We start from the raw sequence: 69785 nt of genomic DNA on the forward strand, positions 1-69785 counted from the left end.
CCCTAGCACTCTAGAGTCTAGAACTCCAGAGGAGGAGTCTATGCAGTCAGAAGGGGCCATATCCTGCCCACAGCTGCACTATATGCCCAGGCCTGTGAGCTCGGAATAGATTAGACATCTCTGAAGGGCTAGCCGAACAAAACAAAACAAAACATGGTGTCAGAGACTACGTGTTTGTATGTGTTTTTGCCACACTGAAAATACTTACATGTACTATCTGGCCTTTTACAGATAAAGTTTGCCAACCCACACTCTCAGTTTTCCTGTTTACATACCCATTCTGGGCAGGCTAGAGACTAAGCTGGAAGAGTGAGGAAAAGCTGAGTGTCCGGGAGGGAAAGACGCAGGAAAGACCCTGGGAGACGGGTGGGCGCTACTCTCTCCCTGTGGGGCCCGTCAGTCCCCAAGGCGGCCTGACTCCTCCCCTCCTCCCTCACGCCTAGTCTCTCAGGCTAGTCTGACCTGTCCAGGCCTTTCTATAAAAGGTCCCCAGGTGTCCCAAAGTCCAAGGGAGGCCTCTCCATTCTCGGAAGGCCTCCCCTTCCTGGACTGGCCTGGGGGCAGGGAGAGAGACCCAGGCAGGCCGGGAGGGAGTTAACGCAGATGGAAGGCAGGTCTGCTGGCCTGTCTCTTTAAATCTCAGGTAATTTGGGAGCAGGGTGGGAGTGTCTGCAGGCTCCCTCGCTCCCTCGCTCCAGAGAGGAGTTCCTAGGAGGAACCCAGCAGAGGGAGTCCCAGCTCTGCCAAGTGTAAGAACCTCAGAGCCCGCTGCGGTGGGGCTCTGGCGCCTCGGGGAGACTCCTCGGGGAGGGAGGGACCAGGAAGGTAGGAGACGGGACCTCTACAGGGAGAGGGCAGGCTGGCCCTTGGGGGTGCTGATGTGGCCCCACGGCTGAGTGCTCTGGGGGCCTGGCCTCGGCCTCAGCCCCCCAAGGAGCCGGCCCTACACCCCATGGGGTTGCCGCTGCCCAAGGACAAAGGGTTCATTCTCTGCCTGTGGAGAAAATTGTGTAGATGGCTCCAGAGACGGGAGTCCTGGGCTCAGAGCCGAGATGAGCAGAACCTACAGCAGCAGAAGAGGTAAGCTTCCATCTGCTCCCCCACCCCCACGCATGCCCCTCACCCCCTCCCAGCTCTTCCTGCCCCTCCCCCCAAGCCCTGCCTTCCTCCTTTCCACCTTCCCCTCTCAGTCTCTGTTCGGCACCTCGGTTTGTACAGACTGCACTTCCAGGCCTGGCTCCTTGGGAGCATTTTGTCTTGAAGGTCTTAGCCTGTGGAGCTGGCTCCCCAGGATGCCAGGCGGAAGGGGAGGGAGCCGCACGGACACAGGCACCCGCTATCTTTAAGATCCGATCTAATTCTGCAAGCCCCTTGTACTTCCCTCAAGGCTGGCCACCTTGCTGGGCCTTGGAGAGATGATGGCACCATAGGTCCGCCAGCCCAGGGATGCTGGTAGTTCAGCACAACGCCTGATAGCTCCGTTCCCTGTCCCTAGAGCAGCGTCTCCTGCAGAAACACAGAACACGGCCACGTCCGCGTGCGGGAGTAGACGCGTGAATGAATGAGGCAGAGCAGGCACTGCAGACATTAGTGACCACAGAAGACAGGAGGCAGCCATGGTTGCCATTCCAATGCACAATCACCACCATTAGGCAATGACCAAGGCTGAATGCCAGACACTGGGGTGATTTAGAGCCAAAGCTGGGACCCAGCCCTGGAGTTCATTAGCATCTACTGGGGAGAGGGGTGTGGATGCCTGGCCACAATACCAGATGTGCTTAGGACCCATGCTCACCCGAGAGGCTCTAAAGTGTGAGCCCCTGAACACTTCCCTAAAATCTGATGTCCCCACCCCCTAGGAGGGAGAGGAGAGGGGAGGGGGAAGCTGGAGGCCATCCTTGCGTGAGATGTCCTCTCCAAAGTCTACACGGGTCTCCCTACCCAGGTGCTGGCGCCCTAGAAGGAAGTCCCACTGGGGTGCTCTCAGGAACCCTGAGAAGGCAGTTAATACGTGTGTCTTCATAGAGGAAAGCCCCCAAGTTTTCGGATCTGAGGGTCTTTCTCCATCTCCAGGAACAGAGGCCCGCCTGAGCCTGACAGGGAGCACCTATGGTTTTTCTTCCTTTGCTCCGGGGTTCTGGGCTGGGGGTGTGTTCCTTTCTGAGCTTTGGCTTCCCCTCGGTCACACCAGCCGCCCACTTCTCTCCCCCCGGGCCTGGGAGAGCAGGGGCTGAGCGCATGTTTGGCTGATGACATCTTGAGGCACAGAATGGCATTGTTGTCGGAGAATAGGCCTCACTGGTTCCACTCCTCCTACCCACTCAGGACCCCGGGGCTGGGGGGCCAGACAGAGCACAGAAAGGCCCGGGGCCTGAAAGGGGCGGCAGAGTTGTTCTGTGTGCCATCAAGGGAGGGACAGAGACAGGGACAGCAGTCTGGCTGCCTCCACTCGTCTTTTCGGCCTCTGTTTCTTCTGAGGACCATCGGGTGGGCCTCCTCTCACGGCCTTGGGCCAGGAGGGCCTGATGTCACCCCTTTGAGGGATCCCTTCCTTTCTTGATCCCCCCTATCTGGTTCCACAGTTTCTCAGCCCCCTCCTTCCCTCCCAGAGCCTGGAGTATTGATTCCCCTCTGGGTGGGCGCTCCCAGAAGGACACTGAAAATGCCAGAAAGGGAAGTGTCCTGAGCTTTGCCGTCAACCAGCCTTAGGGGAGACTTGCCCATAACTGGGTAAACAGGAGATGACCATGTAAGTGGGAACAATACGGACAGGTGAGGAGGTGGGCTGATGGAGGAAAGCAGCAAGCAGCGTAACGAGCACCTATCTTGTCTTCTATAACTCCAAACCTGTGGGAGGCAGTGCCGGTCTCCCCCTGAGAACAAAGCAGGCCCAAAGTGAGCAAGTGGTGAAGTCGGAATTCGTGCCAACAGCTCAGAGGGGCCTCTGGGTGGGGCGGGCGGATTCCAGGGAGTGGAGCATGGTTCAGTGAGAGGGAAAGGCTGTGTGGTCTCCCCAGGATGACCAGGAAGCAGCCCAGTATTCCTCTCACTCTAGCAGATGTGTCTTGGGTCTCAGTCTCACTGCCCCCTCTGATCAAATCCACAAAGTTGGGCCCAAGCTGAACCATTATCTTTTTCCCATTTCTTCTTCGTCATCTCTCCCTGGACCTTGACTTGTCTTATTTCCTGAGATGCAACATACTAAAGACTTACGGAGCATAAAGCGCTCTGCTAGATTGGCAGAAAATGAACGTGACACCCCTGCTCTCAAGGGGCTCACATTCTCGTGGCCAAAATGCATCAGTATGCATCTACTTGGGTGACAGGTGAGCTTGGTGAGTGTCCTAAGAAGGATATAAGCACTTGTCGTGGGAGCAGAGAGGACGACAGTGCGGTATCTGATTTATCTGATTCTGCCTGGTGCGGGGTGTGCTTGGAAACTCCCAGAGGCTGCTGGGACTTTCCCCCTTCCACTAGAGGGTGGGAAGGCAGTGACTGCAGTACGTTCTCCTCTGCTTAAACAGAGAGCTGTATAAACACGTGAAGTGATGTGTCTGTGAAAAGCAAACTGTGGGCCTCTCCAGTACACGGGGACCCTCCACCTCAGTGAGTACACCAGACGTGCGTGCTTGCAGCCACTTGTGCTGAGCAGCTGCACTTAGAAGGGCAGACCAATTCCAAGTCCACAAATAACCACTTCCCTCCCAGCTCTGGCTTCCTTATCTGGCCGCCAAGAACCTGAGCAGGAGGGAAGCAGCCCACAAGTGGCCAGTGCATGCTTCTTCCCCACACATGACTGCTCTTTCCCTCGTCTGTGGTCACTGCTCTGGGCTGAACCCCCCTCCCCCTGAGAAAAATCGGGAAGAGCCATAAACTAGAAGAACCACATAATTTAGCGGTGAGAGCCCGAGGCTAGGTTCTTGGCCCAGCATTCTGCTTTTAACTCTGTGTGATCTTCTAGCAACAATTTGGTTGTGCTGCCTCAGTTTCCTTTTCTGAAAAATGAAAGAGTCATTCAGCCTATGCCACAAGGTTGTAAGGAGCAAAAGTGAGCATATCCTTACGACTCTTATACCCTTTTGGAGGCTGAAAAGCACATTTAACAAATGGGATTACTGTGATGAAAAAAAAGACCAAACACACCATAGTCAAAGGCCACACCCAATGTTGGCAGAAGTTCGGGGAGCTGGGCACCTCCTTCCTATCAGAGCATATCCTCCTGGGAATCTGTGCTCTGAACGCCACATCTCGTGTGCCCTCCCCTTCCCAAATGGCACGCTTGTCTGACAGTGTGTTTGGAGAGAACCCAGTGTGACCCACGTCCGTGGACACAGCTCCTTGTGCCTCTAAGCCCTCTCCCAAGCCTGATCCACAGAGACTAGGGACAGGGAAATGGCCAGTGGGGTCCCAGTCCCAGCTCTGCCTCTGACTTGTTTGGACAGGTCATCTCGGGACTCCAGGCCTCTTTCTCCATCTGTGACATGACCAGATAGTTTAGATTTCTAGCAGCCTTCTAGCTCGAAAATTCTGATTTGAATTCTCCAAAGGCGCTCTGAATCTTGTCTTGTTTCCAGCAACCAAATGCAGAACTTGGCTCATGTGCACACAGGCATGTATACATTCTCAAGAAGGAAGAGGTTAAGCTCAGACTTCAGCTCAGGTCATGATGTCACAGTTTGTGGGTTCAAGCCCCATGTCCCCACATTGGGCTCTGGGACAGCTCAGACTGAAGCCTGCTTCAGATTCTGTGCCTCCCTCTTTCTCTGCCCCTCCCCTGCTTGCTTGCAGGCTCTCTCACTCACTCTCTCTCTCTCTCTAAAATAAACAGATCAAAACAAATAAACAAACAAAAACAAACAACAAAGAAGGAGAGGGGAGGACAGAGTACAAGGAGAAAGCTAATGAGATCTTTTCTGCTGGCCCAGAGGGGAACCTCAGTGATTTGTTTATTACGTAAAACAATGGGCTAGGTTTTGTAATATGGTTTTCACCAGTTTAATGCTGAACAAAACCATTCAATTTTATAATTGTCCAGCAAAATAATGCATGCTAAATTCTGAAAACAGCTTTCATACTGCTATAATTTCAGATTTTCTCTCAAATTTCTTTTTGCTGCTTAATCAGCAAGGGCTTAAAAGGCTTTACCTTTTTGTTTCTCTCTTAAATATTTAATAACAATTTGTAAGAAAACATGTATAGGGAGTTTCTCATTCTTTTTAATGTGAAGGGTCCTCTTTATTTTAAATTCTTTTTACATTTATTTATTTTTGAGAGATAGAGCGAGACAGAGCATGAACAGGGGAGGGTCAGAGAGAGAGGGAGACACAGAATCTGAAGCAGGCTCCAGGCTCTGAGGAATCTGTCAGCACAGAGCCTGACGTGGGGCTCGAACCCACAAGCTGTGAGATCATCACCTGAGCCAAAGTCAGACACTTAACTGACTGAGCCACCCAGGCGCCCCAAGAGTCCTCTTTTTTTAAAAAAAATTGTTTATGAACAATTCTAGCTATAGGCCAGGAATTCCCTACCTTGGCAGATGGACGTTTTGGACAGAATAATCTTTGTTATGGGAGACTGCCCTGCACAAGACACTTCTTAACAGCATCCCTGCCTTCTACCCACTAGATGCCAGTAGCATCCCCCCACCATACCCCTGTTGTGACAACCAAAAATGTCAACAGGCATTACCAAGTTCCTTGGCAGGGGGAGTCACCTCTGGTTGAGAGCCACAGCTCTAAACCACCATCTGTAAATAGCAATGTTAAGTATTCTATTACATAAAGTAAAAATTTCCCCTGGAAGGGACCGAGTATAATTTAACCATTCAAACCAGAAGACATTTTATCAGTATCTCCTCTTCCTGCCCTAGGGAGGTGTCTAGCAGAGACCTGGTAAAGATTTTGCTCCAGATCTAAACTCCTGTGCTGGGTTACTGTGGTAGAAACTATTTGTGTCTCAGGCACAAGAATATTTGGATGGGTCTGCTCTTGTGCCTTTTTTATAAAAGGGTCCCAAGGGTAGTCAAGTTTTGGGGGGTCCAACTAACTGCCAAGAGGGCTGTCTGAGTGGGAGCTTTCTCTGCTGTCCCCTTGTGGCCCTATGATGCCATTGCAGTTAATTGCCCCGTCTGATACCCTGGGAACCATTTCTACACTGCCCCCTTTTTTGCTGGATTCTGGAGTTTGCCACCCAGAAGAGAGCAGTTCTCTACAAACATTGCCAGATAAGATTCAGGACGTGGAGTTAAATCGAATTTCATTTAAGGGATCACTAAGTTGTTAGTATGTCCCAGATGTCCTGTGGGACATAGCTATATTAAACAAGTATTGGTTGTATATCTAAAAGTAAAATCTAGCAGATCATCCTGTATTTTTATTTGGTGAATTTGGCAAGCTTCAATGGACAGTAACTCCTTGTTCTTTCCCAGGCTGCTAGGGCAGTCAGCAAGGTCAGAAAAAAGATCTCGTGGGAATGGAGGCTTGTCGGGGACATTTGTGGGCTTCAGAGACATGTTAAGGACCCAAAGGGAAGTCAGGCCTTCCACCAACTAGCCTCTCCACGCATGTTTTAGGAAGTAGGGAGCAGAACCCTACACTTGGGTAAGATGTCCCCTTGGGTCCATTTCTAACTTTGCCATTAACTATAGTCAAAATAGGCCATAAAGCCAGAAACTAATTGAAAGAGGGCAGAGAAAGGAAACAGAGATGAGAAAGTGGCTGACGTCTGCCCATAAGCGCCCCTTGTGTAGAGGAAAGATAGTACTAATCACAACACACAGTGAAAGATGCGAAAATAAAGGGCCAGACTATATAGTGTGGAAAACTTCCTGGGGAGGATGTGTGTGTGTGTGTGTGTGTGTGTGTGTGTGTGTGTGTGTGTTGGGGAATAGGGCTGGCTCTAGAAAATTTATAGAGGAGGGGTTTGGGCAAATTGTTGGAAAAGCAGTGGTGGTGGTGAAGGGGTATAGAAAATTTGCTTTGCAGCTGTGTTTGTATACCAAGCGTACTGTTTTTTACTTAGATTATATGTTTGCCTAAGGTTGGCTTAGAGGGTGGCCAATGGAGATAATAAGCAGGGGCAGTAAGGCCAAACTACCTTCTGGCACTGCTACAAACTCATTCATTCTGCAGATGGTGGTAGAGTGTCTACCATATGCAGAGCACATCCCTAGGCATTGGGGTGACAGAACAGAAATGAACAAGGTGAGGTGGAGGCACTAGATTCCAAGTGGAAGTTACATATGGCACAAGCATCCGTAGAATAGAGTGTTCTGGGGGACGGTGAGGCCAGAATATCAAGAATAAGGAGTGAAGGGGAGGAGGAGGGAGTGGAAAAAAAGGTGCACAGAAGCTAGAAAGGACCTCTGTATTCCTTCTCTGTGAGCATCTAAGTACCTATTAGATTTTTCTAAGTTGCGATGGCACTGCCATTTAGAGGGTGTACCCTGGCAGTGTGGAGAAAGATGGATTGGGGGTAAATAGGGCACAGGGAAACACGTTGGAATATTTTGCTAATGAGGGGCAGATTAGAGTATTGAAGACATGCACTGATGAGGGTCAGTAGGGACGAGGAGGTAGGGATTGAATGTTGAATTAACAAAGCCTGGTGGCTCTCCAGGTGGCATGGGGGTGGGGGTGGGGGAGCTGGGGCCAACAGTCTGGGGAATGTGAGTCTTGTGCCCCTTCCTCTTCTCCTGATCACCCTCCCATCCCAGCTCTTCGAGTTGATTTCCTGCCAGCCCCAGTACTTCAGTGTGTGAGCTTCCATTCACATAGTCGGCCATCTATGGATAAATGGCGTAATTTCATTTAGATCCCATAGAAAGACCAAATGGCTCTGGGCCAAGAGAGAATTTGAATAAAGAGAGCCCCGTGGGTCTTAGTTGGGCTAAGTTTTTATAATAATATAGGTTTTAGTTCACTGTAGGAGTAAAACGCAAGAGGGTTTAATGAGTCAGAGAAGATGCTTTTTTTTTTTGCCTAAAACAAGTGAGAAGCAGACAGGAAATAGGAAGAAACTACACTCTGACTTAGGGGTCAGAACAAAAAGGACCCACTGTTACTTTCTGATTCAGCTCTGAGGATGCTGTTGTAGGAAAGAAAGTGCCAGATCAATGGGCTTTGCTGAGAAGGTTTAGAAAGGAGAGCATCACGCCACTGGAGAAAATCTGCTGGCCTCTACATGTTGACTTTCTTCACAAATATGAGAGAGGAATTCCTTGTACCCTTAGTCCATGAAAACAAAGCTTATCTTGGCGGGTAATCACAGGGCACTTAGTGAAGCTCAACAGGGTTGCTCCAGAGGTCAGTAGGTCAGGAGGTGAATGAGTACTTTAACTCCTCTCCTCCATACCCGATATACACAGATAACACATTCACACATACACACATGTTCTGGTCCCAGCACTCAGAGGATAGGAAACCAGTCACTGATTCTCTCCCACACAGGCTGAAAGGGGAAACAGTTGGTTTGGGGGTAACTAACTGGTCAAGAAAAAAAAAATCAGGCAACCCTCGGTACCCCGCTGACCTCACTTCCCTGGATCAAGTTCAGTGTCACGAGGTGCACATGTTTACATCTGATGGAGCCAAGCCATCAGGCCTCTCTGCACAAGGGGGCCTGCTCACTATTGCCACCTTCCCAATTCCATTCCCTTGTAGGATCTGGGAGTCGCCTCTCCTTCTAGCTGCCAAGGAGAACAACGTCCAGGCTCTCAACAAGCTACTCAAGTATGAGGCCTGCGAGGTGCACCAGAGAGGTAAGCGGCAGAGCGCTTGGCCCCTGTTACACCTATACACGTGGCTCCCAGTAGAGCCCCGGACCTTCTGTGGTGGGCCCCTAAATGCCTATCGTCACCGTTCCCCTGCTCCACGGAAGCCATAGGACTCTTCTTTCTGTCAACACCAGGAGCCATGGGGGAGACGGCGCTGCACTTAGCAGCCCTTTACGACAACCTGGAGGCCGCCATAGTGCTGATGGAGGCTGCCCCGGAGCTGGTCTTCGAGACCATGACATCAGAGCTGTACGAAGGTGAGGGTGCTGCATATTTTAAGCCAGTCTCTGCAGTGGATTAACTTGGGGCAACCAAAGAGGGTTTCATTCCTCCCGCCATCTCCCTTTTTTCTTGTCATCCTCACTGCACACCATTAGAACACCAACCCCCCCCCCCGCCCCCAAAATGCAAGGGGAGAAAAAACAGCAGTTGGCTTCCCTGGGGACCCTGCTAGATCCGGGGCTCTGTCCCTCCTCCCCCACCATCAGGCTAATGGGGTGAGGACTGGGTGTAGATATGGGAGGGAGCCTTGCAGGATCCTGGGGACAGACCCCATGACTGAGGCTCTCTCTGGGCCAGGTCAGACCGCACTGCACATAGCCATCGTGAACCAGAACATGAACTTGGTGAGAGCCCTCCTTGCCCACGGGGCCAGCGTCTCTGCCAGAGCTACAGGCACAGCTTTCCGCCGCAGCCCCCGCAACCTCATCTACTTTGGTGAGAGCAGGGCCAGGGCTGGGAGGAAGGGGGATGGGGAGGTGGGCAAGAGCAAAGGGAGGGTGGGTGGAAGAGGGCTCCAGCCCTGGAAAAGTGGAAGGGGTCAGGCCTTCTAGGACTAAAGGCCAGAGCCAAGTCTCCCCGTGACACATACTCCGTCCCTGCCTCTGCTTCTGCTGACAAGTGTCCCCAGGCCCAGAGCTGAGATGTGGACGGAAGGAGGCAATCACTCGGGAACACTGCCCACCCCCCCAGCCCATTGAGCACTCATGCCACGGAGCCCTCTGTGTCCACAGGGGAGCACCCTTTGTCCTTCGCTGCATGCGTGGGCAGTGAGGAGATCGTGAGGCTGCTCATTGAGCATGGAGCCGACATCCGGGCCCAGGACTCCCTGGGTAAGAGCCGGGGTGCTGGGGGGCTGTGAGGGCAGGGGCCGGGACAGCCCGCAGGCCCACCCCAGGGTGGGCAGGGGAACAGCGGGGACTTTAGCCCAATGGCTCCGTGACGCCCGCGTCCTCCCCCAGGAAACACCGTGCTGCACATCCTCATCCTGCAGCCCAACAAGACCTTTGCCTGCCAGATGTACAACCTGCTGCTGTCCTACGATGGGCGCAGGGAGCACCTGCAGTCCCTGGACCTCGTGCCCAATCACCAGGGTCTCACCCCCTTCAAGCTGGCCGGAGTGGAGGGCAACAACGTGGTGAGGGGCACTCCCCCGGCCCCGTGGCGTCCGTCCAAAGACCCTTCCTCCCCAACTGCCCAGAGGGTTGGGAGCCTGCTCAGCCTCAGGGACTCCTGACTCGGAGGCTTTGAGAATGTCACTTCAGAGCATCAGCTCTGGGACCCCGGAGCTCTGTTCCCTTTGCTTGTCTTCCTCGTTCAGATCTTTATAGGGTCCGTGGGAAAGAAGGATAACCAGAAAAAAGGAGGCTCACGCAACGAACCGTCCGTTAGTCCCAAGGAGTGGGCCACAGCCTTCTTCAGCGGTGTAGACCCCCAGCCAGCTTCTCACACTGACCCTCTGACTGCCCGCCGTTCCTCACAGATGTTCCAGCACCTGATGCAGAAGCGGAAGCACATCCAGTGGACCTACGGGCCGCTGACCTCCACTCTCTACGACCTCACCGAGATTGACTCCTCGGGGGATGAGCAGTCTCTCCTGGAACTTATTGTGACCACCAAGAAGCGGGAGGTATGGGTCGTAGGGTCAGAAAGCAGCTGGCGAGGGAAGTCAGGGTCTCCCAGGTGCCCGCTCTATTTCTTTTCTGTCGCAGGCTCGCCAGATCCTGGACCAGACCCCGGTGAAAGAGCTGGTGAGCCTCAAGTGGAAGAGATATGGGCGGCCGTACTTCTGCGTGCTGGGCACCATATACCTGCTGTACATCATCTGTTTCACCATGTGCTGCGTCTACCGCCCCCTCAAGCCCAGGACCAGTAACCACACTGGTCCCCGGGACAATACCCTCCGACAGCAGAAGCTACTTCAGGTGACGCCCTAGGGGCGCTGAGCCTCAGGGCAGGATTCAGCTCCCTGCCCTTTCTCAGACCCACAGCGCTTACCTGTTCTCCAGCCCCCATTTCTGCCCTCACCCAGCTCTCAATTACGTAGGCACAAACCCAAAATACGGGTGCACAGAAACACACATGTGCTCAAAGAGAAGGGTTTGAGAGAGCCCAGCCTATCAGGTTAAAAAGAATCCGACAGGGCTGGTGACCCTATGCAGGAGACACGGACTTGTGCCCAGGGGGAGGCAGGCCAGATGCATGGGGCCCCTGAGTGCTCTGACCCCGTTTCCCCCGCAGGAGGCCTACGTGAGCCGTGAGGATAACATCCGCCTGGTCGGGGAGCTGGTGACTGTCATGGGAGCTGTGATCATTCTGCTTGCAGAGGTGAGGAGTGGGCAGGATCTCGGGTGAGGCTGTCGGGCCCAGGGATCCAGCCCGAGCCTCTGTCTACAAGTGCCTTTGTGCTTCCCGGTCTCTCTCCAGATTCCAGACATCTTCAGGGTGGGGGTCACTCGCTTCTTTGGACAGACCATCCTCGGGGGGCCATTCCACGTCCTCATGTGAGTCTCCTTGCTTTCCTTGAGGCCCCTCACTCACTCTCTGGATTCCTGAGCCCTGGACGATCCCTGGGGAAAATTAACTCCAGAGGTCCTTCTCCAGTGATACATGTAGCCTTGTGTCTTGAACTTGGGAAGGCCGAATCTGAGTGTGTGGGTGCTGTCACCTCAGTGTCTCTTGCATCCCCACGATGATCCCAGTCTCCTCTCATTCCCCCTCTGCTCCCCACCCCCAGCATCACCTATGCCTGCATGGTGCTGGTGACCATGGTGATGCGGCTCACCAATGCCAACGGGGAGGTGGTGCCCATGTCCTTCGCCTTGGTGCTGGGCTGGTGCAATGTCATGTACTTCGCCCGAGGATTCCAGATGTTGGGCCCTTTCACCATCATGATCCAGAAGGTCCGTGCCTCCCCCTGAGCTTTCTAGAGAAAGGTCCTAGGGCAGGGATTGCTGCAGACGTGTTTCTAAAGGACCAGATACTAGATCGGAAGGCTTGGCGAGCCACATGTGGGCTCTATTCCATTTTCATTTCTTTTCCTCCTCCTCCTTTTTGTTTTCTCAATCCTTTAAACTTTAAAATTTCTCAGTCCCTTTACATTTAAAAATGTAAAAACCATTCTTAGTTCAAGGGCCATACCCAAGCAGGCAAAGTAGATTTGCCATGCAGCCATAGTTTGCTAACCCCCGGAGGGCGGAGCTGTGGGACTTCTCAGGGTTAGTCTAGTGAGAGGCCGCCAGGGGCAGTTGCTCAGGGGATCCGTATGGAGGTATCTTCCTTCCCCTCCTCCCTTTAGATGATTTTTGGCGACTTGATGCGATTCTGTTGGCTGATGGCTGTGGTCATCCTGGGCTTTGCCTCAGGTAAATCATGTCTGGGAAGGGGCCACGAGAGAGGGAGGTTGGAGGAGGCTGGAGAGCCCAGAATGCCTGTGGATAAGTTTGGCGGAAGCTGGGAGGGAAGGCAGGGATAGGAGGATGTAGGGTCTGAGGATGGAATATGCCTGGAGGGGAGTCAAAACTGGGAGTGCTTCCAGACGTGACTCTTGGGATCACGCTAAGCCATATTGAAAATAAGGGAATATAAGAACCCAATGCATGGAGCACGGAAGGCTGGACGGGGATACTGGATGCAGAAGAGGGGCACAGGGCTGGAATGGGCAGCAAAGAGCTGGCTGTGGTCCAGTCTCCTACGTGGTTGCCATGGTAACTCTCACCCCCTTGGGTGGAGCAGCCTTCTACATCATCTTCCAGACAGAGGACCCGAACGAGCTGGGCCATTTCTACGACTACCCCATGGCACTGTTCAGCACCTTCGAGCTGTTCCTCACCGTCATCGACGGGCCTGCCAACTATGACGTGGATTTGCCCTTCATGTACAGCATCACCTACGCCGCCTTCGCCATTATCGCCACGCTGCTCATGCTCAACCTCCTCATCGCCATGATGGGTGACACTCACTGGCGGGTGGCCCACGAGCGGGATGAACTCTGGAGGGCGCAGGTGAGCCCCCCGGTGGCTGGGATGTCTGTTGCAGGCCATTCCCTCCCAGCCAAAGAGGGAAAGGAGCTCAGACAGAAGCAGGATATTTTGACCCCACGTAGGTTGAGACCGTAGAGATGGTTACCACCGCGGTACACAAAATCACAGAGTGTTCGCGATACAACTGAGTAATACCCGAACAGCTGGAAAGAATTCCTCATCACTTTCTCAAAAAGTAAAACCTCAGGCTTTTCTAGAAGAATCAACATGAAATACAGCTTATGGTGGCTGAAAGTGCATTTCGGAAATCAGTCTGTGAAATCTGACACAGAAAAACTGGACAGGTTAAAAAAAAAATGCTACCAAAACTTCCCAGAGGAGCGGAAGTTATCTTCGGTCAGATCATGATGGAGACAGAAGACCGCTAAATGAGTTAAAGCACCATTTGAAAATATACTTAGAAAATAATTTCTAAGTATAGAAATATACTTATTTCTTCTTTTTTATTTTCCACAAAAATAAAAATGCAAATCCCCCAATTTGAATGCTACTTTGCTGCGCTGTGTAGAAAACTGTTAAAAGGCCTTCGATTGGCTAAACGGGGTTTGCTCAGGAAAATGTTTTTCCATGCACATGTATTGATATTCGATTTCTCACTAGGATGTGGGCATTTTTTAATGGACTTTATGTCTGTAGGGTCAAAATATCCTGTGGCCCTGAGGATCCCTTTCTGTCTGCTCTGCCCTCCTCTGTGTCTTCTTGGAGCGGGGCCTCTCAATCTCCTGCACGATCCGCATGGATGTCAGGTCACGGGGTAAAGAGTTGTGGGCTCATGGCCCATGGACTCTGTCCCACAGAAGAGGGTCAGCCAGGCTGACCCCCCTCCCCCGCACCCCCGGCCCGGGGGTTTGTTTGCTGCCTCTTCGAGGCCTGAGCTCCTCTGTTTCCTAGCTACTGCTCAGCTGTCCCCCCTCCGCCCATGCCCTCTCCTCTTCCCACCGTCCTCAGTCGATGTCTCAGTCGGCACCCAACCTGTGACGGCCCCTCTGTCTCCGCACGCAGGTGGTGGCCACCACGGTGATGCTGGAGCGGAAGCTGCCCCGCTGCCTGTGGCCGCGCTCGGGGATCTGCGGGCGCGAATACGGGCTGGGGGATCGCTGGTTCCTGCGGTGAGTTCCTGCCGGGGCTGGACAGCCCCCTGCCCCCCGGGGGGGGGGACTGTGCCTGTTAACCCGCGTTGACCTGAGGTCCCCTACGGGATGCCTGCTGGCCGCTGGCCGCTGGGCCGCTGGCAGCCCCCGTGCCCGCAGCAGCCGCAGGGAAGGGAGCAGGCCCGTCGTGGTGGACGGGGCGGGCGCAGGACACTGGCACGGTCCCCCTCACCGCCTCGCTCTCCACAGGGTGGAAGACAGACAGGACCTCAACCGGCAGCGAATGCGGCGCTACGCACAGGCCTTCCACAGCCAGGGCTCCGAGGACCTGGACAGAGCCTCTGACAAACCGCCGCTGGACCACCCGCCGGGTCCCCACCTGTCCCTGTGCACCCCCTCAGTGTCCCGAAGTACCTCCCGCAGCAGCGCCAACTGGGAGAGGCTTCGGCAAGGCACCCTGAGGAGGGAGCTGCGGGGGCTGGTCAACAGGGCTCTGGAGGACGGCGAGGGCTGGGAGTACCAGGTCTGAGCCCGCTCTGCCCTCCGGTGCCCGCAGCTGCTCCCCTTTTCCTGGGGGCGTCAAAACACAAACCCCAGACACCCGGAGGTCTAAGCTCCCAGGGCCAGGGGGAAAGCAGAAGGCATGCTCTCCCGGGACCGCAAGCTGGGCATCGCTGCCCTGGCCTCCACCACTCGGGCCTCCACTACCCAATCAGCTCTGGGGCCAACAGAAAGCAAGGAGGGGGGCGGCCCTCGCCTCGCCCCGAGCCCGGGGCTGCTGCCAGTGAGGACCAGGCTGCGTGGCTCTTCGGCCTTACTGAAGTACTCTGCACTGTCAGAGCAAAGCACTTTAAGGACAGGCTTGCCGCCTCTGCCCCAGCGTCATGGCGGGAAGGGGACAGTCCTTCCCAGGGTGCTCCAGACAGCTGGGCGGGGGGAGGCACGTGGAAAGCACGAATGAGGGGGACAGGAACCGCTTTGGGGGTGGGGTAAAGCTGGTCGAGCCTTGCCACCTTCTACCTTCCAATAAAGTCGTTCCCTGCTCTGCTCCCCGGCGCATTCAGCTCTGCCACGTTGCCTGCAGGCAGTGGCCCTGGGCTCCTCCTCCAGGGCCTTCCCAGCCCTTCCTCGCAGGTTCGGCCCTCACCACACTACCACCTGGCAAAGTTTCTTCTTTCCCTTTAATGCAGGGGAGGGTGGAGGAGGGCGGAGGAGGACTAGGGATCGAGGCTTCCGGGGGGGTCGGGTGTAGTGTGGCAGGCACTCTGGAGGAGACCGAGACAGAGACTGGCTCTCACATCGCATGTGGCTCCTGGGACCTACGTCCAGGGCCGTCCAGGGCATCGCCCGCCCGTGCACAGCTGGAGCCCGGGCCTCAGACCTCCACTGAGCCCGGCCGCGTCAGGTGCTGCTGCAGGAGCTGAATGTTGTATAGCAGTTTCTTCTGGTGGCCGGCCAGGGTGATGCCCAGGGCAGGCAGGTCTCTGGTGGGGAAGGAGGGCATCACGTCTGGGCCGGCTTCTCGGAGGTCCCCGGCGTGACCCCTGGCCCGGGGCCCAGAGGAATCCCCACCCCACCACGCTCCCTGCTTACTCCAGGCTCAGCTGGGCCACATCAGTGAAGGTGCAGAGGCCAAACTTGGAGAAGTTATCTTGGTAGCATTCCAGTCCAATGGCCGAAAGCCAGGCCTGGGGCGAGTCCAGAGAAGGAAAGTCCAGGGCCACGGGGTTCAGGAGGGCCTGGGAAGGTCTAAGTGGGGGGAGGGGGTGTCAAAGTCTCCCCTTCATTCTACTCCCCTCTCCTCGGTTGGTTTTCAGTTTGTATCCACCCTCCCTGGCTGTCCCAGGCTCCAGTCCCCATCTCCAGACCTGTCCCCAGGGCCCCCGTCAGCCTGTAGAGTGTCTGGCTTTCGGATCATCTTGTCAAACGCGGCCACCAGCTGGTCAAAATGGGGCCGCTGGGTACGGTCCTTCTGCCAAGTGTCTAGCATAAGCAGATGTAGTCCAGGAGGGCAGCCTGGAGGTGGGGGAAGCCGGAACTCCTGTTCTATTGCATTTAGCACCTGGGGGTTAGAGGAGGATGGCGGTGATGAGAAGCTCCTGCTGGTGGAAGGCAGTATCTTGCTGGTTAGGTTAGTGGGTGGGCTGGGATCAGGCGGAGCAGGAAGTTAGGGTGGGGAAGGGACTTAACAATATGGAAGCCAAGAGAACTTCTTATGTGAGCGGATTAGAGAATAGAGGCTCAGAACGTACGAGTCTGTGAGGCTGGTGGATTGGAAGGATGGGGATGGGGGATCAGCAAGGTCTAGGTCGAGAGCTCACCTCCTGGTCACTCATGTCCCAGTAGGGCCTCTCTCCATAGCTCATTACTTCCCACATGACTATCCCAAAGCTCCAGACGTCACTGGACGTTGTATGTTTTCCGTGAGCGATGACCTCTGGGGCTGCCCATCGAAGCATACAACTTGGGCCCTGAGGGGTGGGGTTGGAAGTAACAGTAGCAATAATTAGTGCAGTGGCCACATTAACTGAGCAACTGCTGTGTGCTCAGATGTCTGCCCGGCGTTCTCTCCTGGATGGAGCTCGGGGTGGGGGGGGTGGGGGGTTCCATCCCTTCAGACACCACGGTGTGCCACTGGTGGTTCACACCCCGGATCACAGCTCGGCCTCCAGCACCCTCTGGAAAAGGCTGAGCCCCGCCCCCTCCTCCCCCGCCCCCCCGCCCCGCAGTGCTCTCACCTGAGGACTGTGGCCGAGACGAGCCACTTTGCACACCAGGTGGCTGTTCACCAGCACGCTGTGGGCAGAGAGGGCACGGTGCACGAAGGCGAAGCTGGACAGGTACTGCATGGCCGCGGCCACTCCCCGCTGCATGGCCACCAGCTGCAGGCTGCTGAACTGGCCCTCCCGCTGCTGAGGGGCAGGGCGCAGGGTTCAGCCTCCAGCAGCGGGGCGCGAATCCCTGGCCTGCTGCACAGCCCGGCAGGGGTTAGTGTGAGCGGGAGTGGGGATCGGGGAACCAGAAAATGGCCTGGGGCTGAAGGACGAAGACCAGCGGGGCTAGGGGAGCAAAGAGACAGGGCTCTGTCTCCTGTGTCCGGGACAGCTGAGAACTGTAAACCTCCCTGGACCCAAGGCCTCCCTCCGGCCCGCCCCCAGGCTGGACTGACCCTGAGGAAGCTGTCCAGGGGGCCCAGCTCCATGAGCTCCGTCAGCACCATGAGGGGCCGGCTCTTGGTGACCACGCCCTCCAGCCGCAGGATGTTGGGGTGCTGGAACTGGCCCAGAACCGCAGCCTGGCCCAGAAAGGTCATCTGGAGGCTCTCGGCGCCTCCAGCCCACAGCGCCTGGATGGCCACGGCCTGTTCCCGCCGTCCTCGGGGCTGCAGGCGGCCCCTGCGTACTTCTCCAAAGGAGCCTGGGAGAGCAGGTGTAGGGCGGAGAGTGGGGAGGAAGGGCTGGCGCTCAGGGTGTCCTGCCCCGGTGAGACGGGATCCCGGGCCCTCGCACTCCCTGCCTCTGCCCCCGCACACCTGCCCCTATGACCTCCTCGATCTTGATATATGCAGGATCCACCTCCCTGGTAAACTCTCGGATGGCCTGGCAGGGGTCCTCGTAGGTGGAAGGGTCAATGTAATACTTCACCCCAATCCCTGTAGGCAAATGGGGTGCGTTAGGAGGGCGTGGTGCAGGGCCAGGCTGCCCGCACACCCGGGGCATGCCCTCTTCCCTACAAAGGCGGTAGCCAGGGCTTCCCCTCAACCTCGGGGGAGAGCTGGCCTTGCCTGCTGTGGTCGGCCCCCAGCTCTCGGTCTGGGAGCCCCCGGCCCCGGCCCGGCCCCCCCCACCCCCACACCTGGGCTGCTGTACTGCTGCAGTTGCTCTGTGTAGCCCGTCCCACGCCGCTTCCTGAGGACAAACCAGAGTCCTGGAATGACTCACTCCTCTGCCTCCCCCATTTCGGCCCCCATGCAGGCCACCCTCCAGACAGGGATCTGTGATCCTTCCTTCCCACCTGGGCACGGGCCCCACAGGAAAGGGCCGGGTGGTGGGAGGCGGGCGCTGGTGGGGGGTTCTTCAGCGGGCTGTGGGGCTGCCAAGATGTGGGGCTGTGCCGCGGGGTGAGTGGTGGTCGGACACGGCTGGGAGGGGCTCACCTCCGGAACACAACAGCCAGCACGGTGATGGCAGCCAGCAGGAGGAAGGCCAAGGCCCCCAGGATGGACCCGATTACCAAGGAGAGTCTCTCGGGCAGCTGGGTGGACAGCTCACCTGCGGAACCAGCCACCCAGGATCACACGTGGGTAAGGCCTCCCCTGCACACACACCTACATACCCCGGCCCCCCTGCACCTGCTCATGGCTGCCCACACACCCAAAGGCCAGCCACTTGGCCCCGGAACTATCCTCAGCCTCTAGTCTGGAGGGTGCTGGGTGAGGGTTCAAGGCCTGGAGGGCCCCTGGCCTCTCCTCACCGTTCCCGGCGCTGCCCCCTCCCCATCCAGGCTTCCTCTCACCTTGAGGCAGCGTCTGGAAATAGACCTTGCCCCCATAGGGGCCGTGGCCTGCGGCGGTCCGCGCCCGCACCTGGAAGCCATAGATGTGGCCAGGGCTCAGCTGCGTCACCGTGGCCGTGTTGGTCTCGCTGGTCAGGGTGAAGGAGTGGGATTCATCTTCTGCCTGGGGGTGACAGCCGTTCACTCACTGCTGCCCAGGCCCAGACCGTCACCCCTGCTCACACCCCTCAGGCTTCCCGGCACCTCTCGCCCACACCTGTCCCCACGGTGGGGCACGGGGAGCTCCCCCAGCCCTGCTGGACAACCCCCCCCCCGACCTGGTCATAGTAGCGGAGCTGATAGTCCAGGATATTCCCGTTAGTCTGGTCTGGCTGTGGCCAGGACACCGTGATGCTGTTGGATGCCCGGCTCACCTGGTGCAACGCAGGCACTGCAGAGGGAACTGGAGTGTGGGGGGTTAGTAGGAGGGTTTCCAGAGGTCTAGGCAGCAGGAGAAGGGGGAAGGGGCTCTCAGGAGGCCGGGCAAGGCATCAGGAAGAGTAAAAGGCTCACCTGCGTGGCTGGTGCTGACATTGATGGCGGCAGCCTGGGGAGGGTCAGGGCTGAGCTCTGACACCCCGTTCACAGCCTGCACCTCCAGGACGTAGGGCACATGTGCCCGGAGGCCCCCAACTAACACTCGGCTCTCAGTCAGGCCCCTCTGGCGGGGGTCAAAGTGCACCTCATCCCTGCAGCGGCGACAAGCGCCCGGGGTGCCCGTGCCAGGCTCCTGGTGGCCTCCGCATTCCTTGCACACGACATTGAAGAGCAGGTCCCCTCGCCCCCCCAGCTCCTGAGGCAGGCGCCAGTGCAGCATGAGCACTGAGCCTTGCACCTCGAACCAAAGCTCCCGCGGAGCCGAAGGCGGGCCTGGGAAGGCCGGTGGGGGAGCGGGGCATGGAGGAGGGCCACGGAAGGAAGGAGTCGTCGTGGGGGTGGGGGTAGAGGTGAGGGAGGAGGGGTGGGGGTGATGAGGACCAAGGAGGCAGGGGAGCCCAGAGAGGAGGAGGCAGAGAGCACGGAGTGGGGCCACAAAGCAGAGGCGGCAGGAGGAGGGGGTGGAGGTGGGCCAGCGCAGACGGGGTCAGGGTGAGGAGGAGGTGTGAAGCAGGGAGGGAGAAAATGAGGGAACAGGAGAAAAGTCACTGCAGATGCACGCCAGCCCCACTGCGTAGCCCTCGGGCTCCCCCTTCTCTGCCCGCCCCCAGTCCCATCTCTACCCCCTGGGCTGCCGGGAGACTCACCAGTGCAGGGGGCCTCTGGGGGGTCGGAGCTGGCCCTGTAGAAGCCCTCGAGGCAGGGGCAAACAGGGGCCGCAGGGTCGGGGGCGTGGCTGCGGGCTGGGCAGGGCAAGCAGGGGGCGTTCCCAGCCGCGGCCTTGTAGGAGCCCGCAGGGCAGGCTGCGGGGCGGAACAGGGTGAGGACGTCAGGTTCACCCATCTCGCCGCCTCTGGAGCCCCCGTGCCGGTCACAGAGGCACCCACCCGGCCTTCCACTCCCCAGGGGAGTCTCTGCTTTCCTGCTGACACCTACCTCCCGCCCCGCTCTTCCCTCTTCCCCTCACTCAGGCAGATTACTTCCATCTGGTCACTGGGGGTGGGAACTGTTATTTCCATCAATGGAAAAGTGAGGTGCAGTGGGGACTATGAGCGGCACAAGCCCCTGATACAGGTGTCTGGCTTGACTGCGTAGCCTCCCTCTGCAGAGGCCTTCCGCAGCCTCTACCCTGCAACGGAAGCATTCCCCTCGGCTGGTATCCACTGCCTTCTCCTACCTGCATCCTGGTCACCTGGCCCTGTGAGGATCCCTTCCTAATTACGTGGCAAATAGGACAAAGGATCCAGCCCCAGATAACCCACGAGCGTGATCTCCACCACTTCCCAGGCCTGCAGCCCTAGGAGGCTCAGCAATATGGAAGTCTCCAGAAGGTTCCAGAAATTCGAGATGAGCATATGACACCAAATTTGTGTGGTCTAGAAAATCAGTCTGGAGAAAACAAGAGTCTTCTCCTAAAACAGCTGATTCCTGACCTTTTGGGGACAAAAGTGAAGTGTGGGGTATTCAGCAGAGGCGCCCAAAGGCTGGGGGACAGGTGGGGAGACCTCGGGCAAGTGTACAGGTGCAGCAGCTCACCTTCGCAGGCCTTGTCTCCGCGGGCTGGCTGGTGCCCTGGCTGGCAGCGGCAGCCCCCAACGGCTACCATCCACTTGCCCTCCCCATTGCAGTGCAGCCTGGGGGGGCTCCCCCCTGCCTGGCCCCCCGCTCCATCTTCCTCTGGCTCCGCGTGAGCCACACAGGTGCCCACAGCGGCCACCAGGGAGGCGCCTCCGGCCCCACTGGCCTGCGTCTCAGGGAAGGAGGCAAAGGCGCGTAGAACGGAGGGGCAGGCGTAGGAGAAGAGCTTGACCGCCACGAGGGCCAGGCAGGCCCCCGTGTCCTGGAAGGCCACGTAGAAGCCACGCTGGGTGAGGGGGCCGAAGCTCCTCTCTTTGACATTGAGCTGCAGCCCGGCCCGCTGCCCGGCGCCGTGTGGGTCCACGGCCCACGCCGAGGCGGCCGGGAAGCTCTCGTCCGCTGCGATGGTGTCCACCTTGGTCCAGCGTTTGAGGTGCCAGGAGGAAATGCCGTCGGGGCCATCGGGCTCCTCCGCCTGGCGGTAGTAAAGCGTGAAGGTCTCCCGGCAGGTGCCTCCGGCCACGCCCAGGCTGGCACATGCCCGCACGGAGAAGTGGAGTCGGATGTGTGCCCTCTGTGCTCCTCGTCGCTCCACGAAGTGTGTCTGCAGCCAGTTGTCTTGCCCGGTGCCTGGAGGGGCCCCTGCCACGTGGCACGCCTCGAAGGTGCGAGTCAGGCGTCGCTGGTCATCCAGAACGCTCACTTCGTCCCACTGCAGGGGGCGCAGACGGGAAGACGCCATTAGCCGCAGGGAGAGCAGGGTAAGTATACCCCGAAGTCCTGGTCCTCTAGGGAGAACGAGTCTTACCCCTTTAGCCTCTACTCAGGGATTCCTTCCCACATCCCACGCTCCAGGAGCGGGGTCGGGGAGGTGCCCTGGGGTCGGGAATGCCAGAGTGACACTCACCCCACCTTGTGGGTAGGTGAGCCAGCCAATCTCCGAGGTCTCTCCGGTGGTGTCCAGCAGCACCTCTGCCCAGAGATAAGAAGGGGCGCTCAACGGCCAAGCCTCCAGCCGGTACTGCTCACCCTCACCACGTTCCCATGGGGAAGACAGGACTTTCCCTGCCTGGTCCTTCGAATTCACCAGCAGGGACACAGCTGTCTGTCAGGAGCCCTTCTCTGAAACCTTCCCCGTACTTGTCCCCTTCTTGACGTCTTCACGCTTTTCTGCCTTTTCTGAATCTCTCCCACTTCCCTGGCAGGTAGGGAATTCTCCAGCCTCCCCTCCCTCTTACCTTCCAGAGCCAGAACTGAGGACGCCAGCCCCAGGACCCAGAGACTGCACACCATGCCCGCCACTCCGCTCCCTGACTGGGCGGCCCCCTCAGCAGCCATGGGGCATCTTCGGGGCTCCCACCATTGCCCTGGCCACCACCCTGCTCCCGGGCAGGGCTGCTGCTTTGTAAGACTGGGGGTCTGCTGCCGAGCTTGTTTCCTAGGGAGACACCACAGGACCAGAAGAGGCAGGTGGCAGGGAACCCCGTGGCTCCACAGATGGCCCAGACCCCACATCCTGACTCTGCGTCCTGTCGTGTGGCTCTCGAACCACCCCAGCACCAACCTCGGGGTAAGGGTCTGTAGGAAGCCGACTCTCTCCCGACCTGTGCCACGTCCGCCATCTCAGAGGGCCACGTGACGGGTCACTCCCTCCCTCCTTCCCACAGGTGAGCCATCTCTGAACATTTCTTGCAGCCCTCCCTCTTAGAGCACAGGGTAGTTCTGGGCCAACCTTACTCTTTTCTTCTGGAAGGAGCTATTTCAGTTCTTTCTCTTCATTTCCTCTCCTCTCCTCCTCCTACGGTCACCCTGCATAGGAAATCAGAAGATTCTTCTCATTAAAACGAGAATAATAGAAAGCTGCTCCTTCCCTAAGGACACATGATTCACCCCCCCAACACCTCCTGACCCACATCAGACCTGGACACCCTAGACGTTGCAAAGAGGCAGTGAAGCGAGAGGGAGCACAGGAAAGAGCCGTGGGGTATGACGGGAGGGAGGGTGGGGGACAGACACACGGAGAGCATAGGCGTAAAGATGCCGTCTGATAAGAGAGCCAGCATAGAGAAGGGGTAGGGATCTGTGGGTCTGGCATGCCTACATTTGTGAACAAAGGTCCTCTGTCCACACGGGGCACACTTCTATGGCTTACAGACAAATAAATGTATGCCATATAGATGAAAAAATGCGTCTAGTTTGCTCACAATGAAAGGACAGACTGGGGAAACAACAGAGGCATGCCATCTTGCCGTAGGAGATTAAAAATGCCTTGGGTTAAGGAAAGTATGAGAAGCAGGCTGTCTAGATTCTAAGTTCACACGGGTATTTCCTCTTGGAAGGACGTTTGGCGATGTCTAGCTAGCAACTTCACTTCTGAGAGTTTGTCCTTTAGGGACTGTATCTTTTTTTTAAACATTTATTTTTGAGAGAGAGACAGAGTGCTAGTGGGGCAGGAACAGAGAGAGGGAGACAGAGAATCCGAAGCAGGCTCCTGGCTCTAGGCTGACAACACAGAGCCCGACTCGGGGCTCAGACTCACAAACCGTGAGATCACGACCTGAGCCGAAGTGGGACGCTAGAGCGACTGAGCCACCCAGGCGCCCTGGTACTCTATCCTTGGATCTGTTTGCACAGAAGTTCAAACACGGATATTTATTGCAGAATTGTTTGTAAGGGAAAAACCTGTAGAGTGCTTATCAATAGGAAGATAGTTAATAAATTATGGCACAACCTTAAAAAAGAATGAGGACAATTGTTTACGCACTGATTATGAAAATAATTTCCAAGGGTAGGTAGTCCATGCAGAACGGCATAAAGTATGTTCCCAACTGGTAACCTAAAAGGGCCCTCCCCGTACAAGCACACCCCCCACAGCTCACAAGCACATGACGGGGGGCGGGGCATGACCATCTCCAGGGTCACAGTGAAGACACCTGGGCTCAGACCTGCCTTTGCTCATTGGTCTAGAGATTAGTGGTGACCCATTTCTCTCCTTTTGACTGAGCCTCAAAAGTCTGCGAGTTGCATGGACAAGAGCAGTACATTCCATTTATGTCTGTTAAGAAGAAAATAAGAGGCAGGTTGTTCAAAGCCATCAAACTGAGAGAGAGAAAGAAGAAAGCAATCGGAGACTCTTAGTCGTGGCCAGGTGATCCACACCATTATTGAAAACCGCACATTTCATAATGAAGTCAAACTCAAACTATTACATTATTTAACGTAGATAAATAAGAAAATCATAATTTGATTCCTGCTAATCTAATTTCTCCTGGTAACACTGGCTCTGTTGCAAGATGAAGCCTTCAGTGTCATCTCCATGTGGGTATCATGAAAAGGCACAGCTTCTGCAGCCGTATGGGCTGATGCATAATGGGTCTCTGCCCATCAGCCACTGAAATTTCCCTTTCATGCCACTAGAACCCTGCTTGGGAGACAGAGTTTAAGCTATTGCATCTAGCACACAGCTAGTAAGAAGCATTTCCAAATCACCTGGTTGGACACCTTAACCTTGCACAACGGTACATGTCAACAGTATCTCAATAAAGCCGGCAAAGAAAGAAAGCATTGCCAGATGGGAAGTTATTCCTAAGAAACACAGGATCTCTGCAAATTCTGTCCTAAATGCAGCTAGAATTGTTCATGGATTAAATGCTTCAAAGAAGAACAGGGAGACCGTGAAGTAAAAAAGCATGGCCCCGTCACCGGTGGCTGTTTGATAAACATCCGGAAGGAACTCATGTTGTAGCTGCATTTGGAGTCATGCTTGTTACACGAAGGCCGAGCAGACTCTGGCCAGCGCCATAGGGTCTTTAGGAACGCTGTTATCAAGAACTGAAAATGCCAGCAAAATGTCTTTAAACAAGGAAAGCTATTATATCATTTGCCCAGCAGATATTCTCTAAAATAGCCTCTTTCAGGCAGAAGATGGATGGATTCTGGGATCTGTACAAAGAAAAAACTGTAAGCACTGTGTCTTCTTCAACTTGTAACTAGAAAAATAATCATGGAGAAGGAATAATAAACACTTTGGATGCATCTCAATGAATTGGGGGGGCAGACAGCAAAACGAGAGGGAAGAGATGTACTGCAGATCATATCTGCTGTGCAGTATGGAACATTCTAGAAGACAAAGAATGGCAAAGTATTTGCTTTGATGACCCACAAATATAAGCAACACAGTGGCTTGTGGCTGCAATAGGGCGTGTATGCACAGCCCCAGCGTGCATCCTAATGACAACATGAAGCTGGCCTCTCTCCAGAGGATCCAGAAAAGAGCAAAAGCAATTAGGGAACACGTTAAAGCCACTCAGCTTCTGTCCTCAAGAGGCATCAGAAAGAAAAGAATTAAATGGAGATACCGCGTGTGGATTGCCACTTTAAATTTTTCATAAAATTTTTTTTACCAAGAACAAAGATATTCATTAAAAAAATGGTTGAGGATCTTCAAGTACCCAGAAGCGTCCCTTGCTGTCTGAAGGGACCTCTTTTAGATTTGGATCCAGAAGATTGAAGGCTACAAACAAGTTCCTTTAGGAACAACAACAACAACAATTGTGGTTGAGTGAGACTGAGAGGCTAAGTCAATAGTTGCTTATCAAAAACAAACAAACAAAAAAAAAACCCAAAAAAACCCCAAACCCAGATAAACTCAAGTCTTTTCTTTTTTAATACATAAAAGGAACTTGGGCGTGTCTCCAAATCAAGAATAAAAACAAGGAAAGAGGAAACTTTAAGATATGGAAGAAACTGCTGTCAGCTAATTCCTACCACAGCAGATTCTTTTGAAAGAAGTTTCAAAGGCAGAAATGTAAGTGACAAGAACACGCAGCTCCATCCACATGCCTGGAATACTAAACAAGCAGAACTTAGAACTTGATTTTCAAAGGTGCCTTCAGTGGTTGAAGACCAGGACACCCTTCTGCATTTTAGTCTAGGAGCGTGTCCTGGAAGCAGTCAAGGGCATCCGCTCTTGCAACACAGAGGGGGTGGGCCTGGGTTGGATCCCTCTGTCTTCTTCAGCTCGGGAAGGGAGGTGGTCACAGTTTAGAGACCCTGTAACCCATGAAAGGGCAGAAAACTTCTCTCAATCAGGAAAACATTCACATTTCAGATGTCTGTACGGTTTGAAAAATAGAACGCACCAGAAGCAGCAGACATGTGGATGGAAAATGGTAGCTCAGAAAATAAGACCGATTAGACAAAATTTCCTATGACAAAAATTGCATTCTATGACTTCACATTTTTTTTCTCAGCTTCTTTTCTACATGTATCACTTTACATCTTTTTGCTAGAGACACCGCAGCCACAAGCCTGCTACATTTCTTTGGTTTATAAAAATATGACAGTTCGTAGGCATCAGAATTGTGTTTTGTTTCCAGAAACTGGCAAAGATGAAAAATGTGTAGACTCTTAGCTTATAAATCATAGCTTCTGAGTTCTGTTATCTATAAAAATGAGGCTTAAAAATACATTAAATGAGTAGATCTGGAAGAATTTAAAAAATTAACCATCCTTGAATTGAAACGTTAAATACGATAATTTTATGAGCTGAGATGGGTTAATATAGTTTGTGCACCTCAATCCACGAAATGAGTCTTAAAAAATTAAGTGATAGAAGCCGAATGAGCTTGGAGGAAGGTATGGCAGAAAATACACTGGGCCGTTAAAATCGGTGACTGGAGGAGGAAGAAGTAAAGGATGGCAGGGAGGGGGGTATTAGCTTTGTCTTACGTGTTTTCCAGTGGGTTTTCTTGTTATGAGCACATCTCATTTTACAATTAAAACAAAGTCGCATAACGACCATCAAAACAAAAAAAGGAAAAGATTTTTAAAGCCCACACTAACCTACCGTATGTGTACATTTAATCTTCCCCTCCACCCCCCCCCCCCTTTTCTCTCTGGGTTTCAAAATAATCTAGAGATTTTCATCTAGAAGAAGAAAGCAGAGATAAAGAGGCAGTAGTGTTGGGAATGAATGAGCAAAATAACTTTTATCCCTGGATTTTCTTTAAGCTTCTCTCTGAAGAAGTTCAAATTGCCACACTGATACTATCACGCGTCTCTTACTCAGCATACTAAGCAAAGGACTGCGGCTTTCAAGGGGGAAGGGGGGACCTAGGCGGCTGCTCGCTCAGAGCCCAGGACAAGGGCATCAGCGCTAAGCGAGTCCGGACATTGGGAGACGCGAGGCGAGGTGCAGGGCTCAGCAGGGCAAGGGAGGTCCCAAGGGCAAAGGGGCCGATGGTTAACGTGTCCTGTGGCTGCTGGACTGGTCCTCACACCTGCTAGCCACAGGGTCAGCGTGGGAGGGGTCAGAAGCACCGGCCCTGTTCTCGTTCTGTTAAACGCCCAGGAAATTCCAGGGTAATCCCTGCTCAGCTTAATGCTGCTGCCTCTACCCTTGAACCTCCACCTTGGACATGGTCCCAGTCGCTGTCTCTTGGAGCTCTGGCTTCCCGCCTTGAAAAGGATCCCCTCAGCGGCATCCGGAGCAGACAGTGAGGAGGTGGCTGTCGTCCGGCGCTTCTGGCCCCTGCTGCTCTGCTTGGGAGAAGCCAATTCATGGGTTACCTAGCAGGGGAGAGTCCTGCGTCCCTTGAGGCCTCTGGCCTCCAAGAATGTCCCCCAGAGCACGCAGATGCAGACGAACGTGCCTCCCACTCCCAGGCTGCGGCGCTGGGGGAGGGTTTGAAGATGCAGGCGGTGTCTGGGAGTGGCAGCCAGCCACTTAGACTGAGCCACTCTGGCTGTGCCCTGACCACGGAAATGCGTGGCTTTGGAAAAGGACATAAGGGAGGATGTTGGGACAGTATGTGCCCGCGGAGGAGGAGTACACGGAAGACTGCAGAAGCCCCCAAGAGCCAGTGCCCGTGGGAGCAAGTGTGTAAGAGAGTACGTAAGGCAATGTGTGTGAGGCGAGATGCATGTGGAGCAGCACGCATGCCGGGAGGAGTGTGTGTGCGCGTGGGCACGCACATCAGAGCAGATCCAGAGTGCTCCTCACACTGATGCCCACGAGCCCTTCTCCTCACCCTGGGTCTGTCCCTACTCTACCCCTAGTGGGTCCGCCGGCTGCTCTCTACCCCAGGAGTCACTTCTGCGGAAACACCTGGGCTGGGAGAGCGAGCTGAACAGGGAAGAAGAGAAAGGGAAACTGAGGCTGCCCAAATCCCCAAACCCCGCCATGCCGCATCCACCTAGCAGGGAGGGAGTGCAGCGGGGACATGGGACTTAGGGCTCAGCCCTCGGGAGATGGTGAGGACCCTGAAGAGCAGCTGGCCCAGAGGAGGAATGTTCCTGCCCTTCCCATGCTCAGCCCACTGCCACCGGTTGCTCCTAGGCACTCTGGTGACACAGCCGTCACTGCCAGGCATCTTCTCGTACCCCGCATGAACCAACCGACTCCAAAGGAGTCCTCCTCTCTAGGCCACTAGGTAGGTACACGGAAGCCCCCCACCTTCATCTTCCTGCAAGGAAAAAGGGCCACTGCTCTGAACGAACCAAGCGGCCCCTGGGAACAGCACTCTCAACAGATGACAAGTCTCAGCCCTGCAGTGCCCATTACCTGGACATCTGAGTGCCACAGCACTTTCCCACCCAGCCAGCATCTCCCCTTGGAGAACGGGAGTCAAGTTCCCCAGGTGGGTGGAGGGCCTGGCCCGGGTTTAACTTATTGGAAACAGGCCCAGCCGCTTCTCTCCACGGGCACTGCCAGGGACATTACAACATCGGCTATGCTGGGCCCAGGCCAGCTCCCCCAGGGATGGGAGGAGAGAGGGTGCCAGACAGCCAAGATGGGAGGGTGGGGGTGCGGCGCAGGTAGGGCCAAGCACCCAGATGTGAAGCGCAGGGGTGGAGCTGGGGCAGAAGCAAGCGGCAGACTGGTTGCAACTTGGGGGTTACAGCTGGGGAGCGCGAACCAAGCCTTCTCCCCACTCCCAGGCTTACGGGTGCAAATGGGGGTGGGGGCGCCGGGGGCAGGTGTGGGATCAATGGCCTCGCTCCTCCCAGCTCCGTGGGGATTGGAGAGATGCCACAGGAGTCAGAGGGGTGGGCAATCCTTTTCAGAACGCTGGCAGCCCGGCCTTGGTGAGGATCCCTACATCAGGACCCCTAAGTCAGAGCCAGAGCAGTGCCTCGGGAGCCACGGGGGGGGGGGGGACGCAGCAGCAAGGGTGACAGGGGTGTCAGTGACGGCCGGTCAGAGGTCGGGGAGCCAGGGTGGCCAGTTTCGCACCCCCCACGAACCCACGGTCGCCTTGGGGAAGGACACTCAGCACTCCCCCAGGGGGCCCCCGAGGATCTGCAGAGGCCCAGTCTCAAGCGCCCCTCTACTTTTGCAAACCTGGACGCCTCTGTCCCCAGGCAAACCGCCCCCCCACCCCCTCAACGCCGCCCGGTACCCCGGGGCTCACCTTCCGCCGGCCGCAGGCTCCGCGGGTCTGCGCCCCCCACCCCGAGGCCCCGCGGGGGAGCCGCGCCGCGCGCGTCTCCGCTGGGGTGCGGGGACCCAGCTGCCCACGGCCCCGGTCCGCTCGCCGCCGCAGTCTCCGGGGCTCCGGGGCGGCCGGGGGGCGGGGGCCGGCGGCGGGGGCTGCTCTGGAGGCGGGGCGCCCAGGGATCGCGCGGGGGCCCGCGTCGCGCTCGCCGTCGCCGCGCTCGGTCGCGGGTCCCGCCGCCCGCTGCTGGGCTCTGGAGCGGCGGCAGGGGCGAGCGCAGCCCGGCCCGCCCCCTCCGCGTCCCTCCCAGCCCGACCCGCCCCTCTCCGGCCCCTGCGGCCGCCCTCCCGCTCCCCTCTTCCGGGGAGCCGAGCCCGCCCTCCCGGCCTGGGCGGCGATGCGCAGCGCCCGGCGCGGGGGAGAGCGGGGTGGAGGCGCGGGGCTCGCCCTGGGCCCGCCTGTGCGCCGGGGCGGGGGCGCCTCCTCCTCCCGGCCGCGCGGGGCGGGGGGACCCGGGCGCCGGGAGGGGGCGGGCTGCCGGGCGGCGGGGCGCGGTGTCGAGACCCTTGGGCCCGGCGCGGGAGCCCCGGCGCGAAGCTCCCGGGCGGGCGGCCGATGCCCAGGGCACCGCGGGGCAGAGCAGGGCAGGGCAGCGCTGCAGCCGGCCCGACCGCCCGCGCCCTCTCCCCACCTCTGCGTTTCTGCTTCAACTCTAGGAACTAAACCCGCTGTTTTAGTTCCTACTCAGGTTTAAACTAAGGTGGGCGTGAGCTGCGAAGAAGAGAAAGAAGGAAAAGAAGGGGGTGGAGGGAGAGACAAACTGAGAAATCTCAGAGGGTACGGGGGTGGGGTGGGGATGGGCAGGCAGCAGTGGAAGGGGGAGGGCATCTGGGTTACGAAAGTGTCTGTGACCTCGCCTTAAACTCTTCTGCCTCTTCGTGACCCTGGATCTTGGTCAACGCTGGGGCTGCCGACTCCACCCTCCCCAAAGGGCTGGGAAGCCTGGGTCTGAAAGGGGAAGTCCAGACGTAGGTGCCTGGCTTTGCATTGCCCGGGCAAGTCGCGCGCCCCTGGGTGGCTCCACCTCTGCCCGCACCCCAGGGAGAACCTACCCACAGGGATCTGAGGCGTTGGGAGGCGCCTGGAAGGTTGGAGGAGCCGAGGGGGCGCCGCGAGGAAGAAGGTTTTCCGCCCACCCCAGCCTCTTCTCCGACCGGGGACAGGATTTGGGGGTCTATTGTTTCGGTCCTACGGCGCTGGGCTGGGGCCTTCGCACGAAGTGCTGCTACCACCTGCTGGTTCTTTCCAGGAACACAGGCGTCTGGTGGAATTCCCTCTGCCCTCCCCCATCCCCTATCCCCTCCCCCCACCCCCCTACCCCGCCTCTTCTCGGTTATCACCTCGGTGCCACCTCTCGGTTCTCCCCCTCACTTCGTTTATCCAAGACGAGGTAAAGCACGAGTTAGCTGCGAATGGGCTGATCACAAAAGTGGTACTTAAGGAGCATTCAGGAACCGAGGAAAATTGTGAAAGAGATCTGTGAGCCAACAAGCACAATAAAGGAAACAATGAAACTCATGACGAGGCACCTGGGAGAAACAAACAGGCTTTAATGAATTGGCTGAATGAGTGATGGAAACAGGCGACTGAACGAGTCCCCACTTGGCAAGGAGGCTGTTCCCCCTCCGTATCTGCAGTCAATTAATAAGCCTAATGATGTTGAATGATTCTGCATTTGGGCAGCTTTAATCAGTCCACTTGCACTGGTTGAGTCTAACCAGATCTTGTTTCTTCCCCTTGCTCTGAAATTCAGTTTGGCAGAGAGCTGCCTTCGTTTCCTTTCCAAACCAGGCATCTCCAAGGCCTCGAAACACTTGGTGAAGAAACCTGAATTTACATTGTATGTGACATTACATAACTCAGGATCCTAGTTACAGCAACAACATGACTGCCAGAAAGCTTTGGGTGAAGTGGAAACTTTTTTTCTTTAAGGCCTATGATTAAATGATATTAAAAGCATCCAGAAAACAAAAACAGAAGTTCCTTTATAAAACCCAGAAATTCCAGTAGTAATTTGCCATGCATCATATATATCGACAGTATAGTAACAATAGCTATTCCTTTCTACTGTCTGATGTATCTCATTGTTAACGCTGCCCATTAGGTGCCTATAATCTGAAATTAACTTTTTGTTGTGCGAGGCTTACGTGATGAGTATTTTTTCTGTTGTCGATAACATTTGCGAGGCGTCTTCAGAGAAAGCACCGTGGTGCTTTGCAAGCAAAGAGGTTTAACTGTGTGATTCCGATTGGCCGTGTAGTATCATCTCCCATGTGTTAACCCGAAGTCTTAAAGGTAGGTGGAGAGCACAGAATGCATTAAGTTATGCTGCCATCTGCAGCTATTAAAGAGCAAAGTAATGAATCTCTTTTTAAAGTTGAACATGAATCTTTGCCGTAATTTGTTCAGTGGCCTGGCACATTGGGTGCTTAGAAGTGTTTTAGAATAAGTGAATCCAGCGTCACACTATGTACACTTGTTCTGTACTGAGGAGCAGGACCTAATAATGTTTGTGGCTCATGGAACTCAGTATCAGGGACAGCCCTCTGTCCTGTAAATCTAGAGCCAAAAGAAGCTCCAGGTTACAAAACTCCAGGTGGCTTGGGACAGGTCTTTGATTCTGGCTCTTTTCTTTTTCTGTTTTGGCCTCCTTCTTGGGCTTTCAGTACCCAAGGATGCGCAATTTCTTCCTTCGTCCTTATTTCCCTTTAGGATGATGGATGCAAGCCAATGTTATTACAAATAAAGAGCTTTCTAAGTCATTTCCGAGACAAACATTCTAGTAACAATCAATAAAGGAATTTGCAGAGACCCCAGCTCTCTCATGCCAAGACAGTAGTTATGGCTCCGGATGCACAACCTCACAGGGGCCCAGTCACTTCCCTGACCTGTCTCCAGGTCCCGTGGCTTTGAAATGCAGTCTTACTTGCCAAAAGCTGATGTCTGGTCTCCAACTATTTTGCCCCGTAAAAATGTCAAGTGCCCATTTATACAACTCAACCTTTTTTTCCCCCTGTTCAGAAACTTCTAGAGTGTTCTAGAGTTTTCCTACAGTACAGGCTTGTTTGAAGGACAAACCTAGTTGGCAACTGGCTTTTAGAACAATGGTGATTGATATCCTGGATGCTCACTGAAAGTGAGTGATCTTCAAAGTTTCCCCATGAGAGCCTTACACTTTGACATTACTTTGACCAAGCAAGAATCAAAAGATGTTCAGAAGTATTAGTGCACAGAGAGAAAAAGGAGGCCTCTTCTCTCACAACAGAATGTTGACTTCAGCTGCATGAAACGGCAGCTGCGTTGCACAGAGCAAGTGCAAAGTCCTTGAGCAGTGGTTTAAACAAATGGAGCGATTCAGGGAGTCTAGGGTAGCTCTTGGTCAAGAAGACTTGGGCTCCTGCCATTCCGTCTCTCAGCTGATGCCTCGTTCTCTGGGTTCTCGGCATGTCAGCACTGCTCCAGCTATAATGCCTGTTCGCTTTGGTCAAGAAAACGAAGATGGACACAGAACCAAGAGCAGAGCTTTGGCCAAGTTAGCACCCTTTAAAGGACCTTTCCGGAAGGCCCACCCGCTGACCTCTTCTTGTGTGTTGTTGGCCGGGGCTGTGTTGCGTGACCACCCCTACCTGAAATGGACAGGGAAGTGTGCGCTGCACCAAATAAAACTCAAGTTCTGTTTGTGAGAGAGAAGAGAGAGAATCTTAGGCGACCAGCAGCCTCTGCCACAAATGAGCACAGATGACCCCAGTGACATACGGTTTCCTACAATCCATAAGAACAGAAGCTTTTTGGACATCTTGCTGGTACTTATTTTTAATCCTCCAAGGTGATTCCTAGGAAGTTACTGTAGTGAATGGAAATGCTAAGAGCTTCCTATCACTAAAATAATTATGGCCTCATCTCAAAAGAAAAATGACAAATCCTCCGCAGCTACTCATAGAAAGAATCAGAGTGGCAAGCATTCTGTATTTTAATAAGAAATCGGTCGGTCCCCATGGGCAGGACAGGGTGGATTCGGGCTCCACACCGCACTGCTACTTCCCTTTGTCAGCTTGGGCGTCATTCTACTGAGCCGCACAGGCTCTGAGGCACAACATGATGCACAAAACGTAGCAGGTGAGCCCTGCTCGGCTATTCCAGCCAAATGCAGCCTGTCCTGCCGCTCTGGTCCCAGATAGCGTTCTCTGGAAACACCCACATGACCCCAAACAGGAAGGGTGATCTGTGTTCTTGCAAGATCTGCCACCAGCTCTAGACGGGGCTGTAGCCTCTCCTGTTTCCCGGGCTGCGGGCTGTTCCCTGGTCTTAGATGATAGCTCTCTCTGTCTCCATTTATCCGGGATTCTGGAATCTCTCACATCAGACCCTGAAGTACCAACAATGGGAACAAGTGGATACCAAGAATGAGTAAACAGCACCATCGACAAGACTTGAGCCCTTTCAAACATACGAGGCAAAGTGGAAAAGGAATCACGGTGTAAGATTTTATTTTATTTTATTTATTTATTTATTTATTTTAACAAATAGTTTATTGTCAAATTATTTTCCACATAACACTCAGTGCTCATCCCGAAAGTGCCCTCCTCCATGCCCCTCCCCCCTCCCCCCCACATCCATCAGTCTTCAGTTTTTGTCAGCATTCAAGAGTCTCTCATGGTTTGCCTCTCTCTCTATCCCCCACCATTTCCGCCCTTCTTCTCCCCCTTGTTCCTCCATCAAGTTCCTCCTAAGCCTCTTATACGTGCATACATATGATATTTGTCCTTCTCTGCCTGACTTATTTCGCTCAGCATAACACCCTCAAGGTCCATCCATGTTGCTACACATGGCCAGATTTCATTGTTTCTCATTGCCATGTAGTATTCCATGGTATAGATAAACCACATCTTCTTGATCCATTCATCTGTTGATGGACACTTAGGCTCTTTCCATGTTTTAGCTATTGTGGAGAGTGCTGCTATGAACATTGGGGTACATGTGCTCCTATGCCTCAGCATTTCTGTATCCCTTGGGTAAATTCCTAGCAGTGCTATTGCTGGGTCATAAGGGAGTTCTATTGTTAGTTTCCTGAGGAACCTCCACACTGTTTTCCAGAGGGGCTGTACCAGTTTACATTCCCACCAACAGTGTAGGAGGGTGCCCGTTTCTCCACATCCTCGCCAGCATCTAGAGTTCTCTGATTTGCTCATTTTAGCCACTCTGACTGGCGTGAGGTGGTATCTCAGTGTGGTTTTGATTTGTATTTCCCTGATGAGGAGGGATGCTGAGCATCGTTTCATGTGTCTGTTGGCCATCTGGATGTCCTCTTTGGAGAAGTGTCTGTTCATGTCTTCTGCCCATTTCTTCACTGGGTTGTTTGTTTTTCGGGCGTGTAGTTTGGTGAGTTCCTTATAGATTCTGGATATTAACCCTTTATCTGATATGTCATTTGCAACTATCTTTTCCCATTCCGTTGGTTGCCTATTAATTTTCTGGGTTGTTTCCTTGGCTGTGCAGAAGCTTTTAATCTTGATGAGGTCCCAACAGTTTATTTTTGCTCTTGATTCCCTTGCTTTTGGGGATGTGTCAAGTAAGAAGTTGCTGCGGTGGAGGTCAAGGAGGTTGTTTCCTGCTTTCTCCTCTAGGGTGTTGATAGTTTCCTGTCTCACGTTCAGGTCCTTTATCCATTTTGAGTTGATTTTTGTGCATGGTGTGAGAAAATGATCTAGTTTCATTCTTCTGCATGTTGCTGTCCAGTTCTCCCAACACCATCTGTTAAAAAGGCTGTCTTTTTTCCATTGGATATTCTTTCCTGCTTTGTCAAAGATCAGTTGGCTGTATACTTTTGGGTCCACTTCTGAGTTCTCAATTCTGTTCCATTGGTCTATGTGTCTGTTTTTGTGCCAATACCATACTGTCTTGAGGATGACAGCTTTGTAGTAGAGGCTGAAGTCTGGGATGGTGATACCTCCCGTTTTGGTTTTATTTTTCAGTATTACTTTGGCTATTCGGGGTCTTTTGTGGTTCCATACAAATTTTTGGATAGTTTGTTCTAGTTTTGAGAAGTATGCTGGTGCAATTTTGATTGGAATTGCATTGAATGTGTAGAGTGCTTTAGGTAGTAATGACATCTTAACTATATTTATTCTTCCTATCCATGAGCATGGAATGTTTTTCCATTTCTTTGTGTCTTCTTCAATTTCCTTCATAAGTTTTCTATAGTTTTCATCATACAGATCTCTTGTATCCTTGGTTAGGTTTATTCCGAGGTATTTTATGGTTTTTTGTGCAATTGTGAATGGGATCAGTTTCTTGATTTCTCTTTCTGTTGCTTCATTATTGGTGTATAAAAATGCAACCGATTTCTGTACGTTGATTTTGTACCCTGCAACTTGGCTGAATTCTTGGATCAGTTCTAGTAGGCTTCTGGTGGAGTCTGTCGGGTTTTCTATGTAGAGTATCATGTCATCTGCGAAGAGTGAAAGTTTGACTTCCTCTTTGCCAATTCTGATGCCTTTGATTTCCTTTTGTTGTCTGATGGCTGATGCTAGGACTTCCAGCACTATGTTAAACAACAGTGGTGAGAGTGGACATCCCTGTCGTGTTCCTGATCTCAGGGGGAAAGCTCTCAGTTTTTCCCCGTTGAGGATGATGTTAGCTGAAGGCTTCTCATAGATGGCTTTGATGATGTTTAAGTAGGTTCCTTCTATCCCAACTTTCTCGAGAGTCTTTATTAAGAAGGGATGCTGTATTTTGTCAAATGCTTTTTCTGCATCTATTGACAGGATCATATGGTTTTTATCTTTTCTTTTATTGATATGATGGATCACATTGATTGATTTGCGAATGTTGAACCAGCCCTGTAACCCAGGAATGAATCCCACTTGATCTTGGTGGATGATTCTTTTGATATGCTGCTGGATTCGATTTGCAAGGATCTTGTTGAGAATTTTTGCATCCGTATTCATCAAGGATATTGGCCTATAGTTCTCTTTTTTTGTTGGATCTCTGTCTGGCTTGGGAATCAGAGTGATGCTGGCTTCATAAAATGAGTCCGGGAGTTTTCCTTCGACTTCTATTTTTTGGAATAGCTTGAGAAGAATTGGGATTAATTCTGTTTTAAATGTCTGGTAGAATTCCCCAGGGAAACCATCAGGTCCAGGGCTCTTATTTGTTGGGAGATTTTTGATCACTGATTCGATTTCTTCACTCGTTATGGGTCTGTTCAGGTTTTCTATTTCTTCCCGTGTGAATTTTGGTAGTGAGTGTGTGTTTAGGAATTTGTCCATTTCTTCTAAGTTGTCCAATTTGTTGGCATATAATTTTTCATAGTATTCCCTGATAATTGCTTGTATTTCTGAGGGGTTGGTTGTAATAAGTCCATTTTCATTCATAATTTTGTCTATTTGGGTGCTCTCTCTTTTCTTTTTGATAAGCCTGGCTAGAGGTTTGTCAATTTTGTTTACTTTTTCAAAAAACCAACTCTTGGTTTCATTGATCTGTTCAATTGTTTCTTTGGTCTCTATGTTGTTTATTTCTGCTCTAATTTTTACTATTTCTCTTCTTCTACTGGGTTTAGGGCGTTCTTGTTGCTCTGCCTCTAGCTCCTTTAGGTGAGCTGTTAGATTTTGGACTTGTGCTTTTTCTAATCTCTTGAAATAGGCCTGGAGAGCAATGTACTTTCCTCTTAGGACTGCCTTGGCCGCATCCCATAGATTTTGAATTGTTGTGTTTTCATTTTCATTTGTTTCCATATATTTTTTAATTTCCTCTCTAATTGCCTGATTGGCCCATTCATTCTTTAGAAGGGTGTTCTTTAACCTCCATGTTTTTGGCGGTTTTCCAGACTTCTTCCTGTAATTGATTTCAAGTTTCAAAGCATTGTGATCTGACAGTGTGCATGGTATGATCTCTATTCTTTTATATTTATTGAGGGCTGCTTTATGTCCCAGTATGTGATCTATCTTGGAGAATGTGCCATGCGCACTTGAGAAGAAAGTAAATTCCCTGGCCTCAGGATGTAAAGTTCTAAATATATCCGTCAGATCCATCTGGTCCAATGTGTCTTTCAAGTCCATTATTTCTTTAGTGATTTTCTGTCTGGTTGACCTATCCATTGCTGTAAGCGGAGTATTAAAGTCCCCTGCTATTAGCACATTCTTATCTATAAGCTTGTTTCTGTTTGTGATTAATTGTTTTAGATATTTAGGTGCTCCCATATTCGGTGCGTAGACATTTATGATTGTTAGTTCTTCCTGATGGATGGACCCTGTAATTATTATGTAGTGCCCTTCTTCATCTCTTGTGATTGTCTTTAATTTAAAGTCCAGTTTGTCTGATATAAGTATCGCTACTCCGGCTTTCTTTTGATTTCCTGTAGCATGATATATATTTCTCCATCCCCTTACTTTTAATCTGAAGGTATCTTCCCGTCTAAAATGAGTTTCTTGTAGACAGCATATTGATGGATTTTGTTTTTTAATCCATTCTGCTACCCTATGTCTTTTGATTGGAGCATTCAGCCCATTTACATTCAGTGTTATTATTGAAATATGTGGGTTTAGAGTCTTTGTATCTTTTGTAGGGTTCATGTTTGTGGTGGTGTCTCTGGTATCTTTGTTCCTTGCAACCTTTCCTTCAGAGCATCCCCCTCAGGATTTCTTGTAGGGCTGGCTTCGTGGTGACAAATTCTTTCAATTTCTGTTTATTTGGAAAGGTTTTTATCTCTCCTTCTATTTTGAATGACAGGCTTGCTGGATAGAGGATTCTTGGCTGCATATGTTTACTGTTCATCACATTGAAGATTTCCTGCCATTCCTTTCTAGCCTGCCTCACGGTGTAAGATTTTAAAGAACAAGTGTTCGCCTTATACTCTTACCGAGTTGAAAACAGATATGAAAACTATTTTAAAAGGTTGGAATAAAAAGGGAGTGAGAAAAAAAAAAAAAAAAAAGGAAAGCACAACATAGCCAAAATAAAATCTTAGTCATGCAGAAAGGAAAAAAAGACAAAACGCTGAGAAAAACAAACCAGTGAAATATAACATGAACCTGGAAGGCTCAAGATATGAGACATAAATCGATTATTTTTTTAAATAACAGAGAAGGTAAAAGGTTTGGAAAATACAGTAGGAAATCGTCATGTTAAAATGATAGTTCTGGGGGCACCTGGTTGGCTCAGTCGGTTGGGCATCCGACTTCGGCTCAGGTCATGATCTCGAGGTTCGTGGGTTTGAGCCCTGCGTCAGGCTCTGTGCTGACAGCTCAGAGCCTGGAGCCTGCTTCAGATTCTGTGTCTCCCTCTCTCTGACCCTCCCCTGCTCACGCTGTCTCTCTCTGTCTCTCTCTGTCTCTCTCTCTCTCAGAAAAAAAATAAAATAAAAGATAGTTCTGGCGGCGCCTGGGTGATTCAGTTGACTAAGTGTCTGACTCTTGATTTTGGGTTAGGTCATGATCTCATGGTTTGTGAGAGAGAACCCCGAGTTGGGCTCCATGCTGATAGCATAGAGCCTGCTTGGGATTCTTTCTCCCTTTTTCTGCCCCTCCCCTGCTCATTCACTCTCTCTTCCTCTCTCTCAAAAATAAACTTTAAAAATAACAACAATTCTGGAATGGGAAAGATCAAATGCACAAGAGAAAAAAAAGCACAAAATTAACACAATTTATTTTAGCATCTGGTACATATTAACTACTTAACAAATATTTATTAAATAGTTGAATTAAGGGACACCTGGGTGGCTCAGTCAGTTAAATCTGACTGGCTTCAGGTCATGGTATCATAGTTCTTGAGTTTGAGCCCTGCATCGGGCTCTGTGCTGACAGCTCAGAGCCTGGAGCCTGCTTCAAATTCTGTGTCTCCCTTTCTCTCTGCCCCTTCCCCACTCACACTCTGTCTCTCTCTCAAAAATAAATAAACATTAAAAAATTTTTTAAATAGTTGAATTAAGTTAAAAACAATCATGAGACTGAAAATTTGGAGATTTTGCTATTTTCTATGCACAGCTGATAAGCACAGATCAATGCCAAGATATATTCTGGAGAATGTTTCCAGTTAATGGCTTATAACTATACATACACACATAGTTTATATTTAATAACAGTTAAAATCAAGATCCCTTCATATTTTTTCTCTGGGGCATTGATTAATGAGAAGGTAGTGGAGTAATACCTTCAGAGCTTTCAGAAGAGAAATATAAAACACTATTGATCAATCTCTCAAAAGCCATTCTCAGCCCTCCTTACTCCCCTCAATGTTGAGGTGAGGGCCTAAATAATTGCCCTCCTGGACTTTCTTATAATTAGGGGGCAGATACCAGGCCTGACTCTTGTTCTTGAGAAGGCAATAGAATTCAGCTGGCATTACTTTTGAGGAGGCTTTTGGATTTCTATGAAGAGACACAGATTTGACTGATGTGACTCTTTCTCCTTTGTCTCACATTGAAATCCTCTCTTAGACATTGTATAGGTCTCCTGTCAATGCCATAAAACAAAACAAACAAACAAACAAACAAACTTAGTGGCTGAAAAGAACACAAATGCATTATAGTTCAACAGTTGGGTCCGAGGTCCAAAATGGGCCTGAACTGGGTTAGGGGGAAAAAAACAAAACTCAAGGTATAGGAGGGCTGTGTTCCTTGCCTAAGCTCTAGTGAGAATCTGTTTCCTTGCCTTTTCTTTTTTTTTTTTTAAATATATATATATTTTATTTATTTCTAGGAGAGAGAGAGAGAGACAGCGTGAGCAGAGGGGGGTCAGAGAGAGAGAGAGATACAGACTCTGAAATTGGCTCCAGGCTCTGAGCTGGCAGTCAGCACAGAGCCCGATGCGGGGCTCGAACCCACGAACCGCGAGATCATGACCTAAGCGAAAGTCGGATGCGTAACGGACTAAGCCACCCAGGCGCCCCTCCTTGCCTTTTCTAGAGTGACTGCTGGGCCACTGCATTCCTTAACTCATGGTCTTCTCCGTCCTCAAAGCCGGTAATATTGGACTGAATTCTTTTGCGGACTCTCCTCTGTCTCCTTCTTCCACATGTGATTATAGTGAGTCCATCCAGATAATCTAGGATCATCTCTATATCTCAAAGTCAAGCCATTAGCATCCTTAATTGCATCTGCAAACCTAATTCCGCATTGCTGTGTAAACTAACATAACATCCTAATTCCAAGGATTAGGATGCCGATGTTTTAGGGGACCTCCCATTATTCTGCCAACCACAGACATGATGGCTGGAGCTTCAGCATCCATATTGGCAACTGAGCCAGTTAGCAACTATGTACACTTTTTTTTTTTTTGTTATGTGAGAAAAATAAACATCTGCAATTCCAGTTTTTGTTACCTGTAGTTTCATACATCTCTATTGAGTAAAGACTCAAACATTATGTCCCCAGCCAAAGGCTTATTCTTTTAAAATATCAAGCTGGGGGTCATTCTCAGATCTGCAAATTCTTGGAACATTTACCACTCAAACACTGTTTTCTAGCAAGATCCACAACAAATGTACTCTGAGTAATCAAGAAATGAATAAGCAATTGCATTCTTCATTAGGGAGGTTGTGATTGAGAAAAAGTGGTTATAATCACTGAAACTATCTAAAATTGTAGGATAAGTAAAATACAAAACAAAATATAAACCTGCAAAACACTAATAACAACAGGAAAATTAAGTAATTGAAGGTAATTATGGCAACAAAAGTAAAATACTCAATGTAAACACAAAAAGAAAGTCTTTCTTTTTTTTTAAAAGGAGATTTTAAACTCCAGATTAGCAGCAAAATGAAAGAGAAATAGCAAGCATAGAGATGTCATAGGTGTTAATTTTCTTGATGTCCGTCAAAGGAAGTCAAGAGTTATTGTTGGCATAATTAGGCAAAAAGAACTTTGATGTTTTAAGATAATCATATAAGATTATCTTTAAAATAGAGCATTAACCTTGCAAATCATAGATAAAAGCTAAAAGCAAATAGATATATTTCATTCATCTAAGGAAATGTAGATAAAAGATAACAAGGAACCATTGAAATATAGAAAGGATAATTAAAGTGACAGATGTCAAACCTAGTACAATATCCTAATAAGCATAATATTCTAGAACAATTTCTATGGTAAGTCAGTGGAATAAGCACATTATGAATTTTTGTCATGTAACAAGTAACAGAAAATCTCTTCCAATTTTAGAATACACTTAAATGAACTATTGTCTTTTCCATGTCTAAAAATATTTATGTAAGTGAGACAGTGTTTGGGGGAAATTGACCCTTTAATTTCTCAAATGAAAATGGAATTATCAGTGACAATACAAAAAAATAATACTGTTAATGTTCTATACATAATTTTGAAATATTTAAACTATGGAATTAAAATACCCATACCCATACACAGACACACAGTGGGCAGGAGAAAATTGCCATCCTTCTCTCGTTTCCCTCCTCCCCTCCACCCTTCCCCTGTCTTATCACGCACCCTCACAACCCAAGGGATGATAGGAAGATGATGTTGACTTGTCTACAAAATTGATTAGGCTCTTATAGGCAATAACTTACAAGTCCATCTGAGTCTTTGTGTAGCTAAAGTAGCTATCACGAAAAGAGATGAAACTTAGAGAGATCTCTTTTTATTTATTATAAATCTAAGAGGATACAGTGTGAGATGGGAGATGATTTTTTTTTTAAATCATGGTATAGTCCCATTCACATTCAACAAAATAGAGCTTAATGACTTTCATCACTTTAAATTAAAATATGAAATTGTTTATTTCCATATTGAATGATAGAGTAAATTTCTTAACTGGATTATATTTGTTCATTCCTTCAAAGTAGATTAATGACAAAGAGACATTTGATGTTAAACAAAACTAGTGTAAGGGTGCCTGGGTTTATGGGTTGATCTTGTGGTTTATGGGTTCAAGCCCCGCATCAGACTCTGTTCTGATAGCTCAGGGCCTGGAGCCTGCTTGACACTCTGTGTCTCCTTCTCTGTCTGTGCCCCTCCCCTGCTTGTGCTCTGTCTCTTGCTCTCTCAAAAATAAATAAACATAAAAAAAAATTTTTTACAGCAAACATTAAAAAAAATCATCCTTAAAAAAACTAGTGTAGGGGCACTAGTGATTTCACGGTTCGTGGGTTCGAGCCCCGCGTCAGGCTCTGTGCTGACAGCTGGCTCAGAGCCTGGAGCCTGTTTCAGATTCTGTGTTTCCCCCTCTCTCTGACCCTCCCCTGTTCACTCTCTCAGAAAAAAAAAAAAAGAAAGAAAAACTAGTGTAAATTATAGATATTTTCCATATTAACTCTTACTAAACCTCTACTGACAATGCCAACTGCCCCTTTCTTCCTTCCCACAAATCTTTTTAAAAAAGTTTTTATAGTTTATTTATTTTTGATACAGAGAGAGACAGAGCATGAGTCAGGGAGGGGCAGAGAGAGAGGAAGACAGAGAATTAGAGGCAGGCTCCAATCTCTGAACGGTCAGCATAGAGCCTGATGCAGGGCTCGAACCCACAAACCATGAGATCTGACCTGAGCCAAAGTCGGATAGTTAACTGACTGAGCCACCCAGGCACCCCCTCCCATAAATCTTTTTACTGCCTAGAAACAGCTTTGCTAACACTGCCCTCCATAATAGTGTAATTACTAATTTCATTATGGCCAAGGTAGGCTTTACTAATTGTTAGATAATTAGGTTTTTCCTCCTTGTAATTTTGTTCTGTACTATCTATGGGAATTAATGTTTGGCCTTGTGAGCTGTGCTTTTCTGAATCACTGCTACCTGTTAGATATTAGAAGAAAAAAATGGCATATTAATGATTCATATTGGTGTAAGATGAAGAAGGAAAATGGATTTAGTGCCCCTCTGTATTATTCTCTTGGAGACCCCAGAATAAATAATTCAGCTTTACCCCCAAAAGGGATTTTAAATACCAGGTTAATTTAATGTAGTATGTGTAAGAGGAATGGAAAAATAAGATATTAATGCTTACATTTCTTGAAATGAAAATCATACTTTTGCTCAAACTAATCTTTTCACCTAGAGGGATTTTCTCTCTTTGTCATTTAGTTACCTCCTGTTGATTCTTAAAATCTCATCTCAGAGCCTGAAGATAAATCCTCACACATATGGTCAACTGATTTTCAACAAGTGCGTCAAGACCATTAAATGAGTAAAGGACAATCTTTTCAACAAATACAGTACTGGAAAAATTGGATATCTACTTGCTAAAGACTGAAATTGGATGGTTACCTTACATTAGGTACAAAAATTAACTCAAAATGGGTCAAAGACCTAACCTTAAGAGCTAAAACTATAAAAATCTTAAGAAAACAAGTAGGAAAATCCATGATATTGGCTTTGGCAATACAATGATTTCATAAACATGACACCAAAAGCATAGAAATCAAAAGAAAAAACAGATACATTGGACTTCATCAAAAGTAAGAACATTTGTTCTCCAAAGAAGAGATATGGCCAACACAGATGGTCAGTAAGCACATGAAAAGATACTCAACATCATTTGTCAATTAGGGAAATGCAAATCAAAACCACAATGAGATACCACTTCACACCTACTAGGAGGGCTGTAATGTACAAAATAGGCAATAACAAGTATTGGTGAGGATGTGGAAAAATTGAAAGTCTCATGTATCACTGATGGAAATGTAAAATAGTGCAGCAACCATGGAAAACATTTTGATGGTTTTCTAAAAAGTTAAACAAAAAACTACCACATAACCCAGCACGTTCACTCCTAAGTATAGATCCAAAAGAGTTGAAAGCAGGGACTAGGATAGATATTTGTACAGCACTATTCACAGTAGCCAAAAGGTGGGAACAACCCAAGCATCTATCGAGGCAAGGAGAGACAAAAATTGGTATATACACACAATGGAACATTATTCAACCAGAACATTATTCAACCACAGTTTGAAATATGCTACAAGGCCAAACTTGAAAATTTTATGTGTAGTGAAATAAGTCAGATACAAAAGGACAAATAGCATAGAATTCTAGTTTTTTAAAATTTTTATTCATTTTTGAGAGACAGAGAGAGAAAGAGAGAGAGAGAGCAAGTGGGGGAGGGGCAGAGAGAGAGAGAGAGACAGACAGACAGAATCCAAACCAGGCTCCAGGCTCTGAGCTGTCAGCACAGAGCCTGATGCAGGGCTTGAACCCATGAGCCATAAGATCATGACCTGACCCAAAGTCAGATGCTTAACCGACTGAGCCACCCAGGTGGCCCATGTATAATTCTATTTTTATAAGGTATCTAGAATAGACAAATTCATAGAAGTAGAAAAATAGAATAGAAGCTACCAAGGGCTGGGAGAGAGGAAGGAAGGGTTTTGTTCAATAGGTACAGAGTTTCTGTGGGGGGAGATGAAAAAAATTTGGATATAGATAGTGATAATCACACAGCATTATGACTGTATTTAATGCCACCAAATTGTGCTTATAATGATAAATATTAAGTCGTATATATTTTACTACAATAAAAAAAAAACCTCCACCCCAGCTCACAGATTGCTGTTTCAGGAAAACCTTGTGAAATCCTATTATACTCACTCACAGTTTCTGTGCTTTTTTTTCATCACATTTACCCTGGTCTGTAAATACATATTTACTTGTATAGTTTTTGAGAAGGTCTTTCGCTTCCCCAGGACTGTGTGCTCTAATGATTTCCACATCAGGCTCGGTCACTTTTCTCCCAGCAGTGTCTAGTCCATTGGAATAATTTGGTATAAAAGCTTGTATTGGATTAGTTTTTCTAGTATTAAAGAAGGACATTAAAATTTGATCTTGGGTATCACACACATTGCAATTATTTCAATCTTTTGTAGCCATGACATTTGTAAAGTTGACTAGGTTTAATAGGTCATGTAAAAATATAATTTAGCAAACACGGGATGATGAGGCCACACTCAAACACAGATAGGGAAACAAGTCTAATTATTCTATTGTTACATCACATAATTACCCATGATCAAATTATAGATTGTAGAAGGAATAATTATCCCTAATGGCCTCCAAGAGCCATCATTTTCTTTCATTTGAATTTGGTAGGAATTGAGGGAGGTAGCTGTCCAGCAAAAGGCATAGCAACACACACATTCTGAAGACGAATAATCATGGCAAAAGGTTTCCTGTGAGAGTCTATGTGTCCTGGAACGGATTTCAAATAGATGAGCAGAGCAGAAAGTATTGCAGATTTTTATATCTAATTATCTACAATAGCTTTTCACCCAACTGATAATAGTTTAAGGGATGAACAACAACAACAAAAAAGAACAAGGCTTGCTCCTAATTTTCTTTTTTTCCTTTCTTGTTTGACTAGAAAGTTTAACATTTTAGGATAGCTTCTTCGGTGAATGCTTTGGATTCTGAACACCCGGAAGAATGTTGACAAAATTTTATTCTGTCAGCATATTTATGAAGCAATTCTTCCAAATACTCTCTTCCTTCCTTCCTTCCTTCCTTCCTTCCTGCCTGCCTGCCTGCCTGCCTGCCTGCCTGCCTTCCTTTTTTAGTAGTGATAGTGGTAAGAATGGTGGATTCAGTGCTACTTACAATGGGGAATTTCTGTAGTTTACATTAATTATATCGAAGTGATTTTACCATGTGTCTATTTGTACTCGATCTTCTTTGTTACCAAGAAGCGTATTCTCTGGTTATGTCACTTAGTCTGTTTTTCCAAATGAAAACATTTTCATGCCTTTGTAAATAAATGATTGAGGCCTTTAAAACTGTTTTTGTTGGGACTGATAAGTTTGTGTATGATTATGATGTGTGCCTTTCTCTGTGATCTAGGGTTTTTCCATCTGCTAAATGCCATTGAATAATTTAAAAAAAAAAAAAAAGGCTGCTAAGAAGCTGGTTGGCAGAGAGACAACATTCAAGCATTAGAAGTTAGTATAATATGATAGAGAATATTTTTGTTTTTTCCTCTTAGCAGCTGTTTTGAATATTTTCCTTGGGGAAGGTTGTTTTGCTGCATTTGAAGGAAATGTGTTGGTGAGCTTTTGGGGTGTGTGTGTGCAGGATTGGGTTTTGCAGGAAGCTTCTATAAGCCCAGTGCTAGAGGGGTGGACTGTCATCCCCTGACTTTTTTTTTTTTTTTTTTGGCTGAGTCGTGTATGCATATGTAAATCTGGATATGGGGCCAGTGAGCCTGGCTGAACTGTTTTACATTATAAAGGGATGAGTGCTTATGAGTTTGTGTTTAATTACTTTTCAAATAGCAATTGGATGGAAATTTGGGGACATCAATGACAAAGGGCAGTCATTGGGATCAAACTTCCTTTTTTTCTCAATTAAAGGTACTGGTCAAAGAAGATACAGTTGTCAGTCCCACTAATCAGGGCTGCTGGCTTCCTCAGTGGCTGGTGGGTAATGATTATGGAGGCATCAGTGGCCCATCCGTGGCCGCCTGAAGGTGGGTCCTCCACAGGACCCTATTCTACCAAAGAAGAGAAAGTGTATTGTGGTCATAATTATTACTCTCCCTGGGTAATAAACTTATACCTACTTTCCAGGAGTCTTGTGGGAAAATCCATGAACAATAATTTCTGTCTTTTTTGAGATATTAAAAGATAACTATTTTCTAATCTCCTGATGAAGCTGAAGCATAAGCAAACCAGGTTCCTAAAGAAAGTATTGGTAGTATCTTGAAGGCAAGGATGCAATGACCCTGAGGTACTTTTCTGTAGATAATGATAATAATCCATTACTTAAGGCCTCTCTGCTCCTTTCCCCAAAAATGTAAAAATCACCATATAACTTTGCCTGAAGAGCCACTTAGAGATTTTCATGTGGAATCTGAGACAGAAGGAAACAGATCTGAAGAACTAGAAAAGACACAGTGAAGCTGTAATATGGAGGGAGAAGAGAGACAGAGACAGAGAGACAGAGAGAAGAGATTCCAGGGGAGACCATGTGACTAGTCTTCCCCAGTGTTTGCAGTTATAGATAACCTGTGGTCACCTCCAGGTCAAGAAGCTTAATAGACAGGAATGTTTATCTATCTCTCTTCTCTTTATTGGCTTGATGAAGATGAGTAGGAGGGTTTTGGAAGTTACATTGTTAAAAAGGCAGATGGGGAAAAAACAACTCCTCAGCCTCTGACTTACTCCTTGGAGAAGGGAACTCTGTCAACAGAAACAACCATTGAGGACTTAACATAAGCAAGAAATAAACTCCTGCCATGCTTGTGCGACTAGGAAGTCTGGAGTTTGCCTGTGACAACAGCTAATGTGCTCTGCTGGTACGCGGAGAAGAGAGATTGTGCTTGTGGGGGCTGGAGTCATAGCATCAAGAGAAAGTAGTTAGTTATCTGAGTTGTATTAAGAGGCCAGGAGAGGGGCGCCTGGGTGGCTTAGTCGGTTAGGCGTCTGACTTTCGCTTAGGTCATGATCTCGCGGTACATGGGTTCGAGCCCCGTGTCGGGCTGTGTGCTGACTGCCAGCTCAGAGCCTGGAGCCTGTTTCAGAGTCTGTGTCTCCCTCTCTCTCTGACTGTCCCCTGCTCATGCTGTCTCTCTCTCTCTCTCTCCTAGAAATAAAAAAAAAAAAAAAAAAAAAAGAGGCCAGGAGATGGAACAGATAGTTTGAATTGCAGGCGTCTGAAACCTACAACCACTGACGTTAGGGCTTCTCCTATAATGTGTATGTTTCAGGGAAATGGAGAAATAGAAAGCATGAAACAACACAGAACACGTCTGCTTGGGTCCTGGCTTCTGTGGCCGGTGGTGAGGTTTAAATTTATAGTCATTGTGACCTTCTTGGACTCCCCCATTCAACTGCCCCTCTCCCCTCTCCCAGCACTTTAGCAGGACAGAATTCTTTCTTGGGATGAATCACATCTTCGTTCCCAGAGGCACTGAGTCTGTGAGCTCCCAACTTCATTGGGTTGCTGCAGCTTCTGATACCTAGGAATATCGGACAGAGGGACACATCCCAGGGAATTCTCTGGGTTCCAGGCACGTCCTGCCTGTCCCTATTATGCCACAGCCACCAAATTTCCCTTTGGTCATGGAGATCATTCATTTAAGCTGAGATAGTGATCACCTGATGAAAATATGTCAGAAACATTTACCTGTTATCGCTTACCTTTCCCCCTCATGTTTCCCACCTGTTCTGGGTGTTTGCTTGCTTGAGGTCTAGATTTTTCCAGTTCTGCTCGCGCAATTTTCATGTAAGCAATACTTTTTAATGTCCATGCACACTTTCTTATTCTTTGATTTTTGTTTGTTTGTTTTAACTTTCTCTCTTTCCTAACGAATGAGCACAATAGATCCTCAGACTTTTCGGAAGAGAAAAAAGACAACTTAAAATTAAATCAGCATCCTTGTCTTTTCCGTGAATGATCTCTTTCCTGAAGTCAGTGTTTTGTTTGATTGCCTTGATCTTTCCTTCTTACGTAACTTATGTTACTACATACATAAGAGGAATTCATGTAACTTGTTGTAACAAACAGCCCTCCAATTTTTAATACCTCAACCCAATAGAAGTCATTTTGTTTCCTATTCTTTTCACACGAAGGCCAATGCATATTTTCCCGGTCAGGAGGCTCACCTGGGTCACTCTCCTAAAAGAGGTGACTCAGAGATCCAGGACAGTAGTGCCCAAGGCATCCCGTGGTTGACACAAAGGTAAGAGAGAGGGGGATCATGTGTTGGAGATTTGGAGTTTGGGGCCAAACCTGGAGGCGTCATATGCTTCTGCTCACATTCCACTATTCAGAACTAGTCATCTGGTCCCATCTAGACCCAAGGGGACAGGGAAATGTCATTTTCCTGGAGTCCCCAGAGGATAATAAAATGGTTTGATTAATCTATAACGTTCTTTTTACCACAGCTCTTCTCTTATGTAAACCAAATGTCTGCTGATATTCAGTTATCCAACCACATTAAGAAAAAAAAAATGATGATGATTGCCTGGAACTGAGTCACAGTTCCTCGGAAGTAGTGGCCTCTTCCCTGCATGAGAAGACTGGCCACACGTGCTCTGTTTGTGGGTGTGGTGGGTGGGCTGGCAGCCTTCACTGTGAGATAAACAGGCTGGCAACCTCTTCTCTGGAAGCCAGTGCCCATCTTAGGTTAATACTTTAATTCTTTTACAAGATGTTTTTCCAGCTTCGTGTTATAGACATGTTCTCTAAACATGTTCATACGTGTGGAGATCAGAAAGGAGACTGTGACCCAGAAGCCCCTAAATATAAGTTCTTCAACCAACTGTGTTGCGTGAAGTTCTTTCTCATGTTCTGACTATGTCCCTGTGGATTCAGGAACTCTAGAATGGCCCTTCCTCACTTCCAGCTTTCTCTGCCACCTATGCTATGGTGTGTCTCTCTCCGCTCTGATTTATATATCACTTGGGACATGGCTAGTTTCCATCTTTGAGAAACGCACAAGATCTTGTTTTGTTAATATTTTCCTTTCAGTATTCAGCAGTCATATTAATTTCTTTTCTGAGTCTTTACTAATACCTATACTTCAGTAGTTCGTTGCTGTTTTTTCTTGTTTCAGAATGAGGAGAGGTAAATGATTCTTTTTCAATCTATCATCTTAAACTAAAAGCGATACGGTATTTACTCAGCAATAAATGGTTTTGCATGCCAGTATAATTATTTTCTGTATCATTAAATAATCTCCTTTTTTAATGTTTTATTTATTTCTGAGAGAGAGAAACAGGATGGGCAGGGGAGGGTCAGAGAGAGAGGGAGAGACAGAATCGGAAACAGGCTCCAGGCTCTGAGCTGTCAGCACAGAGCCTGACGCAGGGCTCAAACCATGAACCATGAGATCATGACCTGAGCCGAAGATGGACGCTTAACCGACTGAGCCACCCAGGCACCCCCATTAAATAATCTCCCAAAACACATTTTGAAATATAAAAATTAGTTCATCTTATATACTATAATGTGCCTTCTAACTTCTCTGGTTGAACATTTAGCTTATTTTAGTATCGTTTTTGACAATTATAAACACCTTTGCAATGGACATTCTTATGCCTGGGTTGTTAAATATCTGATGATTTTCTTATTTCACACTCCTTGAAGTGGGATTGTTGACTCTTAAAAAGGTCTTTGCCTTTTTAAGACTTTACATATGCAGGCAAATTGCTCTCCAGAAATACCATACTGTCGTATAAGTCCATCAGCTGTACGTATTATCATTAAAAGGCTTTTTATCAATTTATTTATGCTGGTAGTGCTTACTGTTTGGACACCTTAGTTCCCTCAACTGTAAAGTCTGGACTAGGTATTGGGAGTTTTGTAAAGATTAAGATGTGTACCTCATATATTGGTGCCCATCACAAACGTAATACAGTATACAGTGTGTTTTGTTTTGTTTTATTATTTTAAAGTTTATTTATTTTGAGAGAGAGAGAGAGAGAGAGAAGGAGAATGGGGGAGGGGCAGAGAGAGAGAGATGGAGAGAGAGAATCCCAAGCAGACTTTGCATTGTCAGCACAGAGCCCAAGGGAGGGCTAGAACTCTCAAATCGTGAGATCATGACCTGAGCCAAAATCACGAGTCAGATGCATACCTGACTAAGCCCCATAAATTGTGTTTTAAAAAAAATCAAAGGACCAAACGGCTGTCTTTCTAGGTCATTATGAGGATTAAATGAGATAATATATGTGAAAATACGTAGAAGTGGTACCTAGTGTATAAGTGTTAAGTGTTATTATCCGTCCTCCTTCCAACCCAGGCTTCTTGAACGCAAGAGTAAATCCCAAAGCCCTGGCTAGGACACAAGAAAGCAAGCCAATCATGTGCGCGGCATCTGAGATTGGGGGCAGGACCTGTCACTGAAGAAGATCAAAGACACCAACAAAGGATTGACTTCAGGGAATTTACTTCCCCTTGGTCAAGCAATCAGATTTCCTTTTGATTCCAGACTTATCTGAGCATCTGTGTGTGAGCAATTTATCCATGAGACTGCCATTGTCTCCTCCCTGTACTCCATCCCTGTGGCTAAGCGATTTTCTGCTCACCCCCACTCCCACTGAGTCTTTATATGAATGTGACCCAGGGACGGAGGGGACACATTTCTGGTTCACTCAAGAGCTCTGGGGGTCTTGATAACAGTTAGCAGGAAGGAAGGGACAGAGCTTCGAAAAGAATAGAGGAGAGAACCAGATGATAAACTGTGGGTATTTAAAGGGGTCGTCTTGGATATGGAAAGGTGAGTATAAAATTATTGGACAGTTCAGTCCAGAAATTATAGAATGAAGAGAGCTTGGGTTGACCAGGTAGAATGACTGTCCAGATATGCTCCTGCCTTGAGCTTTTCTGTAAATTTAGGGTCTTTGGGATGAAATACTGGCTACATGGAACATTTTATGTTAAAAGCCTTATTTCCTTCTTCCTCTTTTCTTCCTTTTCCCTCTGCTTTCCTGTCCTGGGCTACCCCTAGTCAGTGACATGAAACTATTGTTTTATGTCAACGTTCAGCTCTAAAATACATTTGACTAGGAATAAATGTCACCAGTCTCACTCACGGGATCCTTGCATCCTGCTTTGTTTCATTCCTCTGTGCCCGGGAATCAACTCGGAGCATCTTCCAAGTGTTGTGAACTAAATAAGGGAGGCAGGTGTCGAGAACAAGGGCATCCTTTTTGAGTTTATATCAATTAGGTTATGCATTCTTCTGCCTGTGGGAGATGTTAAATAATCAAACAAAACTTCCTTGTTTTAATTTACCTAAAAAGAGCCCAGAGTGAGGCAGCAGAGAGCTGGTAAAAAGACTGCGGGGTGATTTGGGCAAGATAGAAGTTCATTCTCTTTGGCATAAAAGCCTGAATGTCAGTGGTTCAGGGCAGTTGTCGAAGGTGCACGGAGACTTTCTGCTTTGTGTTCCTCAGGGCACTAATAGTCCAAATGTGAGTGAAGGCGTCCCACTCCGTCACCAAGGAGCAGAATAAAGTAAGAAGGACAGAATGAATATATCAGCTTCCTTTTAGGAATTTCAGTGAAAGTTGCATACCACACCAGAGCTTACATCCCTACGTCATAAGACTCACTATAAGCAAATCTGGGAAAAGTGGTTTTTGAATTCCAAATTTCCATCTGCCCAACTACATTTAATTTTGGTTTATTAGAAGGGAAAAGTGGTGAACAGATATTGGGGGACAACTAGCAGTTTTTGCCACAACGGAATAATCTGCTGGTAGATAGCACGGAGAAATGAATTGAAAATATGATAATTAGTCAACCCATTTAAAGAAAACAGAATTCTGATTCCAGTAAAACAAATAAAAGTTATACAAGAGAGTAATTGTAGTTATACCTGTATGACTTTGCAGTAAACAATTATTTATGAAGTCATGATAACCTAAACACTATTTTAACTTTTCAGCTTTTAGAGTCAACCTGGTAGACAAAACACATCATACTTGACCATGCTACAGAACAGAATGTAGATGGTGTCGGCCTTCACAATGTAAAAGTAAAATTATAGATGACAAATTTAGTGCATGGAGGGAAGGAAATGAAACAAAGATGAAAGTTAGGGTACCAATGATCTCACATGATAAAGTGAGGAGTCTAGAGATAGTATGGATTATTTTTTTAATGTTTACTTATTTTTGAGAGAGAGACAAGACAGAGTGCAAGCAGGGGAGAGGCAGAGAGAGAGAGAGAGAGAGAGAGAATTCAAAGCAGGCTCCAGGCTCTTAGCTGTCAGCACATAGCCCGATGCGGGGTTTGAACTCATCAACCGTGGGACCATGACCTGAGCTGAAGTCAGACACTTAACCAACTGAGCCACCCAGGCGCCCTGAGGTAGTATGGATTTTTAAGGGATAAAGGAATATAGATTATCAGGAGTTGTCAAGTGTGAATATTGTTTATAGGTACAAAAGTAATTAATAGAGAATTTATATAAACCATAATATAATTATGTGAGAGTATTGGGCTCAGTTAAGAGAAGGGATAAGCAAACTAAATATTCATCTATGAAGACTATACCACCACACTCTGGTTGGGTCTCCCTTCCCAGATGAGTCATGTCCATTGTTTAATATGGCTGCAAAGGGGGCCGCGCTATGGACTGAGGAGAGAGAGAACAGGATGTCACTGTGACCTGAGTGGATAAGATAAAAGTTATATGCTGGATGAATGGATGAAGGAATGCAGAAGTGAGGGAGTGGTACTTAATGCGGGAGAATTCCTCCTGTTCATCAGATTAACCTAGTGGGATACAGTAAACCAGCTGAGTCCCCTGTACCCTCCACGTGATTTCCAGTTATCAGCTGCCTTCCTACAATGCCGTCTCCCAAGGAAACTAAGTGCTGCCTAAAGAGAAGTTCCCCGGAATGCACACCAGTTTTAGTTTTCATTATTGAATTTTAAATTTATAGATTGGCATTCTAGCTTATCAAGCAACCTTTGAACTTGAATGGACCATGAGAGACTGATCCCATCTTTTCTGTGCTGGTATGAATGTCCAAGCCTGGAAAACTTGGGATTGTAGCTTGGGCCACGGGGGCTTCACTAAAGGTGTGGTGGCACCAGAGAGAGAGGGTCTGGTGGTCACCAAAGCAGATCTCCTCAAATGTCCTTACCTTCTTACTTCCTTCCTGTCATCCACATAGTGCTTTTTTTTTTTTTTAAGGGAGTTAAACCCTTACTCTCATAAAATTGGGGAAACCTGGCTTCTTTGAAGTTGTCTTCTGCCATTGACCAACTGATCCTTTTCTCTGTCCTTCTTGAGTCCCTTCATATGTCTGTTTGGAGCCACAGCCTCCTTACAGGGACGAATACTTTTCTTTCTCTCTGCCAGCCACTCCTGCCTCAACTACCCCTTATCTTAGGTTTTCAGGCCCTAATTTCTCACTCCGTGAATGCTTGCATTCAAGTCCCGGCTTCACCACTATCAAGCCAGGGCAGGAATTACTCAACAACGTTAGGACTCTTTATTTTCATCCACAAATATAACGGATTGACTTTAATGAACTATCAGGACCTCATCACTGTGGGAATTAATGAATCGATGGGCTCATGGGCAGACTTAACTAGATCAACAGTTCCCACTATAATCTGCTAAAGAGATGATTTTATTTACGTGCATATAATTCAAGGGTTCAAAAATGACAGTAATTGTTTTATTTATTCTAGAGACAATAGTTAATACTGTGTGATAATTTCCCATGTTGGAGCCAAGTGCTCTCCCTCGTCAAGGCCCTGTTGACTAGTGTCACTCCTTTAATAAGATCCTTATGATCGTGCATACTCCCCAGACTTCCTCTTATGTGCCTGTGTTTGCTGCCATGACTTTAGTTGAAACTGCTTCTAAGACCTGGCCTTCTGCCCTCTGCTGATGTGGTCAGCGTCACTTGCACCAGCTGCTTTCTTCTTTTTCCCTTCCTCCCTCCCTTCCCGCCCCAACCTCTACCCCCCTCCCTCTTCCCTCCCTCCCTCCCTCTCTTCCTTCCTTCCTTCCCCTTCCTCCCGCCATCCCTTTCTATCTATATTTGGCACATTTGGGCTATATTTTATCTAGTCATATGTATGTCAGAAGTCACTAAGTTATTTATCTACATTGAGCACATCTTATGAATACTGCCAATGCCTCACAAACTACTTACTTAATTTCTCTACTCTCTTTATTTGCTTTCTTGTCTCTCTAACAGATTCTAATGTTCTCATAATATTAGATATGCACCGTACGGAAATGTTGGATAGGTGCCATTTGTAAATACTATGGCACATGCATGTTACAAATTATGTTCCAATTCCTTCTCTCTTGGTTTTCCATGCCACTGATAGTTTTAAGGTCTACACTGGTTGTTCTGTACCAACTTCTTTCTTTATCTTTATCTTCGTATCCTTTACCTCCCTTGGACTTGGGACATTGCTCAGGAGAAATATGGGAGTTCACCTGACCCAGAGAAGGCTCTTAGTGAAAATACCACAACAGGGGCTCCCTCTTCATGTTTTTTTTCTTCTTCCTAATTATAGCTTCATTAAGCCCAGAGGTAGTGGCCATCCTTAGGGCTTTTACTAAACACACTGAAGCCAGCTCTTAGGGTGTGTGTGTGTGTGTGTGTGTGTGTGCATGCGCTTATCTTTTTTTTTTTTAAACTTTTTTAAACATTTATTCATTTTTGAGAGAGAGAGACAGAGCACGAGCGGGTGAGGGGCAGAGAGAGAAGGAGACACAGAATCGAAAGCAGGCTCCAGGCTCTGGGCGGTCAGCACAGAGCCCGATGTGGGGCTTGAACTCACAGACCACGAGGTCATGACCTTGGTCAACGTCAGACGCTTAACTAACTGAGCCACCCAGGGCGCCCCTTGTCTTGTTATATATATAATCAGCATACTGTTTCTCTGGCTATGTCCTTAGAATCTTGTTTTGTATCTAGGATCATAGAATCTAGAATCATTCAAAGAACAGGCATTATGTACTTAATAACATTTTCACATGAATTGCAGTGAAGGAGGTATTATTGGTCATTTAATCAAATCTTCTGCCCACTGCTTGTTGACTCCATCTTCTGGAGGAGGTTTTGAGTGTGTCTGCAGATCATTCTAATCCGGGAGCACACGCTGTCTATAACAATACCTGCTACATTGTAAGTACTCAATAAATGTTCAGTAGTAGTAGTGGTAGTAGTAGTAGTATATTTGTAGCCTGATTCAACTCCCTTTGGACTTTTCTCTCTCTTTCCTGTATTCCCCGATCTCTTCACAACTCGTCCTTTGAGTATATTTGGCTTTGCTTAGAGACCCTTAGTCCACAGAGTCATTTGGGAATCCTGGAATTCTCAGTGTCTGTGAGAGTCCCCTTGTCTTTCAAATACGTGAAATTCTTAACACTACAAATGAATATGCTAACAGAACGTGCAACATTGTTTTGTCTTTTGTCTGTTCAACAGTCTCGTGAAGAGGAAAATGAAAAGTATTTCATCTCTTGCCTCCAATTCGAGCTTTTTTTTGTTTTTCTATCCTCGGGAGGCAAGGGGAACATTTACCCCAATGCGGCACACCACCATCATTCGAGCTTTGGACTCAGAGGACCTTGGGTTGGCCTCTTCGTTTGACTACCCACTAATCTCGTACCATGGGCAGAATTATGTAAGTAATCTGTGTCTCAGCTTTCATATCTAGGGAGTGGGGTTAATAATAAAAGCCCCCGGAGCACAGGGTCTTTGTCGGGATAGAGTTGTTAAACATTTCCACATGAAGAACAGCGCCCGAGGAAGCATAAATACGAATAGACAGTCAGGAAGAACGCCGTGCCTCCGCAGAGCAGCAACGTGAATCCCTGCTGTTCTCGCTCTGTGATGAGGAATAATGTAGTGGAGTAGATTAAACACATGAGCTTTTGCAGTCAGTCGGCATTAGACCAGCCCAGATGATGCTTGTGTTGTGTGACCTTGGGCAAGTGATTTAGTCTCTCCAAGCTCAGCGCCCTTGCTTAGTTAAATGGAACAAATACCAACTGCCCCTCAGGATGATTCAGCTTTACTTTCAAAGCAATAACATATGAAAACAACTAGATTGCACCTGAACACAGCGAGTACTCACGCTTATGTTTTCTGTTAGAAAAAATAAATTGCTCATGCCTTACTCCTCTTCAATCCAGTAATTAAAACACTTGTTTGGGGAATTTCTCTGGCATTTATTTTCAATTTGCATATGCAGCTTATTGTTCTTCCTAAGACGGCTTTCTTTCGTAAGTCTTCACTTGCCTGAAATGTTTCCAACTTGCCTCTGTCTCAACTTGCATCAGTAAGAGAAACTCCATTATCATGGAGGACCTAGCTTTGAACAGAGCACAGTGAGGCTTGCAGCGGAGATGTAAGAGAGGCTTTGTGTCCCCTCCTCACAGCTCTTAGTAATGCAGTCAGGGTAAACACCCCTGACAGGTCAAATAATTATTGCTATCGATGTGACTCATCCATGTCTGGAATGTCAGGGTGTGCGAGGGAGAGTTGGGGTGCCCTGGCCGCTCCCATCCTGAGCTCGACTTTCCCGCTTTGGGGCACCTGGCTCTGGGAGAGACAGCAACCGGACGCCCCGGTTCTCCTTCTGCCTTCCCTCTGAATGCCTGTCGTCCTTGCTGCCTGCCCAGGTTTCCGCGATCCAGGGGAGTCGCACCCGGAGCCCAGCGCGCCCACTTCCACCGCGGTGTGACTTGGTGCCCACCCTCCATCCATCCATTTGTAGCACCAGGCTCATCCTTGCCGCTGTTGACTTAATGCAGCTTGTGTCTGCTCTGTTGTATACAGTTTTCTTTTTCTCTCAACTGTTTCTTGGAATGGGCACCTTTGCCCTGTCTAGCTCTCCTCTATTGATACTGCTTCTGCTTTTCTCTCCCGTTGCGAGCTCTTAACACCAGGAGCAGCCCGGAGGGTGATGGGCTGACTGAGCGCCTTTTGGGCCTCTCCCACCCTTCCTCTGTTCGTCATTATGTGAAGTCCACACTCCACTTGAAATCTTCCGATGCTGACCCATTGCACTTTCTAGAGATTCGGTAGCTGATTCGTGTTCTTTTCTCCAGTGCCCCCCCCACCCCCACCCCACTGCCCCATCCATTTAGGAGCTCAGTCTTTCTAGTGCGGAATTCCTTCAAGGTCTTAAAACTCACACCACTTGGGTCAAGTACTGGATGCCTTTGTTTTATAAGACAGTTTGTTCTCTCTCAACTTCTTTTCTCTCAGCATCTCTGATCCACATATTCTGTCTCTCTGTCATGGATCATTCACTCAGGCCATCCCTGGTCTTTCCCTTATGCACCTCTAGCTGGACCTCCCCGCTTTCTGTGAGTGTGAACACCTTTTTGGCACCTTTTTAGATGCTTTCCTCAACAGGTTTTTACTATGGACTGAAAAAAAGAAGATGGGGTTCGAGTCTAATGACCTTAATTCATTTAGTTACCTGCTCAAAATAAGTGGAGTGAGACTCAGGCTCAGTCAATGGTACTCGATGAGTGTTATATAAATCCATCTACCTCCAAAAACACAAACACTGCAAATCAAACAAAGGCTGTCTTGACATTTCCCTCCCTTGCTTTATTTTTCAGAAGTGACTATTATTATCAATCTGGTGTGCATTATACCAGCCCTTTTTCTGTCTCTTTATTTGCATCCCTTACTAAAATAAGCCACGCAGGAATGTATAGCAGGCACTCAATTACTACTGGTTGAATGAATGTGTGTGTGCGTATGTGCACACACACAGAAAAGAAGCTGCTTTGTGTATGTTTGTGAATGTGTTTTGATATAAATCATATTGCTTTATATATATTATTTGGCAACTTTGGTTTTTTTTTGTTTTTTTTACTTAACAGCATATCTTGGGACTATTTCCATGGTACCACAAATTGCTTTATTTCATTCAACAGTACTGCTGCATAGTATGGTATGTTATGGATAGTTATTTATGTGTTTCCTACGGATTTATTTATGTGTTTCCTACATTTTGCCATTTATAAGCAATGCCGAAACATAAATTCTAGCAATGTACTGCCTGCAAGTACGCGTATTTTTATGGAACTGTTTCTTTGAAGTGAATAGTTCTGTAAATGTTACGTGCATTTTTAATAAACAGTGCCAAATTACCCTCCACAAAGACTATTGCAGTTTACATTCCAGCTGTGAAAACTGAGTGTGCATTTCCCCACATGCTCACCAGTGTCAGATATTACTAGTTCTTTTAATTTTGCCAATTAGATGAGTGAAATGATGTTTGTTTGTTTGTTTGTTTGTTTAAAGCTTCACCTGTCACTGATCATTAGATTAAGCCTCTCTCAGTATGACCATTGACCCTCCTCATTGCAAGTCTATCCGTTAGACATTTTTGATTCTTTTTCTCCTATTTCAGAGGGAGAAACTCCCCTCTTCTGGTGCCCAAGAATTAATTTCCTCATGCTTCCCTTGTTTCTCAATTACCTTCTCTCTTCAGCATCTTTCATTTTCCTGTCTTCTCAGATTTCTGCCTCTTGGCTTTCAAACATAACGAGATTGCAATTTCCTTGGGATAAAAGACTTGCCGCAATGCTTTTGCCCCCCCTTAACCTCTGTCTGTTCTCTCCAGCCGCCCACTATCCTCCTAGGAATGTTCCCCACCCCCCGCCCTCACCACCTCTCATCAATGGGACCAGTGAGTTTACCCCAGGTTTTACTGACCTTTTTTTGTGGCCTTTTAAATATTCTCACCCTTTCGTTTCAGCCACCGTCTCCTCCTAGCCCCCAGGTGCCATCCACTTCTCTTCTTACTTCTAGGGCTACCTGCTGCCTTTCTTGACCTTTCCTCCACCCCCTTCCTTTGGCCAAAAGTCTAGATTTTCAGCAATTCTTGGTTTTGGAATTGTTTTTGTTCTTTTCCCTCACTTGTTACGTTGGCCATCTCACCTGTCCCAAACCTGTTCGACTATTATCTCTGTAAGTGAGTCCCAAGTCAGTCCTGATAGCTCATTAAAATTCTAGTCTTTCACTTGGTCTTTTCCCCGCTGAACTGGGCCACTGGAACCTCAAGATCTGAGCACTAAATGACACTTATCACCCTTCCCAACGATCCTCATAATTTTACCAATCTTGGTGGGTAACAACAGGGAGAGAAACCTGATTTTCTAACTAGCAGAATTCTCCCTAGATGGAGACTTCCTTTGTCTGCTAAAAAGTTTGATGGATCACTAGCAGAGAAGTGGTTAAAGTCAGAGACTGCAAAGTGGGTATAAAACGAGGTGATGATGGAAATGCTCGGAGGGGAGCTGACCCACGGTCCCACTTTTGTTTTGTGGGCTCTGCTCTTCAAGACCGGAACTGCCTGGGACAGTAATGAGTATGGCAGTGGCTGTGACAGAGGAGAGGAAGGTAGCTGGCATCCAGAATGGAGATCTGGAAAAAGAATAAGCATGTTTAAGAAGGATCTTCTGAAGCTTTTCGCTTGGTATAGAATTATAGATTCACATTATTTTTCCTTTCTTTTACATTTATTTATTTTAAAAAATTTGAATGCTTTTATTTTATTTTTGAGAGAGAGAGAGAGAAAGAGAGAGAGAGACTGAGCATGAGCAGGGGAGGGGCAGAGAGAGAGGGAGATACAGAGTCCGAAGCAGGCTCCTGGCTCTGAGCCATGAACACAGAGCCTGATGTGGGGCTTGAACTCATGAACTGCAAGATCATGACCTGAGCCGAAGTCAGATACTTTACTGACTGAGCCATCCAGGCTCCTATTTTTTGAGAGAGAGAGAGCGAGAGCAGGGGAGGAGCAGAGAGAGGGGGAGAGAGAATTCCAAGCAGGCTCCACACTGTCAGTGCAGAGCCTCATACTGGGCTTGAACTTACAAATGGTGAAATCATGACCTGAACCGAAATCAAGAGTTGGACACTTAACGAACTGAGCCACCCAGGTGCCCCTAGATTGACACTATTTTTCTATGCTCTTTTCCCTCTTGTCTTGTGTTCATCAAGAATACTTCTGCTTCCTTCTCTTGTGTGAAACAAGTCTTTAATTTATGGTTGCTTTTAAGATCTAACAATGTTTTTTAAATTTTTTAATGTTTATTTCTGAGAGAGAGAGACAGTGTGAGCAGGGGAGGGTCAGAGAGTGAGAGGGAGACACGGAATCTGAAGCAGGCTCCTGGCTCTGAGCTGTCAGCACAGAGCCTGACATGGGGATAGAACCCATGAACTGCGAGGTCATGGCCTGAAGTGAAGTAGGACACATAATGGACTGAGCACCCCAGGTACCCTCTCAAAACAATAGTTTTGAGCAATTTGATTGTGATATTCTTGGGGGAGGGGTATGCACGTGTGTGTGTGATGCTTGGGTTTTGTCAAGCTTCTTTGGATTTGTAGGTTTAACGTTTTATCAAATTTGGAAATTTTCCAGTCATGATTTCTTGTAATTTTTTTTAATGTTTATTTATTTTTGAGAGAGAGACAGACAGACAGACAGAGCAAAGCAGGGGAGGAGCAGAGAGAGAGGGAGACACAGAATCCCTAGCAGGCTCCAGGCTCGGAGCTGTCAGCACATAGCCCGACACAGGGCTCAAACTCATGAACTGTGAGATCATGACCTGAGCTGAAGTTGGACACTAAACCAACTGAGCCACCCAGGCGCGCGCCCCTTGTAATTTTTTTCCCCTTCTTTCCATCACTCTCCTTTTGTGTGGAGGGGCTCCAATTACAAATATATTAGGACGTTTGAAGTTGTCCTATACCTCACTGAAGGTCTGTTTATTTTTCAAAAATTATTTGTCTCTATTTCATTTTGGTTTGTGTTTAATGCTATGCTAGTTCATTAATAGTTTTTCTGTCTTTGTTGCCTGATAGGCCATTCATCTAATCCAGTGTATTTTTTTTTTTCATTCCAGATGTTGTAGTTTTCTTCCCTAAGAATTTGATTTGGGGCTTTTAAAAATATCTTTTATGTCTGTACTTCATATGCTCCATCTTCCCTCTAGCCTCTTGAACATAGGAGATAATTTATCATAACCGTGCTAATATCTGTATCTTTTAATTCTCGTATCGGTGTCAGTTCTGGGCTAGCCCTTATTGATTCAGTTTTCTTCTCATTGTGAATTATAGTTTTCCTCTTCTTTGCCTGCCTGGTAATTTTTCTATGGCATGCCATGCATTGAATTTTACTTTTGTATTGGGATTTTTATATTCCTATAAATATCCTTGGGCTCTGTTTTAGAACACAGTTAACTCACTTGGAAACAACCTGATCCCTTTGTGTCTGGCTTTAAATATTTGTCAGGTGGGATCAGAGCAGCATTTAGGCTGGGGATAATTCTTCTCCACCCCTGAGGCAAAACACTTCTGAGTTCTCTAGACAATGCTGCGTGAATTTTAAGGTTTTCTGTTCTGGCTGACGAGAATATGCACTATTTCTGGCCTTATGTGAAATCCAGTCACTGTTCTCTTTAATCCTTTTGGATGGTGGTTTTTCCAGTCTCAGATAGTTTCCTTGCACCTGTGCTCTGATCATCATTCTGCTAAACACTAAAGATCTGAAGAGCTCTCAGATTCTCTGTTTGGGCAGCTCTCTCCCCTCCCAGCTCAAGGGGGTTCCTGGTCTCTGCCTGGGTTTCCCCTCTGTGTGCCGCAGCCCGGAAATTCTCTCAAAGGAGCAGCTGGGCAATTATAAAATTCATCTGATTTTCCCGTTCTTCCTTGCCTGATGTCTAATGTTTTAACCACTATTGTTTCTCTTTAATTTTTTAAATTTTATTTATTTATTTTGAGAGAGAGAGAGCGAGCACGAGTGGGGTAGGGGCAGAGAGAGAGGAAGAGAGAATTTCAAGCAGGCTCTGCACTGTCAGCGCAGAGCCCAACACGGGGCTTGAACTGACAAACCTTAAGGTCATAACCTGAGCTGAAATCAAGAATTTGACACTTAAACAACTGAGTCGCCCAGGTGCCCCCCAACCACTATTGTTAACTTATTTATTTATTTATTTATTTATTTATTTATTTGAGGGAGAGCACATGCGAGCAGGGGAGGAGCAGAGAGAGAGGAGACAGAGGACCCAAAGCGGGTTCTACACTGACATCAGAGAGTCCAGTGTGGGGCTTGAACTCACAAACCCTGAGGTCATGATCTGAGCCGAAGTCGGACGCTTAATTGTCTGAGCCACCAGACGCCCCTAGCCGCTATTGTTTTTTGTATTTTGTCCTTTACTTCATTTTGGCTGGAAGTAGAAAATCAGTTATTTTTTAAGTATTTAAAATATAAAAATGTCATTTTTCCATTCATCATGCATTTTGTATTGATATCCATCAGTAATATTTCGTAGCTGGCTCGTAGCAGTTCATGAGACCCAAATGTTAAATACTCGCAAACATCATGAGCCAGTCATTAAGCTGTAGATAGCTTGACTTTGGCCCTGGAGGAAATATTTACATTCATGACATTGGTCAGTGCTGTACATCCAAGCCCCCGCCCCCCCTCCGCCCCGTATTTTTTATCCTAGACCCCAGCTTTCCCCAACAGCTGCCTTACCAACTCCATCTGGACTTTTCTATTTTTTTCATCCTGCCTGAAAGATCTCCTTTAACATTTCTCGTAGTGTGTGTCTCCTGGTAATGAATTATTTTTGTTTTTGCTAGGTTTTTGCAAGATCTTTTCACCGGATCCAGGGTCACTGTGGATGCAATCAGCTGGGTTGGGATGAGGCCCTAGGGCATAGCGTGGGCTCCTGATCCGAAAGGATTGGTGTTCTTATAAGACCCCCGTGTGAGGGGAGACACGCCCAGGGAGAGCACCGCGTGATGACAGGGACAGAGCTGGAGTTTCTGACGTGGCTACAAACCAGAGGAGCGCCAAACCTTGCCAGCAAGTCAACAGATGCCGGAACAGGCAAGAGAGGACTCCCCTCTAGGTTCCAGAGAGGGCATGGCCCTGCAGTCATCTTGATCTTAGACTTCCAGACCCCAGAACTGTGAGACAGTAAATTTCTGGTGTTCTCAGCCACAACGGTGTGCAGGACTTGGTGACAGCGGCCCAAAGGAAACTCATATAGGTGACTGAGTCCCATTTCTTCATCATAGAGGGAAGCAGAACCCTCCCCACGGCCCCCCACCCCACAAACTCCTTTACCATTTGCTGTCTGAATGACTTCTCCACCTCCTACCTTCCTCAGTGGATGAAAAGTTATCGGAAGGCAAGTATCACATCTTATTTATTTCTGTGTTTTCCATAGCACCTCTTTAATGATGAAGTTAACATGCATGTAATTTGGATATGAAATTTGGGACCTCAAATATGGGTAAGCAAAATAATTTCATTTTCTATAGTTAATATTTTATTTTATTTTTATTAAAAATTTTTAATGTGTATTTATTTTGGGGAGAGAGACAGTGTGAGTGGGGAGGGGCAGAGAGAGGGAGACACAGAATCACAAGCAGGCTCCAGGCACTGACTGCCAGCACAGAGCCCGACATGGGGCTTGAACCCATGAACCATGAGATCATGACCTGAGCCCAAGTGGGATGCATAACCGACTGAGCAACCCAGTAATTTTACTTTTAAGTCCCCATTCCATCAGGGTATACCTGGTTTATTTGGGGGTTTGTCAGGAAGGCCATACTTTTCTCCTCATTTTTCTTCCTGGTGGCATCTAAGTCATGGGGAGTTTACAAAGTACCAAGGTCTTGGGGCACCTGGGTGGCTCAGTTGATTAAGCATCCGACTTTGGCTCAGGTCATGATCTCACTGGTCCCTGAGTTTGAGCCAGGCTCTGTCAGCACAGAGCCTGGAGCCTGCTTTAGATTCTATCTGTCTGTCTCTCTCTCTCTCTCTGCCCCTCCCCTGCTCATGCTATGTCTCTCTCTGTCTCTCAAAAATGAATAAACATTTAAAAAAATGAATGAGATGTGTTCTTTAAAAAAGAAAAAGTGTCAAGGCATTGTCAGGCAGGGTACTCAGTCTTTGGTCATTGTTTATCTTTTCTGCAGAATTCTCATTCTTACTGGGTTCTCGACATCTGTCCCCACGGATATCTGCTGCCTCTTTGGTGTGTCTGTCTGTCCTTCAATCCCTGCTGATCCATGCGGGATGCTCTGTGTCTTTCATATTTCAACCAGGTGGTCTCTTCAGGCTTGGTGGCTTCTCCCAGTTTATCTGTTTGCACAGATGAGAACATGGCTCTACCTAATCTACCCTGAGTGCCTTGGGGGTCCGTAGAGACTGTTTTGCATCTCTCTGTCTGGAAGCATTGTGAAGCCATGTATTTGTTTTCCTTTGCTGCTGTAATAAATCTCCACAAACTTAGTGGCTGAAATCAGCGCACATTTATTATCTTACAGTTCCATAATTCAGAAGTTTGACACAGGTTTTGCTGAGCTAACAGCAAAGTGTCAGCTGGGCTGAGTTCCTCTCTGAAGGTTCCGGAAGAGAATCCATTTCCTAGCCTTTTGCCGCTTCTAGAGGCCAGCTGCGTTCCTTGGCTCATGGCCGCCCTATGCCTTCAAGGCCAGAAACATAGCCTCTCTCTGACTCTGTTTCCATCTCCAAACCTCTTTCTCTTCTATTTCCCCCTCCCATGTTTAGATGCTTGTGCTTGCATTGGACACACCTGGGTAATTCTAGGTAACATCCCTATTTTAAACAAAGCTGATTAGAAACCTTAATTCCACCGTCAACCCTAACTCCCCTTGGCTATGTAATCCAACATTTCCACAGGTTCTGGGAATTAGGACATTGACAATGGCAGGGGCATTACTCTGCTCACCACAAGCCGTTTCTACTTACCTGTCCGTGTGACACATGGGGACCAGAGACCTTGTTCTCCTCACCCTGGAAATTAGAATCACTCTCCTCTGCAAGAAACTTTGAGCTTCCGATTCTGCACCTGTCTCTCATCTCTTTTCCTGCTCAGGATGTAGAGGCCAGGACACACACACACACAGAGAGAGAGAGAGAGAGAGAGAGAGAGACATCAGGGAAGTTCAGGAACACCTCCGTTGTTGACTCTCTTCCCTTTCATTAGCCCAAGTAGTTTTTAACTCTTTTATAGAAGAACAAATAGATCCTTCAAGAATCCTCCAAATCCATCATTTAGGGATAGGTTTCAGCTTTAAAATTAAAAAGAGAAGAGTTATATATATTGTCATTCTCTTCACGTATAAAGCTATATCCTGTCAGTAGTGATTCATTAAGAATCCAGCATGGAGAAAGAAACCCAATATGGTAGCAAAGGGATTTGAGGGGAGGCTTGCCAGAGAGGTGGGCCCCCACCTAGGAAAGTGCCCAGGAGGGCAAGGAGAGAGCATAGCTCAAGCCAGCCTTTAGTTCAGCTTGTCTGGTTGACATCTCCTCACCTGGGCCAGAGATATGGCCGGTTTCTCCCTCTCGGAGACGGGTGGTAACAGAGTAGAGGACTTATATTCTCATCCACATTTCGATGTATGAATGAATTGGATGAATAAGCAGTACTGCAGATGGGGATGGGGAGTGAGAAGATATTTTTCTAAGGCGTGAACCATATGGAAGGAGCTCCAAGCTACTGAGTTGTGACAGCGATCGGAGAGTCAGGAGCCAGCTGGCTACCCTGATCTGAGTGACATGTCTCTTCATCTTCTAGTCCATTGTGCCATCTCTAGGGAGAAAGACTTCATTGCTCTCCGTGCGTGGTGAGGACACTGAGCCAATGCAGGTGCTGAGTTACGTCGGCTCTCGTGGGCTATGCAGGATGCACACAGCCTTAGCTGACGTGAAAGCCTGTCAGCCAGATGAAAAGATGATGCGGTCTCCTCAAGAGCGAGAACAGTTCCCTCCTCCTTGTATCTGCGGCCACTCTCTGTCTCCCTCTCTGCACTCACTCGGTACAAATCCCAGGAGCAGACATGAAGGACGACAGAAAGAGGAAGAAATGGAGAAAAGAGGCTGTGGATATGCCTGTGGGCATGTGCCCACCTTGGGCTTACCCCCTGCAATCCTGACCTGCATACATGTTATATTGAGTCCTATCAACAGACATAAAAACGGAGGTTCAACAACTAATTGGCTACAGCGATTTTTCATGTGTTCTCAAAGCTCACAGAATGCATGTTCTGCTTACCACTTGCTTTACCATTATTTAAATAACTATTATAAAAGGATCCATTAAACGTGAAAAGGATTTTAAAAAATCCCAAAGTACTGTCCCACAAATACAGTGCGGCAGCTGAAACGCTGCTAGAGGCCACAACCCCAACATGAACTTTGAATTGTGTTTCTGTGATGTCAGCAACAACAACACAGATGTTATATCACTAGACCCTGATGGAACGGGGATGCGTTGCAAATGCCCGATGTGCTGCAGGTTCATTCTCCCCCATTGGGCCACTTCTGTTGCTTTCTTTCTTAGGTCCTCACCTTGAGCCACGCCATCACATCCAACCCAAAGAGAACAATTGTTCTGAAAATGAATTGTTCGGAGGACAGAGCACGGGAGAGGAAGATGGCAGAGGAGGTTCCGAGCTACACGTTGGCTGTTCTCCCGCCATCTTGGGGTCTTATGACTCATTTCAACAGAATGAGGTTCTACCAGCTGCCTAGCAGATTCTCAGCTTTAGCTATTATGACCTGATGGCTTGGCAATGCTTCTTGGGTCTCTGGCATTCCCTCAGCCCGCGCCCTCCATCCCATCCCAAATGTAAATCTTCCAGTCTACTGCAAGCACAGGCTTTCCCTGGACTCCAAAACACAGCCAACCCTTGTAAGAGGTGCCTGTACCAGGCAACATGCATCTTTCAACCAATTTGTAAGTATTATAGTCCTTTTACTTTTATAGGTGAGAGAATTGGAGATCAGGACTTTCTAAGAGTTCCTAAGCCAGCAAGAAGTAAGGCTGTGATTTGAACCCCAATCTGTTTGACCCCAAATCCCCACGATGTTGTCTCTATTCATGTTGCATTTGGAGCATAAATTAGATCCAGCGAGGTCATTAGAGGCACACGGAACCCGGAGTCCAAGTTGATGGGTTCAGTAGTTGGCTCTGCCTGTCCAGGTCTCAGGTTCTGTCTGCCAGGGATGAAGAAGATGCAGATCCCTTGGGTGGCTGTCACAACAGACAGTTGTGACAGTTCTTCCCTCGGAACTGAGACTTTTCCCCCCCAACTTTGAATACTCTGAAGACCTAAATCTCCTGAGCTCTGTTCCACTTTGATCTCCTTTCCAGCTACCCAGGTGACACGTCCTAAAACTGGTTTCCAGCTTCAGAGACTTGAGATCCCTTTTCATCATCCTGCTAGGGTCACACTTTCTCGGATTTTTAAGAAGACTCCCGATGGTCTCCTGGGGGAGCCAGAGAGTCATCTGCTGTTTACAGGGAAATAATGAGTCATTAAATATATTTACATACGAGGACTAGCAGGATTTCAGTAAAGATAGCCAGTGCAGGGGGGTGAAGCTGGTTCCCGGGGAGGATGGGGTGATTCATCACACACTTAAGAAAAGACCAGCCTCACTTCTCCCCCAGCTTCAGGGGAAATGAGCGCTCTGTTCTGCGGCTGCAAGAGGGAGGGGCCCCACAGCCACAGCTCTGGCCCAGATGAACCCAACCATACTCGCTGAGCCGAGGCTGGCTTGAACTATGCCCTGCTGTCTCCTTGCCCTTCTCCTGGGCACTTTCTTAGGTGGGTACCATTCTCTCTGGCATGCCTCCCCTCAAGTCCTCACCCTCATGCCACCCCTATGAATCCAGAGCCTTGGCTGTTGGCTTGACTTCTTTGATACATTCCTTCCACTTTCTGGAATAAATATGGGACTTGAATCCTAGTGGCCGGTACGCTGAATCTTAGTTTTCTCTCTCCTCTGGGAAGGAGTTTGCTCTCACGGTCTTCCCTCATCCAGTGCCCCTCTGTGCCCTTGGCCAGAGGGTGCAGTCTACTCTTTTTGATGGATCCCACATGCCTGAGCCATGGGAGGGCCTGAGCCTCCCCTGCGTCAGGGAGGAAGGCAAGAGTGGCTGGGATTCTCCAGTCTAAATGGCCTTTTACATTTCCCTCAGGTGTCGGTGCTCAGACCATCCACCAATGGCCGCCCGTCAGGGTGCTGATTGAGGGCAGCCAGCTCTCCATGGAGTGCACCGTGAAGGGGACATCCAACCCTTATCTGTATTGGTACCGGCAGGACAAGGGAGGCCCCCCCCAGCTGCTATTCTACTCTTTACGCATGGACCAGATATACTCTGAGGTACCGCGGAACTTCACAGCCTCCAGGCCCCAGGACGGCCAGTTCATCCTGAGTTCTCAGAAGCTCCTCCTCAGTGACTCTGGCTTTTACCTCTGCGCCTGGAGCCTCACGCTGAGCCGGGTGGGGTAGACATCCGTGCAAAAACCCCACCCTCTCCAGGAGCCCTCCCTCTGGGGTTGGGTGGAGGATATTTGGGTTTCTGATCATCAGCCAATGTGAGAACAACAGAATGAAGCCAGATTCTCCAAAAGAACACAGTACTAAGTTCTCAGGGAGAAGAAAAAAATATTCGTGTGCGGACCCTGGGAATTGTGTACACGCGGTCAAGTCCCCAGTGTATGGGTGCCTCGTGCTAGGCTGTTATCTTCCAGGCCTCAAAGTGGGACCCTGCCTCACACTGTTCTCTCAAAGTTCTGTCTGTCTACACTGGGGAGTGAGAGAGTTAGGAAGTGCCTATAGCAGGATGTGATGTGGTGGCAGACAGGTGGACAATTATGAGGATGCCGACTCAGGACACTTACCTGGCTAATTTCCATCACCTGAGAGTCTCCTTTTGTTGCTCTTTCTGGGGAGAGTAGACATCTCGGGGAAGCTTGGACGAGGCCTTGTGGCGGGGAAGGGGCAAGGTGATCGGCAGATTGTTCGCGTGTGGCCTAGACACACGCTTCTGTTAGTATCAGAAGCCACAATTAGGGATTTTGATTACTGCTTTGGATTTTAGGCTTTTTAATTCGTGTTCCACTGTGTCTCTTCCCTCCCCTTGTAGCA

General features: G+C 48.5%; 2 protein-coding genes and 1 gene segment (V, D, J or C); 2 read left to right on the top strand and 1 right to left on the bottom strand.

Moving 5' to 3' along the window:
• The first annotated feature begins 937 nt into the window (after positions 1-937).
• TRPV6 (transient receptor potential cation channel subfamily V member 6) lies at positions 938-14839 on the top strand. Its single transcript, XM_039243053.1, has 15 exons — positions 938-1080; positions 8661-8758; positions 8908-9030; positions 9353-9490; positions 9787-9885; positions 10015-10190; positions 10536-10682; positions 10765-10977; positions 11294-11380; positions 11480-11556; positions 11790-11955; positions 12351-12417; positions 12788-13056; positions 14098-14204; positions 14436-14839. Exons 1-15 carry the CDS (start codon positions 953-955, stop codon positions 14713-14715), a joined length of 2175 nt encoding a protein of 724 aa, XP_039098984.1. The 5' UTR covers positions 938-952; the 3' UTR covers positions 14716-14839.
• A 510-nt stretch (positions 14840-15349) lies between these two features.
• EPHB6 (EPH receptor B6) lies at positions 15350-29450 on the bottom strand. 3 transcript variants are annotated; one of them, XM_039243051.1, is made up of 18 exons: positions 29330-29450; positions 22653-22724; positions 22154-22353; positions 21823-21887; positions 20874-21627; positions 19985-20140; positions 19254-19610; positions 19019-19143; positions 18702-18864; positions 18343-18457; positions 18042-18094; positions 17719-17838; positions 17356-17603; positions 16925-17098; positions 16508-16657; positions 16055-16248; positions 15780-15935; positions 15350-15670 (listed from the first exon to the last, which is right to left on the bottom strand). In XM_039243051.1, exons 3-18 carry the CDS (start codon positions 22251-22253, stop codon positions 15562-15564), a joined length of 3039 nt encoding a protein of 1012 aa, XP_039098982.1. In that variant the 5' UTR covers positions 22254-22353; positions 22653-22724; positions 29330-29450; the 3' UTR covers positions 15350-15561. The 3 variants fall into 3 exon arrangements, with proteins under 3 accessions (XP_039098982.1, XP_039098983.1, XP_039098981.1); XM_039243052.1 differs by having other exon boundaries at positions 16925-17095; positions 22648-22724; XM_039243050.1 differs by having other exon boundaries at positions 22648-22724.
• Positions 29451-68279: 38829 nt separating this feature from the next.
• The window catches only part of LOC120239000, a 2135-nt gene continuing 629 nt past the window's right edge, over positions 68280-69785 (top strand). Inside the window, 3 exon segments of the V gene segment in view lie at positions 68280-68458; positions 68833-69137; positions 69784-69785. The exon segment at positions 69784-69785 is cut by the window's right edge and continues 629 nt beyond it. Coding sequence covers positions 68416-68458; positions 68833-69137; positions 69784-69785 — 350 coding nt within the window.

Source organism: Hyaena hyaena, unplaced genomic scaffold, assembly GCF_003009895.1.
Source record: "Hyaena hyaena isolate Hyena2069 unplaced genomic scaffold, ASM300989v1 scaffold_220, whole genome shotgun sequence".
Lineage (NCBI taxonomy): Eukaryota > Metazoa > Chordata > Mammalia > Carnivora > Hyaenidae > Hyaena > Hyaena hyaena.

Excerpts from the sequence above, each read along its gene's own strand:
- TRPV6 (XM_039243053.1), top strand. The coding sequence starts at position 953 with ATGGGGTTGCCGCTGCCCAAGGACAAAGGGTTCATTCTCTGCCTGTGG. Across the intron at positions 8,759-8,907 it reads CTGCGAGGTGCACCAGAGAG|GAGCCATGGGGGAGACGGCG; the intron begins GTAAGCGGCAGA and ends TGTCAACACCAG. Across the intron at positions 14,205-14,435 it reads GGGGATCGCTGGTTCCTGCG|GGTGGAAGACAGACAGGACC; the intron begins GTGAGTTCCTGC and ends CGCTCTCCACAG.
- EPHB6 (XM_039243051.1), bottom strand. The coding sequence starts at position 22,253 with ATGGCTGCTGAGGGGGCCGCCCAGTCAGGGAGCGGAGTGGCGGGCATG. Across the intron at positions 21,888-22,153 it reads CTCAGTTCTGGCTCTGGAAG|AGGTGCTGCTGGACACCACC; the intron begins GTAAGAGGGAGG and ends ATCTCTGGGCAG. Across the intron at positions 18,865-19,018 it reads AGCTCCGCTACTATGACCAG|GCAGAAGATGAATCCCACTC; the intron begins GTCGGGGGGGGG and ends TGTCACCCCCAG.